This window comes from Camellia sinensis, chromosome 3, assembly GCF_055761805.1.
Source record: "Camellia sinensis isolate YWXY chromosome 3, ASM5576180v1, whole genome shotgun sequence".
NCBI lineage: Eukaryota > Viridiplantae > Streptophyta > Magnoliopsida > Ericales > Theaceae > Camellia > Camellia sinensis.
Genome location: NC_138963.1, coordinates 9,860,017 through 9,932,105, shown reverse-complemented (window position 1 = coordinate 9,932,105; position 72,089 = coordinate 9,860,017). Strand labels below are relative to the sequence as shown.

At 37.2% G+C, this 72,089-nt stretch overlaps 3 protein-coding genes and 1 pseudogene across 3 annotated transcripts; 2 read left to right on the top strand and 2 right to left on the bottom strand.

The window, feature by feature from the left end:
* Window positions 1–551: 551 nt before the first annotated feature.
* Window positions 552–2,076, bottom strand: EM1 (Stress induced protein). The gene is made up of 2 exons (XM_028211383.2): window positions 1,651–2,076; window positions 552–901 (listed from the first exon to the last, which is right to left on the bottom strand). Exons 1-2 carry the CDS (start codon window positions 1,763–1,765, stop codon window positions 675–677), a joined length of 342 nt encoding a protein of 113 aa, XP_028067184.2. The 5' UTR covers window positions 1,766–2,076; the 3' UTR covers window positions 552–674.
* A 24,467-nt stretch (window positions 2,077–26,543) lies between these two features.
* LOC114269979 (receptor-like protein 7) lies at window positions 26,544–30,109 on the bottom strand (annotated as a pseudogene).
* A 14,883-nt stretch (window positions 30,110–44,992) lies between these two features.
* LOC114266445 (wall-associated receptor kinase 5) lies at window positions 44,993–48,100 on the top strand. Its single transcript, XM_028207348.2, has 3 exons — window positions 44,993–45,943; window positions 46,324–46,500; window positions 46,638–48,100. Exons 1-3 carry the CDS (start codon window positions 45,028–45,030, stop codon window positions 47,852–47,854), a joined length of 2,310 nt encoding a protein of 769 aa, XP_028063149.2. The 5' UTR covers window positions 44,993–45,027; the 3' UTR covers window positions 47,855–48,100.
* A 5,237-nt stretch (window positions 48,101–53,337) lies between these two features.
* LOC114266439 (wall-associated receptor kinase 2) lies at window positions 53,338–56,711 on the top strand. The gene is given in 4 exon segments (XM_028207336.2): window positions 53,338–54,344; window positions 54,731–54,907; window positions 55,281–55,480; window positions 55,482–56,711. Coding segments are annotated over 4 exon segments (2,325 nt in total). The 5' UTR covers window positions 53,338–53,422; the 3' UTR covers window positions 56,508–56,711.
* Window positions 56,712–72,089: the final 15,378 nt, after the last annotated feature.

The window sequence follows — 72,089 nt, the reverse complement described above, 5'->3', positions numbered from 1 at the left end:
TAAATGCTTGTCATGTATAGGCAGGGCAGGGCATTGCTTTAGGCAGATCCTTTCTATCTTACATTTACTCAGCTCAACCTTTGAACGTAATACCCAATATCCCTTTCATTTTAATGCATTCTCGTACTATCTAATTCATTATAATCTTCAATTGGCAATTGGCAATGGCCTGTGAATATTCCGGGAAAATAATTAGTCAAATATCAGCTATGTCATGTCTTCTTTTCCCTAATATCCTCATTCATCTATCAGACCTCACCGGGGATTTTGTACTGGTTCTAATCTGTAATTTCAGGCTAGTACCTAACCATTTCTTATACTATGCCTTTTGGTGACTGCTCTAGCCACTAGCCATTGGATGAACAACTACTGCCTAATAGTTCTAGATTTTACCAACGCTTTATCCATTTCATGTTTTTTTTTTCAAATCCATTTCATGTTGCCTAGCACAAGTTCAACCCACCCAGTAGGCTACAATCTTCTTTTTTTGTTTTTCTTTTCTTGACTATTTATCCAGAGAACAACAGGATCATGAATTTAGATTGAGAATATTTATCTGAATATTTAGTAAGTCTATTATTACTAGAAACAAACTAGCGCCACCACATTTGGCTCTTAAGATACAAGGACATGTAGAGATAACAAACTACAAAAACTACTAGAGAATACAGCATCTATGGATTTGTTGTTCTGAACTTGGACTCGTCATTCTCGATCCCTTCCTCTTCTGCTCTCTCTCCACCGGACTTGTCGGTGGTGCTCAGCCCTCCTTTCCGACCCATCTCTTGATACCCTTCTGTTCCAAGTTGCTCTTTCCTCGTCTGCCCTCCTCGGTGTCCCAGTTCCTGATACCCTTCTGTTCCTAGTTGCTCCTTCCTAGTCTGCCCTCCTCGGCTCCTCCCTTCAACCATCCAAATATTATACAAATTAACAAATTTTATATTAATATTAATATCACATTCAGTTATTGGACAATTTTTTTTATAATTTGTTTTTTTTATCAAAACTGTCTAAAATTATCAAACAATTTTCCAATTTACCAAATTATCAACAAATTTAAATATAGGGAAAATTACATCTGTTGTTATATTTTGATTCTTATATTATTTTAGAACCTATAATTTTAATTAACTTGATTTTGACTTGAATTATAATTTTATTTTAATTTAATTCAATTAATTATAATTGTTAATATTTTTTCATGAAAAATAAAAACATTCATGTATTATATTTTTGTAAGTAAAATCATAAATTTATTTGAATTAATCTCAATCAATTTAAGGATCATTTAAGTTTAATTATTAATTGAACTAAATTAATATAATATTTAAAATTAAATATTAAAATCAAGCTAATTAAAATTATTAAGACCAAAATAAGATAGAGATGTAAAAATTACCCATATAATTTATCCGTAAATATATAATCGCTTGCAAAGAAAACAATATACAAATCCATTTTGTAGAATTTTTTTTAGATTCAATAATTTATAAGTGATATGATTGATTGATAATTAAAAAATATACGAGAGAATATTACTTTTAATATCCTAATTTATCAGGATATAGACTTGAAAATTGAGTCTAATTGATTAGTAATGCTGAATTACAATTGCACCTATTCAGATTTAAAGAGAGAGATGGAGGGTACCTTCAGCAAGATGTTGTTGAGCTTCGAGGATCTTGCCACCAGTGCCACCAGGAACAACAGTCTCTCCCTGCTTCGCCCTAGCGTCGAGTTTGGCTCGGTCCTGTCCTGATGCCATTACTCTCTCTCTCTCTCTCTCTCTGCAAAAACACTGTCAAGGAAAGCTAAAAGCAAATGGCTATTATAGAGCTTCGAAAAGCACTTGAGTGTATGTCAAGGGACATGCATAGCATAGCATAGCATAGCATATGTGTATATATAGTGTACGCACGTAGATGTTAGCAAAGCAAGCATGTAAAGAAAAACAGAGAAAGATGCATGGGAGGAGACGCGGCAAGTGAGAAGCTAATGAAAGAATGGGCTGATGACACAGCGGTGCTTAGTCAATTAGTAACAATGTTTAAGATGCTGACACAGTGACACGACTGCTCACCGACCTTATAACAATTTCATTGGCTATGGGCACCTTCCACGTGTCTTCATCATGCAAAAACATTCATATCAGATGATCATCAAAACCACCGAGGGTGGTGGTGTGGTCCAGTAGTTTTTTGGACTTATCCACATAAGTTGTACTGGTTTGACATTCAGGAGGCACAAAATTTTGGATAATGCACTGTATTTCTTTGGCAAAACTTTGCGATCCTTTCGATGTAGTGGGTCTAGAATCCAATGTTATCTGGTGGGGTTCTTAGATTTTAGGTAAAGTTTGGCATCTTTCAAAAAAATTCAAAAAGTCAAAAAGTTACTATCTTATTTAAGTCACATCGTCTCATTTAAGTCACATCACCTCTCTAACACATCACTTCAAACCCAATCCAAATCCAACCCATATTTCATGAAAAGTCAAAAAATACACTTATTTAGTCTTTCCATAGCCAAAATTTGACTGACAACAGATTAGTTCGAACAAGATGTTATGCCTAACAGAGTTTAATTTCTTTTCTCAAAAAAAAAACAAAAACAAAAAAATGATCACCATAGCCTGATAAACATTTCTCAAAACTTTTTTTTTTTTTTTAATTTTTCATATTTTATCAATTTAGTCTAGTTAATAATATTTATTAAGAAATTAGATAGAAATAAACAACAAAATAGAGTTTCCTTTCTTTTCTCTAAAAAAAAATGTTCATCATAGCCTGATAAACATTTCTCAAACTTTTTTTAAATTTTTATTTTTCACATTTTATCAATTTAGTCTAATTAATAATGTTTATTAAGAAATTAGATAGAAATAATCTTTTCTCTAAAAAAAAAAGAAATTGATCATCATAGCCTGATAAACATTTCTCGAACTTTTTCTTTTTTTTTTTAATTTTTTCACATTTTATCAATTTAGTATTAATAATATTTATTAAGAAATTAGATAGAAATAAACAACAAAATGGTTCATTTCTTCGAATTGGAAGTGAATCTCTTAATTATTGCGAGGAGAGTGAATAATTATAAAATTCAAGACATGCTTGAAAGCAACACATCCAGTTTACATAAAATAAATAATTCATAATCTGAGAGACTAAAGCTAAGTAATCCAAATTTTATATAATATAACCAAGAGACATATATATTGAGAGGGTAATTTACAAGTAAATTGGGCCGAGCTAGGTAATGAGCCGTTCTGTAGGCCGCAGTAAGAAAGGGCTAAGTAAATGGGCCTTGTAGTTAGCTCGGTCTAAAAAGAGCCTTGAAGTTAGCTCGGTCACCACGGTCAGAGTGGTAGCAATTAGCTCAGTCATACCATTCTGGGCGGAAATGTTTTGAGCTTCCCTCAGGACCTTGCTCTAGATTAGTTCGGCCCAAGCTTGCTATGGTTAACTCGGTCTCAACAGGTGAAACCAAGGTACAAGCTATGAAGGGAAGAACCGAGCTAGTTAGAGCTCGGTCACATTTGCTAGTTTAGCATGGTCATGTTAGCTCGGTCATTTTGTTATACTACCGAGGTAAAACCATCTCATTTGGTTTAAGCAGTAAGGGGGTGTTAAGAGATAAGCATTATCTTTTAAGAGTGTGATTCCTAGGAGGACTCTACATGGAGGAATAAGAGTCCTACTAGGATTGTGCCACGCGAAACCTATAAAGGCTCATAACATCACCTATGGAGAGGTAACATAACTATGATTCATGAATTCACAGAGCTTTTGTGTCTATTATTTATTGTGCTGACTTAGGCATCGGAGGGATTTTCGGCACACACCTGCCGGTTAGCTCACGTTTGTGTTCTCAGGTGGCGAGGAGCACAAGCTTGATCAACAGGATCATACGAGAAGAATTATTTCGTGCTCGTACAATTGGCGCCGTCTGTGGGAATTCCACATAGAACAAAACTTCTTGATCAAGCTTTCCTTTCTAGTTGAGATCAATGGCACACAATGAAGACTTACTGCAATCCGCTATCGACGGACAAACCCCAGAATGGGGGAGGGAGGCGCGAAGGTTTGCCTTCTATTCCTCCCATGGCGGATTTAGAGCCCCAGGGACAGAACCCCCGGAGGGATGCAAGGGGAAGGCAGGGTAACAGCCCCCGTCATTCTCAAAGCCCCAAAAGGCAGAGGCAGAGGATTGACCCTCAGGTTCTGGAGGATCGCCTGAAGGAACAGGATGAGTTGATACGAAGGATGGCGGCGGACATGGAGTTGATGAAGCGCTAGATAAAAGGAAAAGGGGTGGCGACAGGAGAGGGGCGCAAAGGCAGTACGCCCTCTTGCCACTCGGAAGGTCGTGGTAGACACACCATGCCATCACAAGCAGAGAGTAGGAGCCTTAGAACAGGTGACACTTAAACAAAGACGTCCAGGACTCGTTACTCCAGGTCTGAGAGAACGAGAACTGAGAGGTCATATACTGAAGGAAGCACCAATCGGCCCCCGCGCACGCACCAGACGTCATCCAGCCAGACAGAGTTGCCCAGATCGTCTAATTTGCGAACTGTGCTTGAAGAAAGGGCACGATGGAAAGAGGATATCAGGGCATGCGACCCGCGCAAAGTTTCAGCCCTTTAGCGGTTGGCTCCTCGGACGCACGGAAGCGTCAAGGTAGGAATGCCAATACCGCGCCTTGCCTACAAACCAACGGACAAAGCATTAGCAAGGTTGTATAGCTTGCCGTTCGTTCCGGCAATTGAGAACGCGCCGTTACCTTCCGGCTTCCTCCAGCCTAAGTTTACGACTTATGAAGGGAAGATAGATCCCTATATGTACCTAAGCCACTTCCGCCAGGTTATGGCAGTATACCAGCGGAACGAGGCTTTGATGTGCATTCTATTCTCATCCAGCCTTGGCAACCTAGGCTTAACCTGGTTCGAAAGGTTACCAAAAGGCAACATCGCCTCCTGGGCGCAATTGGCCGAGGCGTTCGTGACTAGGTTCAGAATGAACACCAAAACATCAGTGAAGATCGATCAGCTACTCTTCATTGACATGGGCGACAAGGAGACGTTGAGATCCTACAACAGTCGTTACTGGGAGACCTTCAACCAGATAAGAGATTGCCCCACCAATCTTGCCATTGCGCAGTACAAAAGGAGGTTACCAGTCGAAAACAAGTTAAAGGATTCAATAACTATGGCACCACCCCTCACAATGGAGGCCTTGATGAAGCGAGTGCACCAAGATATTCGAGTGAAGGAGGATGACGCTCGTGCTAAAACAAAATCTGGCACAGTAGCTGTAACAACCCTCACCACTGTTTACTGATAAACTACCGATTACTGCTAAACTGAGACTGATTATGAAAAGTAATTGAACTGATTGAAATACTGAACTGACTGACTGAAATCTGAAACTGATTGATTGACTGTATCTGTTTAAATGCATTATCTATCTGTTTGACTGTTCGATTATCTGTTCATGTTTTATGTTTAAATTGCGAATTGAAGGCCTTATCGGCGGCCGAACCGGAGATCGATTAGTGTTTCATGATCATCATGATTTATGTGATTTTATGGTGTAATTATTTGAAAACTGATTTGGTATGATTAAATTAGATTAAAATGAGCTAAATTACATAAGTTACCCTATTTACCTTATTGTCATCCTAGTGGCCCACTACCTAACACATTTGAGCCTTGCATTTGATCACATAACACTTCTCCCTCAGCCATTTCAGAGGCCACAACCGACTAGAGTGAGAGAATGATAGAATAGGAGTGATTTCAACTTGATCTTTGTAACTTGGCTTGAAGAAATTGAAGGTTGATTACATAATTAAGCTCCTACACCTTAAACTCAAGACTTAGGTAAGGAGATTTAACCTCTCATTGTTGTGTCTAAGTTGATTCTTGCATGGTTCATGTCTAATTGAGAAGCCAAGTCATGATTTAGTTCTAACATGTTGAATTATAGCTCAATTGTTGCATGCATGCTTATATTATTGAATTTCGAGTTGATTCCATGGAAAATTGTCACATGCATGCTCATAGCTATGTTAAGTCCATGTTTTCATCTTGTTTTTGGAACAATTGGCTCATTGGAGCTAGCATTGAAGCTTTGAAGTGGTTTTAACTCATGCATGTCATGCTTAGATTATGTTCTTGAAATTTGGTTTGAAAATGAGTTTAATTGATCTTCCTTTGGGCTTTGATTTTACAAATTGGGCTTTGATTTTACAAATTGAGCTTTGAATCCTGTTTAATTATGAGTTTTGAAGTGTTTCCAGAAAATGAGCCCAAGAGGATCGATTTTGGTGTTTGAAACTTGATTTTGAGCTTGAGGCTCGAATTTGGGAATTCCAGATTTTGAACTCACGCTCGAGCAGGGTGACTGGCGCTCGAGCATGGAAATCGTGCTCCCAGCATTTTGTTTTGTTTTTAAGTCAGCTCGAGCGGGACCTTGTGTCTTACGCTCGAGCGGATGTCGAGCGCCCAATCGAGCGTGGATTTCACCTATCCAGCACTTTTGACTGTTTTGCAGTACGCTCGAGCGGTTGAGTCTGCGCTCGAGCGGAAACCTTTGTCTGCATGTCCGCTCGAGCGGATTAACCTACGCTCGAGCGAGACCCTTGATTTCTGAAAATTCTAAAAATTCTTTTAAAGTGCATCTTTGCATCCTCATTTCATCCTAGGCATTCTTAGGCCTAGTTTAAGGTATCTTAATGAGGATATAGATGTAGAACCACACCGAGGCAAATTAGAGATTAAGTTATTATTTTCCCAACTGTGTAGCTTAGTGTGTGTTCAATCTGTAAACTGTGTAGGGTTGGCGACTGGGGACGCGCTCTAGCCTAACTGTAGCCCAGAACTCTGTGAGTAACAACTGTGTAAAGATATGTTCAAAAATGATTATCTTCTGAACAATTGAACTGTACTGTTTCTGAATTGATATTGTTAATAGAATGAATGTATGTCCTCTATTCTGAACTGTATTGTGGCATCCTTAGCAACTACTGTTACTGACTGTTACTGTTACAGAGATCTCTGTCGGTTCCCTTGTTGGAACCACTACTGTTTACTGATTGATGGCCATCATTGACTGTTCGGTCTTTCAAGACCTACTGTTTACTGTACTATTATGCTAATGGATATACCACATATGACTGTACTGACTGAACGACTGAAATACTGATTTAATGAACTATTTTCATTACTGTAAGGACATTCATTCTAAACCCCTTTACGCATTATGTTATTCATTGGGCTTTAGCTCACTGCTCATATATATATGTAGGTGTACAGGCACCAGACCGCGGCTAGAAGCGTCAGGGTTAAGCTCTAGTTTTGTCAAGCCAACCACTGTGCCTCACTGCGAGGTTCCGAGCCTGTCAAGCTATGGCTTAGGGGTGTTTTAATTTCCCCCGTCTGTCTCTGTAACTGTTTTGTAGACTGTATAGACTGTTACTGTACTGTTATATAGGGATTAGGTCCCTGATCTCGATGATTATAAATGTTGTACATACTGTTCTGCACTGTGTATATGTATATATGAAAAGTCTTTTTGGCATTCAGACTGTCACAGCTCATTGGACATTGTTTATTTACTGTATTGGCTTCCACCAGGCCCCTGTACTCTGTTTTACTATATTACTGTTAAGCAGGCCTTCGGTAATCTTGGGTTACTGGCCGGTTACGGTGCTAAACCCATAGGGACGGGTTTGGGTCGTGACAGTAGCGATACCAGATAAAAAGACTGCGGCAAAAGTCAATACGGTAGAACGCCCTAGCAGGAATGGGCGAGGTAGGCGGGCCAACAGAGAGGACTCAGACAAAAGATGGTTAAGAGTCCGCACTGCCATCACAATGGTGTTCAAAAAACTGATCTACCGGATTCTCAGTGAGATACGCGATGAACCTTTCGTCAGATGGCCAGCTAAGTTGGGAGAAACACAGAAGGACTATGACGAAAGGTCCCGGTGCATCTTCCCACGATGAAAAAGGGCACCGCACTGAAAATTGCACGCCGTTGAGACAGCACTTGGAGGAGTTAGTGGCAGCTGGGCACCTGGACCAGTACATAGAATGAGGGACACAACTAGCCCCCCAAAACCACGACAACCAAAACGGAATGCCGATTGACACCCCACCTTAAGGTGTGATTAATGTAATATATGGGGTATTCGAACTTGAGCGAGTATGTGAGCTCAGGGGAATGATCAAGAAGGCTGAGCACTTAAGGGAGGTACTAAGTGCACAACCTGCCACCAAAAAGGGGAGAATAGAGGCCACGAATGTCATATCTTTTTCAGACAGAGACTTGGCAAGGATATATTACCCTCACAACGATGCACTAGTTGTCACTCTCCGTGTCAAGGATTTCGACGTCAAACGGATTTTGATTGACCAAGGGAGCTCATGTGAGATAATGTATTATGAAACCTTCAAATAACTGAAAGTAGAGGATAAAGACTTGGCACCCGCCGTATCCCCCCTGATCGGATTCAATTCAATGCCAGAGTGGCCAGTTAGCAAGATAATCCTTCCAGTCAGAGCAGGAAACATGACGAAACAGGTGGAATTCTGGGTATTGAAAGTCCCTTCCACTTACAACATAATCTTGGGAAGGACATGGCTACATGCCATGCGATCGGTAGCGTCAACCTACCATCAAGTAATGTGGTTCCCCAACGAAGCCGGAGTAATTGAAGAGGTCTTTGGAGTCCAAATTATGTCCAAACAGTACTTCGTCACAGTAAATGGCAGCTGCGCTGCCAAAGGGTATGTACAGATGGTAGAAGAATCTGAGAGCAATGAGTTGTTTGCGGATGTTGGCAAAGCCGCTGAACAGAAGGCAGTGGAAGGCTTGGTACATGTAAGGATAGATGAAAAGAACTCGAAAAAGTTCTTCTTGCTCGGTTCATCTATGTCTAGCACTGAAAGAATAGAGGTCATGAAATTTTTGACCTCTAACATCGAAGTGTTTGCCTGGATGCCGTATGATATTCCAGGCATTGATCCAAACTTCATCTGTCACCAATTAAATGTCTATCCATTTGCTAGACCAGTTATACAGTGCACTCGTAGATCGGCACTCCACCATACTGAGATAATGGTGGAGGAAGTGAGAAACCTTCTAGAGGCAGGAGCTATCAGAGAAGTGCACTATCCTAAGTGGATATCCAATACAGTGGTGGTGCCAAAGAAGAATGGAAAATGGCGCGTTTGCGTGGACTACAAAACAGTCAACAAGATATACCCAAAAGATAGCTTTCCCTTACCCAGGATAAACCAACTGGTAGATCTTACAGCAGGACACAACTGGTTTAGCTTTCTTAATGCGTATAGAGGTTACCATCAGATCGCTATGTATGAGCCAGACCAGGAGGTCACATCTTTTACAACTTCTAGAGGGTTGTATTGTTACAAGGTCATGCCCTTTGGCCTAAAGAACGCAGGGGCAAAATTCCAACAGATGGTCACTAAGATGTTTGAACCATTGTTAGGCAGAACAATGGAGGCTTACATCGACGACATGGTGGTCAAGAGCAAGGATGAGAAGGACCATCTTAGGGACCTAGATGAGATGTTCCAGATCCTGAAGAAGAACAAGTTATGCCTTAATGCATCCAAGTGTGCGTTCGGCGTAGGATCTGGCAAATTCCTAGGCTTCCTGGTGACCAACCGAGGTATAGAAGCAGACCCCTCTTAGATCAAAGAAATTCAGGATCTAGAGAGGCCCAACTTAGTAAAAGAAGTGCAGTATCTCACTGGCATGGCAGCTGTGCTCAACCGATTCATAAGTCGGTCGTCAGACAGATGTCGACCATTCTTTCAAGCACTAAAGGCCAAGTTTGAGTGGGATGAAGAATGCGACCGCGCCCTAGAGAGTTTGAAAGAATACATGTCTTCTCCACCATTGCTAGTAACCCCAATACCTAGAGAAGAGCTCTTTTTATACCTGGCAGTTTCACAGCACGTAGTTAGTGCAGTGGTGGTCCGAGCGGAAGGAATCTAACACCTGCCCATCTTTTATGTCAGCAAAACCTTGTTGTGCGCAGAAACCAGGTATTTGCCATTGGAAAAACTGGCCTTAGCCTTGATGATGGGATCAAGGAAGTTGTCGCATTACTTTCACGCCCACACCATAATCGTCCTCACAGCTTTCCCATTAAAAACTTTGTTTGAGAGGGCGAACTTTTCTGGGCGAATCTTGAAGTGGGCGGTGGAACTGGGACAGTACGATATCAAGTTTCAACCCAAAACAGCAATAAAAGCCCAAGCATTGGCAGACTTTGTGGTAGAATTCACCCCAGGAAGCCATCACATCTGCCCAGTTGACTTGACTGGTGCAACCGAAATGGAGATGGAAAGCGTCACAGGAAGCGCACAACTCTTGAATCAGGATGCCTAGCCACACCATAAAACAAATCGGAGTAATGACGAGCAGGAAGAGGCGAACCATGCTGCACCAGGCAAAGACTCATCAGCAAACAAAAACTTGGTACAATCAGATAGTTAGGGGCAAACAGCAGGTGTGGACTTAGAAGAAAACATCAGCAACACTCACGACCCAAAAACATCATCTGACCCCTCAACTTGCTGGAAGCTATTCGTTGGAGAGATGTGGAAGCTCTTTGTAGATGGAGCATCTAACAGGCACGGTGCAGGACTTGGCATAGTCCTCATCTCACCAGATGGCCTATTAGTGGAACAGACAGTCAACCTTGGCTTCCCAATATCAAACAATGAGGCGGCGTATGAAGCGCTTTTAACAGGCCTGAAATCAGCACTCTATATGAAGACAACCGAGCTAATGGTTTACAGTGACTCCCAGCTAGTTGTAAACCAAATTTCAGGCGACTACGAGGCAAATGATGAAAAGATGGCTAAGTACCAAGAGTTAGTGAGAAAGGAGATCATGAAGTTCGAAGTAGTATGGATAGAGCAGATCGGCAGAGAAGAAAACAGTAAAGTAGACAAACTAGCAAGCTTTGCTTCAATGGCAGACACATCCATCCCACATCCATTACTAATCGACTTCCTACCAAGACCAAGCATTGAAGAACCTGAGGAAGCCGAAGTATGTTGTGCCGAACTAGGCCCTTCATGGATGGATCCCATTATAGTGTTCTTAAAGGACGACATTTTACCCGAAGAGAAGAAAGAAGCCAACAAAATAAGAGCAAAGTCATAGCGATTTTGGCTCTCTCTATCAATGGCCTTGTACAAGAAATCCTTCACAAGACCCTACCTGAAATGTGTCCATCCTAGCAAGGTCGAGGCATTCTTGTTCGAGATACACGAAGGCGTATGCGGAAGCCACCAAGGAGGAAGATCATTGGCCTACAGAGCAATTTCGCAGGGATATTGGTGGCCTTACATGCAAGCAGATTCAGAAAAGTATGTCAAGAAGTGCGAAAAATGTTAGAAGTTTGCACACCAAATACATCAGCCAGCCAAAGAGCTTCTACCATTAACTAGCCCATGGCCTTTCGCAATGTGGGGCTTAGACATAGTAGGGCCACTTCCAACGGCACCTGGCAACAGAAAATTCTTTCTTGCAGCAACAGACTACTTCACAAAATGGGTGAGGCAGAAGCACTCGCATCAATAAAGGAGAAAGATGTGAAGAAGTTCATCTGGCAGAATATCATCACTCGATTCGGTATACCCAAGGCTCTAATATCTGACAACGACACTCAGTTCGATAGCAGAATCTTCAGAGACTTTTGTGAGGAGTACAAGATAGAATTCTACAATTCTACGCCGGCATATCCCCAAGCAAATGGCCTAGCGGAAGCATCAAACAAAGTCGTCTTGGATGGATTGAAGAAGAGGTTAGAGAAAGCAAAAGGAAAGTGGGCTGTGGAGCTTCCTCATGTTTAATGGGCTTACCGCACCACACTTTGGCGATCAACTGGAGAAACGCCATTCTCCTTAGCCTACGGCATGGAAATAGTAATCCCACTAGAAATTGGCTTTCTCACCATCAAAAGTGAAAAATTTAACCCAGAGTTAAATGGAGAAGCCATAGCATTGGAACTCGACCTTGCAGAAGAAAGAAGAGAAAGAGCACTGGTTCACATTGCTTCATACTAGCAAGAGTTATCCAAAAAATATAACAAGACAGTACATCCAAGGCAATTCAAGATCGGAGATTCGGTGCTGCGCAAAGTAATGAGAAACACCCTGGTACCCGGAGATGGCAAGTTAGGGCCCAATTGGGAAGGACCTTACAAAGTGGTTGGATTAGCAAGAAAAGTGGCATACCACTTGAAAGATGAAGACAGCAAAGCCATTCCCAGGCCGTGGAACACTGTCAATCTCAAACTATTTTATTTTTAACTTTTCCTTAAACTCACTTTTAGTTTTTATTTATTTATTTATTTTTCAATAAAACCAGTAGTTTCTTTTTTAGCATACATTGTTTTCCTCTGTAAAAATAGTTTTAGGGAACTAGGGGCAATGAAATCAGAGTTGGCCGGAATAACCAACTTTGAGCTCTCTTCAGCTAGGATTAGGATCTGGGCTGAAGAGGTTGGTTGGAAAAACCAACACTTCTCCTAAACCGATGATAAGGATCTAGGCTGCAGGACGTTTGGCAGGAATAACCAAACACTTTGCTCGGAGTTGGCCGGAATAACCAACTTTGAGCTCTCTTCAGCTAAGATAAGGATCTAGGCTGAAGAAGTTGGCTGGAAAAACCAACACATCTCCTAAGCCGAGGATAAGGATTCAGGCTGTAGGACGTTTGGCTGGAAAAACCAAACACTTCGCTCTAAGTTAACAGAAATAACCGACTTTGAGCTCTCTTCAGCTAAGATTAGGATCTAGGCTGAAGAATGGTTGGCTGGAAAAACAACTCTTAGTACTCTTCAGCCGAGATAAGAATCTAGGCTGAAGAGTGGTTGGCTGGAAAAACCAACTCTTAGTACTCTTCAGCCGAGATAAGGATCTAGGCTGAAGAGTGGTTGGCTGGAATGAATAAAGCAGATTATAAGGTTAAGACCGAGATAGTTATCTCGGCTACAGAATGTTATACTTCATTCAGACTACAGTTGGAAAATAAATGCATGGAGTAAACCGAATAAACAGTTGAAACAAAAGAAAGCTTTCATTCAAAGTTCAAGACAAAGGTACAAAAGATGGGGCCTCAGCCCGGTTACATATTCTTTCCAAAAAAAGTAAAAACAAGATCAAGCAAAGAGGTCATCAAGATCCGCATCCAGTTCAACTCGAAGCCCGGTTTCAGCAGATAGCTCGGTCTCAGCTTCAACCCAGTCTTCCACTGGTGGCTCCACTTGAGCTGACTGAACGACAGGGTCATTGGCGACGACCGATGCATTGTTGGGCTCAGGGGTCTCTTCTTCGTCCTCACCTTGAAGAAACTTTTGCTGAATGGCATTTGCATACTCTGCCATATAGCTCGGTATAAAGTGGGGGGGTTTAGGAAGACCTCGGTCTCTTGATTGTCACCGAGCTGCACCAAAGCCGTCTTCCATCTACACTTGAAGAATATATCTTTGGCATTGCATTGCATTACATCGCATTGTTTGATGTAAGTGGCCTCTCCCTCCTTGTAACCCCGGTCTTCAACGTCTTTCATGCTCTTCTCCAACCGGGCGATCTCAGCATTCTTCTTTCCATCAAGCTTGGCCAGCTCACGCAAATATTTATCTTTTATCACGGCCGCAGCCTTCTGCTTGTCTGCCTCAGCCGAACTGACAAGACCGGTTAGGTGGGCCACCTCGGTTTGTAGCTCAGCCATTTTATTCTTGGCCTCTTTTATCTCGGTTGATTTGGCATTGGCCTCTACCATGGCCTCCCTTGTGGTTTTTCGAAGCTCCAACCCGCGCTTGTGAGCAACGTGGTTCTTCTGCAGGGCCTACAAACAGAGAAACAATTTTTTAGCTGAGCCAAGCTAACAAATGAAAAAGGAGAAACAAGAAAAAGGAAAAACTTACCAGCACCATTGATTTTGTTGCTGAGCGAATGGCCTTTAGCTCGGTAAGGGGATCGTGGTGCTTCATATCGGCTGGAAGGCAGACGCTCTTGGCAAGATTAAAGGCCAACAAATGGTCTTTTTCTGCGACCACTGAGTCGGAGTCAGTGATAGCACAGTTCTTGTAATTGGTCTTTGGCACCCATTTAGAGGAGGTAGCTCGGTTAGAGCGCTCCGGTTGTGGGCTCTGTAGTGTGGTCTCGGGAAGGATGGTCTCATCTTCGTCGATAAGGCGTGGCTCAGTTATGGAAGTCCAAGCACGCTTGTTTGGCTGAGATGATGACGGCTGAGAGGTGGGAAGCGCTACCACGGCCTCGTTTGTCTGGCTGGCTTGTGGTGCCTCGGCCTGGTTTGTTTTGGTGACAAGAGCTCTTACTGCTCTCTTCTTGGCCATCTCTTGTTTTGCAGTCAATGGGATAAGATTGATTTGTGGGAGGGTTGGATCAGGTTCAAGAGAGGGCTCCAAGAGGAAGTCTGTCACCTTGGTCTTCCTCCTGCTGCTGTACATGTAGGTCGACTCAAAGTTGAGTAGCTCGACCCAACTTCGATCAGGATGTCTTAGTGCGGTGCGAAGTGCGCCAAGGTTGGGGTAACTGTACTGCGACTTTAAAAAGTTTAAATCTACATAAAGGAAAAAGACAATGGTTAGTACAGTTAAAAATAAGCAACAAAGTAAAGAAAAACATGAAGCTAAGCCGAGGTAATTATACCGGCGACTCCTTTGTTCCAGTTTATTCGGTCGCCTGGGATCTGGGCCTCATGGTCTTCAAAATTCCCAGAAACCCAGAAAAAATCATCGTCGTTTACATCTTTGTCTAGGGTATTCTTTATTATCTTTTCTTGGCGTCTTTTTATTCTTAAATAATAGACCCGGCCATCTTCGTTCTGGCCAAGTGAATACTGGTGAAATAGCTCGGCTAAACCGAGATCAATGTCAAGCCGGCGGTTTAGCCCAGCGGTTTAGCTCGGCGATGCCGTTTATTATCCTAGATGAATTGGTGCTAAGCTGGGTAGGGCAAAGATTGGTTTGTCTGAGGAATTCACAAAGGAGAGGCTGTACGGGGAATCGAAGTCCAGTTTCTACAATGGAAAGAAGGGTAAAGGGAACGAAGCCAGGATTGCCCCAGGGAGTATGTCTAGTTCGGCTAAGCTGAGGTGGACATCATCAGGGATATGGTAGTCCCTTCGAAACTCGGCCATAGCCCTTGGAGAGTTTACTAAAAACCTATACTTCCCCATGTGGCCTTAAATTAATTGAAGTGTTAGCTCGGCGTTGAGATGACCTTCGGTATCTCGGTTGAAGTGTGCAAAGGAGTGTCTGGCCAACCTAAGTCTGCAAAATGAAAAAGAAAGGTGTTAAGCACAGATCGTTGGATCGTGCTACCAGAAACAAGGGCGAAATAAATGGAGTCCTAACCGGGCTATAAGAGATGATGTCCGTCTTTAGCTCCGTTAGAGCAAAGGATGTTAGCTCGGTTCAGTGGAGTGAGACATTTGTAGCCCGGTTGCAGCTTATGGTGCATCATTCTTAGTTCGATTTAGACTAAGTCAAGGAGCTTGTCTAGCCCCAAGTTATAGCTCGGTTTTTGGTTAAGGTTTTCTAGTTTGGTAGTGTGCACGCCTAATACAGTTCCTTAGTACGGCGTTTTAGTTCGGTCCTTTGAAGGGTTATCTAGTTCGGCATGAAGTTTTGGTTCGGTTGTTGAGAAAGATATCTAGTGTGGCTGGGTGCACACCTAGAAGATTCCCTAGTTCGGTGGAACCTAAGCCTTAAGTTGCACAAACATGTTCCTAGCTCGGTTGGAATTCTATTTTGGATCAAACGCATTGTTCTTCAGATTATTTATGAATATAGTGGTTCTAGTACGTGGTTTTTTCCAGAAGAATGGAAACCAAAGTAGTGTGTTTTGAAAAAACATACAGATATAATGCTACATGTTACCAAAAAGTAAAACAAGGGGCAGAGATTCAGTTACTTACTACTGAGAAGTGAAAGATCTGAGATTAGAACAGCAGAGGAGTTGGCTAAGGATGCAAAGCTTTGCAGATGCAGTGATGAGGAAGAATGACAGCTCAGAAAGTAGAGAGAGAAGAAGATGAATAGTGATGAGTTGGTTTGAAAAATAGGGTTTTGTTTTGTATAAAGACGTGTGAAATTGGGCGGGATTGTTCAAATTACGCAAAGTACGAAGACAGCGTGGCAGCTGTATTTGACAAATAAAGGCTTGCCACGTCTCCATGGAATAAAAAACGATTCAGTTACAGTGACTGAAAGGACGTTTTGATCGGACAGATTGATAGCCCAAAGTGAATTTAGCTCGGTTGAAAGGCTAAAGTTTTTAGCTCGGCTGGTAACGGGTAATCCCAATCATGCTGCGCAGATGGAATTAAGGGGCAATTAAGAGGGTAATTTACAAGTAAATTGGGGCGAGCTAGGTAATGGGCCGTTCTGTGGGCCGCAGTAAAAAAGGGCTGAGTAAAAGGGCCTTGTAGTTAGCTCGGTCTAAAAAGAGCCTTGAAGTTAGCTCGGTCACCACGGTCAGAGTGGTAGCAATTAGCTCGGTCATACCATTCTGGGCGGAAATGTTTTGAGCTTCCCTCAGGACCTTGCTCTAGATTAGCTCGGCCCAAGCTTGCTATAGTTAGCTCGGTCTTAACAGGTGAAATCGAGGTACAAGCTATGAAGGGAAGAACCGAGCTAATTAGAGCTCGGTCACATTTGCCAGTGTAGCATGGTCATGTTAGCTCGGTCGTTTTGTCATACTACCGAGGTAAAACCATCTCATTTGGTTTAAGTAGTGACGGGGGTGTTAAGAGATAAGCATTATCTTTTAAGAGTGTGATTCCTAAGAGGACTCTACATAGAAAAATAAGAGTCTTACTAGGATTGTGCCACGCAAAACCTGTAAAGGCACATAACATCACCTATGGAGAGGTAACACAACTTTGATTCCTGAATTCACAGAGCTTTTGTGTCTATTGTCTATTGTGCTGACTTAGGCATCGAAGGGGTTTCCGGCACGCACCCGCCGGTTAGCTCACGTTTGTGTTCTCAGGTGGCAAAGCAACGACGTTTCGAGGAGCACAAGCTTGATCAACAGGATCATACGAGAAGAATTATTTTGTGCTCGTACACATATATATATATATATATATATACACACTAGTTTAAGAAGGCCTGTGCAAGGCACAGTCTACTATTACAGTATAATTTTGTATTCTGATAATTTTTTTTAAATTAAAATATTGTTCTATGAGATTGAATAGAACAAATCATTAGGTATGTAATAGAGTTATGTGGTATAGTATGTATCATTTTTTGATTTGTTATACAACCAATTATGTAGACTCCAATTTTATTACCATATCATTTTGGATGAATTTATGAGTCTTTAACATTTCTTTTGAATTTATAAAAAAAAAGAAAAGAAATTATGGTATGTAACTTTTCTTAACAGATAAATATAAAACAAATACTAAGATAATTCTCCAACCTAAAAAAAATTACGAAGATAATTCATTGAACTAATAAAGAAGCAAAATAAAATACATATATATATACAAATAACTAATTTTATTGATACATGAATCATATTCGCATAACGAATGACAAAATTTATTAATAGTTTGTAATGACATGAAAAATATTTTTCAGCTAACTATTTTGTTAATAAATAAATCATTAAGTCAATCAATAGTTTTTAATGATATAAGAAATAATTTTCGATAAACAATTTTGATAATTTATTATTGCATGTGAGAATTTTTTTTCCCCTGGGTATTGTGTTAAATAATTTTTTTTTTAACAAATGGTAGTTGTAATTTCTAGTATTATAGGACCAATTCTTATTTTAAACAAACTTTATGGGTGTATTTGTAATTTATTAAAAAATAAAAAATTTATATTTCATAATTGACCAAAAATGTTTGCGTAATTACGAAAATAACCTATTTCATGATTGACCAAGAATATTCGCGTAATTACGAAAAAACATGTTGCATAATTGACCAAGAATGTTTGTGTAATTACGAAAAAATATTCACTCAACATATAGGTCACCATTAGTAAATTATTCAAAATGAAAGGAAAAAATCGAAAAGAAAAGACAAATCTCAAGCAATTAAGTGATTCTTATCTATATATATACTAGATTTGCCCTTGCTTGCCCGGGCAAGTTGGCACAAATTTTCTTTTTTAATTAAAATTTGTTTTTTTAATTTTAAGATAGTGTTTTATGATAGAAATATAGTGGAATGATTATTTGGCAAAGGTTAAAGAAGAATGATTATATCGCACTTATTCTTTTAGAGATGTATTATAACATTACTGGTATATATATTTATTTATGACACAGCGGAATACACATGGTTTCTCTTCTTTGAAAGAACTCGTCCCCAAGTTCATATTAGTGACCTACCATCGTCTATGCCAAATAAAAAGATACTTGGAATACTTCAGTTGTCTGTCCCTCTTCCAAAAATTATATGCAGAGAAGTCTACTTTCTGAAAGTTATTCTCTATATGCTTCAACTGGTTGACAAGATCAATTAGACAAGCATTGAAAATCAAATTAAATTGCTCGACACTAAGAAAATCAACCAAATTTACTTTATATAGAACTTGCCTGCTCTCTTGATGTTGCACCATCCCAGATTCAATTGATCCTTCAATTATCAACCTTGGAATATCAAGTATAGCATCAACCAATTTCTTTGTTGCACACAGTGGTTGTGTTATTTCTTCTTCTATTTTCTCTGTGTTACTACGCTCAATCATATCTCCTTCTCCTTCAATATTTTTATGATTTGTTTATAAAATTTTCTCCCCAATATTCAAATTACCATGTGTTGATGCATTATCAATACTCGAACAAGACTTTGTATCTTCCTCATTAGTTTTACAAACAATCTCACCACAAATAATATTTAGATGCGAATTCTTTTCTTTTGCAACTACAATTTCATTGCATATTTTTACCAACTCTATGGAAGTATATTTTGATTTGTATATGACAATATATCTTCATGATCATGAAAGTAAAATTGGGATGCCAAAAACCGTTTCATTATTAGCCATGAATGAATTTTGTCTTTACTTTTGCAAACTCAATAATCTTGTAATCCATTCCACCACTTCAATGCAATTTTATCAAGTTTGTAGGATACAAATATAACCTTCTTTTCATGAGGAATCTTCATGAATTCAAAAAAATTTCAAGATCAAGCAACCAATCAAGAAAATCTTCTTTTTGAAACTTAATTGAACCATTAAAATATGAAATTTTAGCAAAATAGCATAAACTAATAGGTTGGCCTCGGGTGAATCATTCGGCGCAATTGTTGTCAACTATTAGTTGCCTCTAGTTGATGATTAGTTCCAAATCAGCAAGTAGATTACAAATCTTATTGCGAAGTTCATGCACCTCTAGTCGATGTTCCTCAATCGCATTCCATATGGCTTCCACCTTATGATCAATGTCAATAGGATTTGTGTGTTCTCCATTGTCTTGTGTCATTGAGCTAGGCAAATCCATGCTTTAATACCACTTGACGCAGCGGAATAAACGAGAACTAGATATCGTTCTAGTAGAAGAAAGGAGTTCTCGAATCCATGAGAAAAATAGAACCTTGAATCTACAAGGAAAAGAAAATATCTTAATATTATTGATTGAATTAATAAAAGTTGTCTTTGCCATGACGCTTACATAGCTATTTATAATAAACTAAACCTAATACTTGTAGGAAAAGTAATTCTAAAATAAACTAGGAAACTTAAATTAACACAAATTAGAAAACCCAAGAGAATAAGAAACTAAAATTCTAAACTATTTAAAATTCTAGTCAAAATCTATTTCCAAAATAACAAAATTAAGAAATAATATATCAAAAATATTAAAACTAAAAATATAAAAATTCTTAAAATATTGTCCTACATCAATTTATAATAAGAATGCAAATATATAGAAATAGTAATAACAACTTAAACTAATAGGTGTTATGATTTCTAACTTCATTTTATATTTTTTATTTATATGCAAAACATGGCAAATTTCACAAATAATTTTTAATGATTTCTAAAATTTATGTTACGTGAGACTTTATTTGTTAATTATTTAATTTTGTCAATTAAAATAGTCAATTCTCATAAAATTAAAAACTTATAGTTTAATTTGTTAAAATGGTCAAATTCTAAGATTTTTCTTTGTAATTTCCCTGAAAATAATTACAAATTTATGAAGAAAAAAAATGCCTATTTGATTTGATTTTTTAAAATTGGTGTTTAGATGAATTTTTGTTTATTTTGTAGTGAATTAGGCCCGGCACAGGGTGTACGCGGTGCGGGTCGGTGCGGTTTGAGAGAAAAATAGAAACCGTATGGCGAGTGGCGGAATGATAAAAGTGTCACTAGAATTTGCCATTTTCCTTATAAAAAACCGGCGGTTCGGTTGGCAAATAATGACGGATTTGCCTTGGCGGTTTGGTCGGATTGGCGGTTTATAAAAAATATAATTTAGATTGCAAAACTTAAATCAAAGAGTAAAAAAAAGATGAGAGATACCATGATGTTAAGCATCTTGCGAAACTTTCTTCTGATGTAGCAAGTGTAGCAACAACATGATAATATCAACGACTATGCCATCAGTTCATTACAAGCATCTGTGGAAGCTACAATGATCAAATACAATACATAAAATTAATATCATTCAGGGTTTACAATATATTGAAAATGTTTACTGTTGAAAAGTATTTAGATTGAAAAGTGAGCTGATGCAAGTTTGCAACATGGCCAGAAAAAAAAAAAAAGATTGAAAAGTGAATTGGAATCCAACTTTATTTTGAATTACTGACATCTTGAATTTCCCTCGAGCAGTAATGTAATACTATATTCTAAGGTATAGAACAACAAGCAAACTTAAGTAAAAAAAAAATTTTAGAATCTTATAAAACATGATTTAATAGCGGTGCGGGTCGGTGTGGTTTGGAAGAAAAATAGAAATCGGCGGATTGATAAAAGTGTCACTAGAATTTGCCATTTTTCTTACCAAAAATCGGCGGTTTGATTGGCAAATAATAACGAATTTGCCTTGGTGGTGCGGTTCGGTGCGGTTTTTGGTGGTTTCGACAATTTCGGCGGTATTATGCACACCCGTAGGCACAGGTAACTTGTATAGGATTTTTTTTTTAAATTTAATATTTTGGTAGAGATTGAAGAAGAATAATTTCATTTCAATTCAATGGCAGTTAGCCTTCATTTCAATTAATTAAATATTATTTGAAATTATTATTACGAAAAAGATTTTGCTTTCTAATAGAAGATTAAACAAGTTGAATCATTTATATTATAGGGTTCGTGGAGTATATTATTTATTTAAAAAAATAAACTTAATTGAACACATATAACCCCATAATTAGGTCTTAATTAATTGTTTTGGCAAAATTAATTTAACTTTCATCATTGGAATTACTCTTAAAATTAGATGATTTGGAGAAAAAATTGAGACTCATAATTTACGATATCATTATAAGTAAATTGTAATATTTAAATTGTAAATTTCTAACATTTTTCAAACAAAAATATGTTAAAAAAATTTGAATACCACCACAAGTTGTGAATACCACCACCCCATATTGCACAAAATCACAACATATAACTATCAATAGGGCTAAAGTAGTAAATTTAAATAATTAAAGGGGTAATTCTCTTTTCACGCACAAATTCCACTCGATTCACATACGGGTGTCTCTATTTACACATCACATTTCTTCTCAAGGCACACCATTAATTAGTTTATTTTTTATTACAATATTAATCTAATGTAAAATGATCACAAAAAATAAAGGGTTATGATACATACCTTACGTAATACATACCAATTACTCATTGCACACCACACCCAATTTTGATTTTTTATTTTTCACTCAATACACACTATCAATTTTCAAATATTCCGAAAATATCCTCATCTTTTCTATCCTCATCTTCTCTAACCATAACCATAACCATAACCCTAACCCTAACTCTACCTCGCAGCAGCCGCCGCCGTCATCAACCGTTGCCATCAACCATCCTACCTCTTTCTACCGTCGCTACCCTTCGACCGATACCATCCCCTTTTCTATTTCCATCACCAATCCATTTGTGCCCCTACCATGACAATAACTCGTATTGCCCTTTCCTTCACTACTGACATTGCAACTCGTATCTCTCTCACCCCCGTCACCCTTCTCTAGCCCCGTTGGCCACCCTCTGCTACTACCCATCATCTAGATCCCCTCCACAGCGCGACTCAGCTCCTTCACTCCATCATTCGATCTACAGTTGCGAGAGAGAGAGAGAGATTTGGGTTTCCAGGTCTAGGGCTTGAAGAGAAGAAGAAGAAGAAAAATAAGAAGAAGGGGCTATGTGTGGAAATAGAGGGAGAGAGGAGCTGTAACGGGGGAGGGAATAGTAGTGAAGCACAAATTTGCAGAGAAGAGGCGTCGACTGAAGGAGATTCGGAGGGGCAAAGCTGGCTTAGCAGCAGCGACAGTAAGGAGATGTTAGGGTTTAGGATTAAAGTGGGGATAGGGGAGATGGAGATGGCAGGGGGTGGGTCATCGAAGCTAGGGATAGCAGAGGAGGTGTGGACGAAACTGGTAATGGCTGCGACGGCGATAGGTAGCGAGCGAGCAGCGGCGACAGTTAGGGTTGGTGGGGGTGGGTTGTGTGAATTGAGAAATTTGTGTGAAGGTTAAAAATGTAATTGATTAGAAGGATAAAAATGTAATAAATTTTTTAAAGGAAATGAAAGATTGAAGATTGTGGGCGGGGTGTGTGAGTAAGAGTAAAGATAGAAGATTATGATGTGTATTAAGCAAATTTCTTATTTATCAAATTACTAAAGATGTGCCTTGAGTAGTGGTGTGCCTTGAGATGGAATGTGGTGTGTAAATAGAGGCACCCTTCACACAGTTAATGAAAATTTTCATTAATGCAATTTTGTCCTAGAATAAAAATACCATAATACCCTCATCTTCTTTTACTTAAATCCTATTTCTAGAACGCCAAAACCATTCTTTATCACCAGCGTCACCTCTCTCATCTGCCATCCCCTCTCTTCGCCTCTTTTCTTATCCGCCTGCAATCATTTTCCGCCATGAACCATACACTCCCACAAGTCTCTTACCACGAATCACTCAATGTTGACTGTGGAGGTCTAGGATGTAGCGAGATGAGCTAGAAGTAGCGATGAAAAGTTGAAAGTGGTGACAACGACAGTAAAAGATGAGTGGATGAATAAAAAAAAAATAATTAGACTTTGTTTAGTATAATTTTAGAATATGTTTTCAAAAATAAATTAAAAAAAAGGGAAATTTATCGGAAAGTCCTATCTGACTAAATTATGTTCCGTTTGGTCCCACGAATTTTTTGTTTGATTGGTCAGTCCATGTTAGGAGGGATATTTTACAGATAACTCCTCTTTTAAATTTACATTGTTATGTGGTGGACGAATATGCCCTCACATAATTTGTGGGACTTTTTTTGTTTTATTTTGAGTAAGTAATCCCACGTTTGGTGGAAGGGCTGGAGGTGTGAGATATTGGTGGGGATGTATGTATACTCCACTTTAGTGTTTGTGTTTTGCTGCCAACATCCTCTGTGTCAGTCCACCATTGTTGGGTCTATCATGAACATCGTCGGCTTCCCACAGCTAAGTTCCACACTTCGTATTTATGCAGTCCCTATCGAATTTCTGGGTTGCACAACTTACACAAATTTCGGCGACTATCCACCTGACTTTTCCCGTTTGTGTTGTTTACTTTAACTTCGGGTGGAATGTCACATAGCTACGTCATTGACTGAACCAAAATTTTCCGATTGGTGTTGTACACACTGGCCTTACGATGAGGTTGCCAAATCAATACTCTAACACATAAACTTTATACAAAAAACTCGAACGTCTACGTTGTGTACTATGGAACTTTGACCATGAACTCTCACCCTTTGATGTGACTACTAATATCATGTACAACATAAAAAAATGAAGAACAGGAATATGATGTTAACCACAAAAACAAAAAACTTACGACTCGCAGACATTGTCCACGTTCACGTCACAGAAAATAGTCCATTACCACTTCGCTAAACCGGGTTCACAGTCGACACCTTCTGATCAAGCAACAGAACTAGGGTTCTTCACCCCACAACAATCAATGATAGGTACAAACACACCACTTCTGATATGCACAAACACTGTATCAATTATTCCTTCAATCTCTTCCGTCTGTTTCGAGATTAGGTTGACATGAATTTGCAAACTGTAAGGGGGCAATTTCAACAACTGCTACGGTTCACGTCGCCAATAGCAACCGATTCGTTTTTCCAATTTGGGGATGATTCCTACTTCGAAAACATCTAAACGAGGCACACCCAATAAATGAACAACTTACGTTTCTCAGTCATTGACTGCAAATTTTCTAGCCACCGACAATGCAACTCAACTATGATCGGAAGAGTGTCACCCTGCAACACCCTCTGTTCCAGTAATATATTAGGGTTCTTCATGAAGAGGAAATCAACGGGAACAAACACCGCAGAAAGTCGGATGAACACAACCAATGCGTAAAATGTTACCTTAATCTGAAGCGTGGGTTTCAGAATCATAGAATTTGAAATTCAAATCATAAAAGTGGATAATCATCCCAAATGTTAGGGTTCGCGTCGCTAGTCAACACCGATTTGTATTTCATAAATGGCAATGCTTACCAATTTTTGGGAAAATTATGTTGGGTTGGTTTGCAACTCAACCGAGTTAGATTCCACGAGTGGGTGGGTTCAACCACGTGACACCACAACCCCCCACGTGACATGTACCCCACTCTCACCATTTACCACACATCCACGTCTACCAGCTTGTAATTCACACCATCCAAAAAAGAGTACTACTACCTTTTCTACTGTGACGTAAAACTCAAACACACTCCTCTTCGTACACACATGCGCGCTGGCCAAATAGAAATAAATACCTTAATGGTAAAATAGTAAACAAACAATTATGAGGACTAAACGGATTAAAAAAAAACAATTAGGATCACATGTTCTACAAGATGAAAAAATAGGATTTACTAGTCAATTTCCCTAAAAAAAACTTCTTATTTCAATATGGTTTCATCTTTTTAGGAGCAAAAAAATTAAAAAATTAAAATATTAAAAAATATTTTTTTGATATTTATTTTTGTCAAATTAATTTATATTTTTCTCATAAAAATTTTAAAAAATTGATTCAAAAATTGAAACCAAACATAGCCTTATTAAAATTGTAAATGAGGGTAATATTAGAACATAGAAATGTGTTTATATTTTTATAATGTGTGTATTAAGAAAGTATTCATTAAGTGTGTGTACTAAGAAAAATTAATGTGTGGAAATAAAATTATCCTAATTAAAGCTGTCAAAACTTTATGGGGAAAAAAAAAAAACTTGAAAAACAAGCAAAATTACTGATGCTCTATTGTGCTATTCATTACTGAATCTGGATCCATTCCTGGCAAAACAATGCTGACCGTCAACAAAATAGAAGGGTAAAAGTGGTAATGACGATGGGATCGATTCGCTATTCAAGTCGAGACCTGTAACATGACCTCCTTGATTGCAAGTGACACGCTTCCAATCACAACAATTGTTGCTTTGAGTCCAATTCACGAATCTGACAGGAACTGAAAAATTGAATTTGAGATTGTTCTTCAATTGGAGCAACAATGATTTCTGATCTTTCACACAGTAGCCCACTACAACAAATAAGAGTTTTAGGGACCAAATGTTTCAGTCTCTAAAAGTGAAAATTTTATTACAAAAGACATTTAGAAACAAATTTCTATCATTCTGAAGATAGTTGCTAAAATGTCATTATGGAAAGTCAAAAACAAGATTTTTAACGACAAAATTTTGAAAATGTCACTAATAAATAAACAAAAGAAATCATTGTTTTAAGCACAACCAAACAAGAAGAAATGAAATAAATCCCTGTTGATTTCTTTTCCTTTTTCTTCACAGTATCCAAGTTCCAAACAGAGCCTCAACACTTCATATGTTACAAGTTAAACATTCGCATCCATTTTTTGACTAAATATCTCAAAAATCATTCTTCAAAGGTGAGACAAATGCTTAATCAAAAAATGGCAAAGCCAAATCTTATGCTAAATTTAACTTAAAAAGTATAAAAAAAAGTCATTTTTGCTATGGCATCAAAACTAAACAATGATCACAATAGACTTTTTTGAGTAGATCCAATGGCCAAAAATGAATATGAGAATTGGTTTTGTCAAAATAGGATGTGAACTATTAATATAAAAATGACTTTTTTGCACTATAACAAACAAAGCTATTTTAATTTTTACCTTTGAAGTTGCTGTTAGTGTTTGATTCTCCACAAACCGAGAACTTAACACCACCACTTATTTTCATAAAATTATTAGATAGTGTCAAGAATCATATGACATTATTTACATGGTGCTTCTAATAAATTAAGATTCACAAAATACACTGGATAAGTCATCTCTTGTCTTCCTTAATTATAAACAAATTCCACTTCATCATTGGTTGGGAGCACTACATCGACAATGTCACATGATATTCTGGACTATTGAATATTAACATACAAATATCAATAATATGCAACACTTAAGTGAAAATTTTAAACAAACATATATATTTGATGCTCTTATTACTATGATTAATAATTCAGCACCTGACAGACAAAAGGCAGAGGGAGTCTGCAAGAAAGTTCTTGCCATGTTACAATCCACCAGCACTAAAGTCTCTGAATGGGATCTCTGTAAGCTCATTTTCTACGATTTCTTCTTCTTCGTCTTTCTTCCAGATGGAAAGTCCTCTCAAGAACTTGATCAACTTGTGTGTAGTACCATTGCCTCCACCTTTTACATAAAGCAAGTGCCCCAATGAAGCTTCCCAACCCAACAACAAATCCGACTGCAACACTTATATAGATTCCAGGCTCAAAATCTAAATCTCCATCTTCATCAGGTGTTAATGGCAAGAGTCCTGCTGGCATTTGAACATCACTGCAACTGGTGTTCAAAGGAAGCCCACATAATCCTATGTTTCCTTCTAAGGAGGTATCTGAAAATGTTTGAATTTGAGTGCCTATTGGGATCCTTCCAACCAGTTGATTATATGATAGGTTCAGGAATGAAAGAAATGTAAAACTTGCAAGTTGCTCTGGGATGCTTCCACTAAGCTTGTTCCATGAGAGGTCTAATGATTCAAACTGTGTCAAATTTCCAAGTGATAATGGAATATCACCAGTGAGGGCATTGTATGACAGGTTGAGAACATAGAGGTATTTCAGACCCCCAACTGCATTGGGTATCTCTCCTTCGAAACTGTTGTTTGAGAAATCAAATGGATTTAAATATAGTTAAGGTCTTCACCAGCTCCCACTGTTGCCCTTTCATGGTAACTGTCACTGTATCTTGATAGTAGAAGTGATTTAGGTTTAGGAACTCATGTCGGAGGTGATCGAGTTTTGATTGTCCATTACCCTCATCAACCATCATTGCCTTCCAATGTAAGAAGCTATTTTTCGGCAGCGGTCCAGTGTGTAGTTCAAAGCTAGGTCAATAATTTGAAGCCTTGGCCAACTATTAAACTGGTCCCCTCCACATTGAACAACTCCTTGGAAACTGTTGGATCGCAAATTTAGCACACGCAAATGGGATGAGCTCTTCAAGAAGCAAGGGAAATTATCACTTATGTTGTTGTAACCAAGATTTAAAACCTCCAACTTTGTACAATTGGCCAGAGACTTTGGAATCTGCCCTACCAAGTTATTCCCATTGAAGTCCAGTGTCATTAATGCACAACTTTCTAGGAATGTCCCCAAAATATTACCAATAAGAATATTATTGCGCAAATTCAGTACCCCAAGAGTCGCCACACAATTTTCAATCAAACATTGAGGTATAGTGCCACTGAATCTATTGTTCGACAAATCAAGAACTTGAAGGTTGCTTGCGTTGCATATTGATTGAGGGATGGCACCAGTGAGGTTATTATTTGAAAGAGAAAAAAAAACAGAAGAGGTTAGGTGGTTGCCAAATTCTAGAGGGATAGAAGAATTGAAATTATTGCTCGAGTAGTCCACATAGACAGCTGATTCTGGTGGTATTGGGATTTCACCACTGAGAAGATTGGAGTGTAGGTCAAGGACAGTAAGATTAGGAATAATATGTGGTCTTTGCAAACCCACTAGGAGATTACGAGAAAGATTCAGATAGGCGAGAGTTCCATTGCCAATATTCCAAATCCAATTAGGTATTTCCCCAGAAATTTGGTTGTCTGAAAGGTCTAAATAGGCCATTCTTGATTGGTTCATTAGTGGAGGAAACTCTTGCAAGTTGCAAGAGGCCAATCTTAATAGGTTGAGATGAGGAAAGTGAGACAAGCTAGAATTACCGACACTGGCATTGATTGACAAGTTGTTGTATGAAAGGTGAAGTCTCGTAAGATTTTGCAGGTTTTGGATCCTTTCTAGCTGTACGGTGCCACTGAAGTTGTTGAAAGAAAGTGAGAGGATATTAATCGTTCGAAAATCAACAAAAGGTGGGAATAAGCCCTTCTAGTTTGTTACTACTCAAATCTAGTGTATTCAATGGAGACAAGGATACATTTGGAAATCTGGCAACTTGACCACCAAATTGGTTGTTGGAAAGCTGCATTTTCTGCAGAGATTGAAGGAAAAAGAGAGACAAGGGAACACGTCCATTGAATGAATTATAAGCTAAATCGATATATACATACAAGGTTTGAAAAGCCTTCAAAGTAACTAGAAGGAACTGGACCTGTTAGAGCATTATGAGAGAGGTCTATGTAGGTGAGATTCTTGGACATCTGAAATGATGGGATTGGACCAGTAAAGTTATTAGATGAGAAATCCAAATAAACAAGATGACTGAGGTTTGCCATTGAATTTGGAATGGGTCCACTGAAATTGCAGACTGAAAGCTCTATCCTGGACAGATTTCTCAGGTTACCAATAGAATCTGGTAATCTACCTGAAAAATTCGTGTTGCTAAGCGCAAGCCTCCGAAGGGATCCATTTTGTAGAAACTCTGGCAAAGAACCATTAAGAAACCTGTTGTTTCCCAAGTCCAGAGTCTGCAATGTTGGTACCTGGAAAATCTTTTCTGGAAATGGTCCTTCCAAATTAGACAAACTGAGACTCAAGGCTGTCAAATTTGTGAAATTTGCAAAGGATTCCGGAACTGGAGCAGAGAGATTGTTTAAATCCAGATTGATCACAGAAAGAAACTGAAGCTTTTGAAGGGAATAACAAATAGGACCTGAAAGATGACAATTGGATAGCCTCAAAACTTGCAGATTCGGTAGTGACGATGAAATGGTCTGACACCACTCATTCCCTTTGGCAGATATATTTACACCATCAAGACGAAGTTCTGTGAGCCCAGTAAGATTCTGAAGAAGCATTGATAAATTTGGGTTCTCAAATAGCAGTATAGGAATTACAGGGAAGTCCGTAACCAGATAAAAAGTTTCAAGGAAGTCAAGAGAAGACAGGTCAAGTGTAACCAACCTTTTCAAGTGCGACAATCCAATTGGAATCTGCCCAGAAAAACCAGCATTAGACAAATTCAGATATTTCAGACGACAGAGGCTGCCCAAACTGGATGGAATTTGTGTGAAATTGAAGTTGTTGTAAGCCAAATTCAGACTCCCAAGAAACTGGAGACTAAAAAGACTACTCGACTGGTCGATTCCACTGTAGATCAATTCGCTATTCAAGTCGAGACCTGTAACATGACCTGCTTGATCGCAAGTGACACCCTTCCAACCACAACAATCGTTGCTCTGAGTCCAATTCACCAATCTGACAGAAACTGCATAATTGAATTTGAGGTTGTTCTTTAATTGGAGCAACAATGATTTCTGATCCTCCATACATTGGCTGGAGGCAGGAATGGTGCTAATGCACAAGATAGTGAGTATAGTGATTGAGAAAAGACAGGTAAAGAATGTAATTCTCATATTTAGATTATGGTAAAGCGCACCAAATGACAATGAATTGCATGGCTGAAGTTGGGAGTGGTGACTCTTTTAAGGAGAGGTTACCTTTCTAACTGTTAGTGTTTTTTTTCAGAGTTGACCATAATGTTAGATTTTATTCTTGGCAATCCCGTTTGACAAAACCCCTTTCAGTTGTATTTATGTTCGCACTTTTTATTTCAGTGAGGCTATGAGTGTTTAGATGCGAATCCAACCTGAATTGTGCCTTTCAGAGAAGTTTGTGATGCTAATGCTTTCAAGATTGTCACTTCGCTGATGATGACGGGGATCGAGCTGTCTGGTCAGCTCGCGGGGGTCGAGGGGGCAGCGCCCCTTGGCTGGTCTAGGGCAGCGCTACGGCGGGGTCGAGGGGCAGCGCCCCCAAAGCAAAATGCAAAAATGCATTCCAAGTTGCCCGTCCGCTCGAGCGGACATTACCCCGCTCGAGCGGAGAATCCCTGGTTCCAGCAGTTTTGGTCGCCTGTAAAAGTACTGAGATGTGTGATTTTGCGCTCGAGCGGGTTCTCTAGCGCTCGAGCGGACCTCTGTTATATCACGCGCATATTTTGCTGAAGCTACTCGAGCGGGCTGTTGGGCGCTCGAGCGGAGATCGCGGGACAGATTCTATAAATTCGCGTGTTGGGTCAGATTTTAGGATTACTATTCCAGATCTTCTTCTTGGGTTCTAAGGTTTATATCGGGGGATATTTTGTTAGTTTTCTTTGATGTTTTGATTGAGTATTCAACTCATGGTTTAAAAAGAGTACATCAAAGGTTTTGTTTGTTCTACAAAAGAAAGAGTTGTTCTTCGGTGGATTCTGAAGAATTCGAGCATGAAGTTTTGGTAGATTCTGGGGTGGCTCATCGTAAAGACAATTCCGAGGTGAAGACGGGTTGGAAGAGGCAGATAGAGGTTGGTTCAATTAGGCGTGAATTCGCTAGGTAATTGAGAGTATACCTGTGTAATTCCTTTAAATCTTCTTAGTGGATTGTTTTGTGGCTGTTGCCCGTGGTTTTTTTTATCACAGTTGGAGGTATCCAATTGTGATTTTCCACGTAAAATTGTTGTGTCTCTGTGTCTTGATTATTTGATTAGGATTGTTATATTCTGCTTAAAATTGATACATAATCACAAATCAACATTTAGGAGGTTTCTAGATTTTTCACATAATGTGTAGACAAGTTGACTCCTGTTTGGCTCCTATTTTGCCACAGTGACATTTTTTTTTAACTAAAGATCATTGAAGAGATTTAGGATTAAAAAATAAAATAAGGATAAATTACAAATACGAATTGTCTCCCGTGGTTTGGAAAATTACAAATACCTCCCTATCAGAATTTTTTATTTAACAAAATTAATTGAAAAAGTAAAATTCCTAACTGTTCATCTATACAATAATAAAATTATCTGAATTATTAATTGAAATAAAATTTTAACATTATTAAAAACTGTTAATTAACTTGATGATTCATTAATAAAAGAAACTATTTGTTATGAAATTAGAAACCTTTGGGGGCATAATGTAATTTCTAGAACTACAGAGAATAATTTGTATTTTAAGTAAATCTTAGAGGGTGTGTTTGTAATTTACCTAAAAAAAAAAAAAAAAGCCTGGAATGGGCTTTTTTACAGGAAAAGATTTATGGTATAAAGGTTGTTAGCATATAAAATACTTACCCTCTATCTCTAATTTTTGTTTCCTAGTCCACAGCCTATAATATTAATTGCTTAATCTCATATATTTTATAAAATTTAACCTCAAATTCATTCATCCAAAGAGTACCCAAATGTTAAGTCACACTTCTTTTTTATTTTTAATTTGCACTTGGTAAGATGTTAGAGCATCTCCAACCCACTAGGCATATCATGTTTGTTAGTCAAAATGCCTAGTATAACTCATTTTTTTCAACTCCAATGCACTAGGCATATGGTTAGGCATTTTAGCTCAACTCACATTCACTAGCTACATGTAGCTAGCCTTCAAGACTAGGCAAAATATATTTAATCATTAGGATCATTTCCCTCCATCTTTGTTGCTGATGTGGCATTTTATAAAATTAATAGTATTTAGATGAATAGCTAAAATAAAGAGCATGGTTAGAGTAGAAACATAAAATAGTTGATAGGCAAAATAAAATATATATTTTATAGTAATATTTAGATAGGTAAAATGCCTATTACCGTTGGAGACGCTCTAAGCAGGTTAACAAGGCCGGCCAAAAGTAAATAAGATCTTATCATATATCTCAGTAATATGAAACAGTGAAAAAATAAGTGAAACGTGGCACTCCTCTTTTCTAAGAGTCCCATGGTAATGATATAATTTACTACCTATCATTTTTACTCAAAAGATCAAGACTTGGAATTCTAGCCGCCTGGGGTCCTTTTTGATCCAATCCATTGCTGATTCAAATCTACTATTGATTGGATCTCACATTTCATTTTCTGTGTACAACTTTTCTTTTGTTTTCTTTTTTTTCTTCGTTCTTATCATTATTGTTCCATCCATTACTAAAATTCAACTTATTTGCCAGTGGGAATGAAAGCTTCTTGTAACCATAGTGTTTGGTTGGATTTTCAATTTTTGTTTTTTGTTTTTATTACAAAAAACTAAAAACTAGTTTGGTAAAAAATAAAAAATAAAAACTCATCATTTTCGTATGGTTTTCTTTTTTAGAGTAAAAATAATTTTGAAAAATTAAAACAAAAATTAATGTTTGTTTTCATCAAATTTAATTTTATATTTTTTAAGAAGAATTTTTTTTTAAAAAAATATATTCTAAAAATTCAACCAAATAAAATGTACTCGGGAATTCTGACTGCGGCATTGGTTTATGGTCTGTATTTACTAGGAACTAATACCAATCTTCTTCATTGAGACAAACGAAATCAAGAAAAAACAAAAGCTATAAAGAGACTCCAATTCTCATTGGACTGCAATTGCAATCGGTGTTAGGGATGGCAATTTGAAACCGGCCCGACGGGGATCCCCGATCCCGACCCCGATTTAAGCGGTTTTTCCCCGAAAAATACCCCCGACGGAGAGGTGACGGTATTTGAAAATCAATCCCCGATCTGTCACGGGCCGGGGACGGTGATCAGTGTTTGATCCCCGGCCCGGCCCGATCCCCGGCCCCGCCCCCGTCCTCGGCCCCATCCCCGAATTTTCCCGAAGTGAAATTACTTTTATACCCTTATATTTATATATTTATATAATAATAATAATAATAATAATAATAATAATAAACCAACTCTTGAACTCTCTCCCTCACTCTCATCACTCAACTCTCACTGTCGTTCATCTCTCTCTCCCTCACTCTCATCTCAACTCTCTCCCACTCTGTGGTTCATCTCGCTGTCAACTCTCTCTCGCGGTCACCGACGGCGACGTCAGCACCACCGCTGGCCCCGACTCCCCCTCTCTCTCACCGACGGCGACATCACTACCACCGCCGCATAACGTCTGCCTCTCTGCCACCACCACCGAACCCACAGCCACCGCCAGCCACTCTCGATCTCTGTCACCACCACCGAACCCACCGACGGCGTCGCTCAGATCTGTCTGTGTGAGATCTGTCTCTGTGTGTGTGTGAGAGATCTGTCTCTGTGTGTGTGTGTGAGATCTGTCGATCAGATCTGTCTGTGTGAGATTTGTCGCCGATCAAATTTTTTTTTTAGATCAATTTTTTTCTGTGTGTGAGTGATCTGATCTGATCTGTGTCTGTGTTAGATCAATTTTTTTTTTTTTTTAAAGTTTAAATCTGTATTTGTTGTTGTTGATGATGATAAAACATAGTATTTTTTGTTTCAGATCTGTGTGTGAGGCATCTGAAATTTTTTTTTTTTTTTTTTTAGCCGGGGAATGCTCGGGGTCGGGGAAACCCGATCCCCGTTGGGGGCGGGGGTGGGGGCAGTGATAGGATCCCCGTCGGGGATCGGGGCCGGGACCGGGGAAAATTCGACCATCGGGGATCGGGGACGGGGAGTGCGATCCCCGGCCCCGCCTCGCCCCGTTGCCATTCCTAATCGGTGTTACTTTTCAGCTAATTGTGACTCAACCTTTCATAATCTGTTTTTGTTCAGCAATGCGAAAATGCATTTGAAGAATGTTTGGAGTACAGAATGGGAAAGGAATCAAAGGATGGAAGGAAAAAAAAAAGAAAAAAAAGCCACACCATTTTCATTCGAGTAACATGGCATAGCCACATTGGTACTACAAATAATTTCACCCAAGATTGAGGCATGTAATTGATGGTAACTCAACACAATTTGTAGATAGAGAAACAAAAATTAGAGTATTTCTCTTTTCCCTTCTATTTTATTTTTCCTTACACAAGTTCAAAATTCAAAAAACAAGTGTACTCTCGAATCATGATATTCTTTTCATTGAACGTAAATTCTCTTAATCAAAATTTTGTGAGCTCTTCCTTCTTCAGTCTTCTTGACAAAGAATATTGAAGAGAGCCTTTATCAACATGTTTGCAGTACCAATTTTTCCATCTTGTACAATGCAAAGAACATCAAAAAAATAAATAAAATGACAACTGGTTTATGTCTTTGAATAACTCTTTCCAGGACATTATCATAGAATTTTATTTATTTATTTTGGTGGGGGAAGTAAATTTATTTATTTTAGTTAATAAAAGTAGTTAACAAAATAACTAAAGAAAAAATAATGAAAGGAACACAAATGTCAAACATCTGAATACATTCTGCCTCTGCTGCATTCAACTTTCCTCTATTCAGAATTATTACAGTAAAAAACTAAAGCCGGCCTATTCTTATCGGCATCACCACACAGGATATGGTTAATTTGTTGGCTATTGGGAAAGCTACTGATGCAGTGTGCGTCATAAAATAGTAACAATCTTAAAATCCGTTGATTCAAACAAGAATACCGGAAATAAGATTCCTCCCTAGACCTGTTGATTCACAAAGAATACCGAGTTTAAAGGCTCAACAATAGCTGATTCACAAAGAATAACCAAAGTTGAAACAAAAGAGTATAAAACTCAAAATATATTAATGATCAAAACTGAAGAGCCCTAAGGCTTACGCCAAATATTTATAAGCAAAACATAGACCTAACTTTAACTAAGAAACAACCAGATTTGGAAAGAGAAGGAAATTACCAAAAATATAAGGAAATAAAAGGCAATTGCCAAAAATGAAAATATGGCAATAAAATAAGCAATAAAATAAGGACACTACTATGGTGCTCACGGGTTGCGTACTACATCATCCTCCCCTGGATGGAGAGAATTCGCCAACGAATTCGCAGCCTCGGCGTCGGAGTTGTCACCGTGATAAGGAATGAGGTATCTAACGTTGAACACATCGGAAGTACGAATGTGACTAGGCAACTTCAAACGGTAGGCATTGGAATTGATTTTCTCCAAAATTGCAAGGGGCCTAATTTTTCATGCTGCCAACTTGTTATATTCACCTGCTGAAAACTTGTCTTTTATAAGAACTGCCCACATCAAATCACCAACTTCAAATTCAACCAATCGACGTTTCTTGTCGGCAGTTAGCTTATACTTGGCTATTGATTGTTGCAAAATGGACTGGGTCAATTTGTGCACCCCCTGAAGGTTGTGAATCAGCTCTTCTGCTTTCCCATTAATACACTTTAATCTGGCACAGGTACTAAATCCAGCAGGGCCCGAGGTTGGTAGCCATAATTGACATAGAAAGGGCTAAAACCCGAACTTCGATTTACAAAGCGATTGTAAGCAAACTCTGCTTGGTGCAATTTGTGATCCCATGATTTCAAATGATCCGTTACTAAACACCGTAACAGGTTGCCCAAATAACGATTGACAACTTCTGTCTGTCCATCAGTTTGAGGGTGATAGGCGCTACTGAAATCAAGCTTTGTATTAGCCAAGCGCCACAGACATCTCCAAAAATGACTAAGAAATCGGGTGTCTCTGTCAGATACAATGGACTGAGGGAGCCTATGCAAACGATAGATTTCTCGAAAATATAATTGGGCCACATTTACAGCATCCGTCGTCTTTTTGCAAGCAATGAAATGGGTCATTTTTGAGAACCTGTCCACGACTACGTAGATGGGGTCACAACCTCGCTGAGAACGCGGGAGTCCCAAAACAAAGTCCATACTAACGTCAGTCCATGGTTGATTGGGCACGGGTAACAACATGTATAAGCCTGCGTTGGTTGCGGATTCTTTGGATACTTGGCAGATGCGACACCCGTCCACAAGCTTGAAAATTTCTTTCCTCATAGAAGGCCAAAAGTAAGAACCAGCCACAAGCTGTAGAGTCTTGTCACGCCCAACATGGCCTTCTTCATGCAACTCCTTGATAATTCTCAATCGAAAACTTGATGCAGGCACACACAATTGGTTGCCTTTGAAGAGGAATCCGTCATGGAGAAGAAAGTCCGACCTCTGACCTGATTTAATTTTCCCAACAATACAAGAGAAATAGGGATCAACGGACAGTAGTTCTTGAAAGGAGTCGAACCCAAGGACCGTATTTCTCATAGTAGTAAGCAGAAATGAACGGCGGCTAAGTGCATTAGTCACTTTGTTTAAGGTCCTGGATTTGTGTTTAATAACAAAGGTAAATTACTGCAGATATACTGCCTAATTGGCATGCCTCGATGAAAGCTTGTCTTGGCTGTTGATGTGCTTCAAAGCATCATGGTCAGAAAATAAAATGAATTCACTTTAAGACAGATAAGAATACCAATGCTTCAAGGCTTGGACAATGGAGTAAAATTCCACATCATAAGTGCTGTAGTTGCCTTTGGAACTACTGAGCTTCTCACTAAATTATGCAATCGGGTGACCCCCTTGACTCAAAACAGCCCCAATGCCCACTTTCGATGCGTCACAGTGTAGCTTAAAGGGCTTAGAAAAATCTGGTAATATGAGGACTGGTACTGAAGTCAACTTCTGTTTGATTTGCTGGAGTGCTTCTGTTGCTGTTTCTGTCCAACAAAATTGACCGGCCTTCATGCAATCCGTAAGTGGGGCCATAATGCTACTAAAATGGGGAATAAACTTCTGATAGAACGAAGCCAACCCATGAAAGCTTCGTACGTCGTGAATGTTTTTTGGTATTGGCCAGTCACGAATTGCATTTATTTTGCTTTCATCAACTGAGATGCTGTCTTTAGATACGACATAACCGAGGAACAAGACAGTATCTGTTAAGAATGAACACTTGTTGGTACCAGCATAAAAGTTCACTTCCCGCAACACTGATAGAACTTGGCGCAAGTGTTGGAGGTGCAATTCATTATTAGCGCTATAAACCAAAATATCATCAAAATAAACAACAACAAACTTCCCTATGAAAGGCTGAAATAGTTGGTTCATCACACGCATAAAAGTACTGGGAGCGTTTGATAAACCAAACGGCATGACTAGCCACTCGTAAAGTCCCTCTTGAGTTTTGAAGGCTATCTTTCATTCATCCCCTTCTCGAATCCGAATCTGGTGGTAACCACTTTTCAGATCCAATTTGCTAAACAGAGTTGCTCCACTTAACTGATCTAATAAGTCATCCAACCGAGGTATGGGGAACCTATATCGGATAGTGATCTTATTAATTACCCTACTATCGACGTACATGCGCCACCAACCATCTTTCTTGGCGGTTAGTAGTGTAGGCACGGCACATGGACTAAGGCTTTCTCGGATGTGTCCCTTGGCTAGCAAGTCCTCCACTTGTCGGCGAAGTTCTTCATGCTCTTTTGGACTCATGCGGTAGTGGGGTCTATTTGGCAAATTCGATCCTGGAATCAAGTCAATTTGATGTTGTATGTCTCTCATAGGAGGTAACATTGGGGGTAACTCCTTAGGACATACATCATGGAACTCTGCAATTAGAGCATTTACAGGCTCAGGGATCTTACTCTCTACAGCACTGTTTTTTCCTACTAGCACGAACATCATTCCTGTTTCAGCCACTTCCTCCAAGAACCGGTGCATAGACAATAAGCTAGAACTTTTCTCAGGAGCTAGCTTTGGTGCTTCTTCTTTATGAGTTTCAAGAACAATACGAATCTTGTTAAATACAAAGGAATAAGTGTTCCTTCGTCCATCGTGTAACACGTCGCGGTCAAATTGCCAAGGCCTTCCTAACAAAATATGGCAAGCATCTATCTGAACTACATCATACCACACCTTGTCCCTGTAGTTAGAATCAATAGATAATGAGACTAAACAACGCTTGGAGAGCGTTACCTCTTTGCCTTTCTGAAGCCATGACAGTTTGTATGGGTTAGGATGTTGGCTTGTACTTATTCCCAATTTTGCAACAGCGTCTTCCACAATAACATTCTCGCAACTTCCAGAGTCAATTAAAAACTTGCACACCTTCCCACTAATGGTACACGTAGATTGGAAGATGTTGTTTCGTAACCACACATTTCCTTCAACCTCTCGGAGAGTAAAGCAAGCCCTGCGCACAACCAATAGAGGACCATCATCGCCAGCAACTCGTTCTTCCTTGTCATAAATACTAGCCTCAGGCTCGTTGGTAGGATCTTGCAGACTTTCATTAGTCCCATCTTCAACAATCTCTTTGCTATCTATAAATAGGCCTTTGCCAACCCGGTCACTTTTTCTGCAATCTGCAGCGCGATAACCAACTTCTCCACACTTGAAGCAACGCATACCACTACTAGTAATAGGGTTCCTGTTTGACTGTCCTCCTGATGGTTTACTAGCCGTATCAGATTGTGTGGTGCTCTACCTTGCCTCTGGTAGGTTCGTACTCGTATTTCGTTCATTGGGGGTAGATTACGATTACCACTAGTGTTTCCACTTGACCATCCAGTACCGCCTGAGCGACGCTTTGACCTTTTCTCTAATTGTATAGCCCTCTGGTGTGCTTCAAAAATAGAATAGGGATCAAATAAATTCAGGGTATCTTGATATTGTTCTTGCAATCCCCCGATGTACCTGGAAACAAGTTGGTCTTCGTTTTCAGCAAGGTCATTACGTGACACCAATTGATAGAACTTAGTGGTATATTCATCGATCGTCTTCGTCCCTTGCCGTAAATTCTACAATTGTTGGTACATCATGCGTGTATAGTTATAAGAAAGGAACGCCATACGCATATGTTTCTTCATCTTCTCCCAAGAAGCAATTTTACTCTTTTCTTGTCTGGTTTGAGTTAACTTTATTTGTTGCCACCAAGCCGCTACTCTTCCCCTAAGGCGTGTGGCCACCAAGGAAACTCGTTTGTTTTCTGGAACCTCCTTGAAGTCAAGAACCTCTTCGACAGCAAAAAGCCAATCCAAGAAGTCTTCGGGTTAAACACTGCCTTGAAATTCAGGGATGTCAATTTTCAGACCTACTTCCCGTCGACATGAATTTGCTTCCGTACCTTGTCAAACCCTTTCCCTGCGGAAATTTCCAACAAAAGGGTTGTCGTCTACCTCCTTTATATTTTCTTCGTCCTCCATAAACCGTGGGTTTGGATGTGGTTGGCGCTGTTGCTGTTGTTGCAACGTCGCGAGTTGCTCGGTCAAGGCATCAATTTGTTGTTGCATCCTCGCGGTGTCAGCTTCATAAACATCATCCATGGGCCGCCTCCTTGGTGCCATCGTAGCCTACGCTCTGATACCAACTGATGCAGTGCGAGTCGTAAAATAGTAACAATCTTAAAATTTGTTGATTCAAACAAGAATACCGGAAATAAGATTCCTCCTTAGACCCGTTGATTCACAAAAAATACCGAGTTTAAAGGCTCAATAATAGTTGATTCACAAAGAATAACCAAAGTTGGAACAAAAGAGTATAAAACTCAAAATATATTAATGATCAAAACTGAAGAGCCCTCAGGCTTACACCTAATATTTATAAGCAAAACATAGACCTAACTTTAACTAAGAAACAACCAGATTTGGAAAGAGAAAGAAATTACCAAAAATATAAGGAAATATAAGGCAATTGCCAAAAATGAAAATATGGCAATAAAATAAGCAATAAAAAAGGACACTACTATGGTGCTCACAGGTTACGTGCTACATCAGATATGGAATGCAAATCATACATCAATAGTGCAAAGAACGAGTCAAATTGTCATTACCATGACATCATATACCAATAATCTTCATTTCACTCATCTAGCTGTTGGAGCCCGGATCCTTGGCCGCCCTCTCCAGCGGCCCTTCCTGCGGCGCCCCAAAATGACATCGTTTTGGTGCCAAATTTCAATTAAAAAAAAAAGAAAAAAGCAGAGCAGGAGCAGGAGCAAAGGAGAAGAAGAAAGAAGGGAGGATCGAGAAGGGGAAAAAGAAGGGATAGAAGAAGAGGAGAGAAGGAGGATCGAAGCTTTTTTTCCCTTTAACAATGGAGTTCGCAGATTTACCCAAACCCGGTACCAATTTCCGAACCCCCTACCCTCTCATCGCAAACCCTCGACGTTGCCCCGCCTTCGCTGCCGGAGGGAGAGGTTTTGGTGTGTGGTGGTTGCGGGCGAGGGTTTCATGTGAAGTATTTGATAACAAAGACATCTTCAGGTTTGTTCCATTTTCTCTCTCTCTCTCTCTCTCTCTCTCTCTCTGAAATTTCTGTTCACTGTGTTTGGATGTGAAGAAAACCAAGACAAATGAAATGGAAAATTTGTAGTTAATATTTTTTATTTTGGTCTCTGAATTTTATTCACTCTTCTTCCTCCTCCTCCTCTATTCCTCATTCTCCTCTCTTACTCTGCCTTTCTTCTTTTCCCTTCTTTCTTCTTCTCCTTTGTTAGATATTTCAACCATTCTCTTCTCCCAGCTCCTTCCTCCTCCTTTGCAGCAAATAGCCACCTTCTACTACACACATCCACCACTGACCACTGCTCTGACCACCCATACCAAACAATATAACCACAACCATCAAAAACAAAAACAAAATCACAATCAAAATTAACCAACAAAAGCAAAATTAAAATCAATATCAAAACTCCACAAAAATAAAAAAAAATAAAAAATATATATCAAATCCAATTTCAAAACTCACTAATCAAAATCCAAATCATAATTCAAATTCATTGCTGAACATTGCTAAGAAACTGGAATTGATAAGCCAAAAGAAAAACCAGAATTGAAGAAATGTAAACAATAAAAAAACAGAGTAGAAAGATCTCTGTTCCTTTTCCTTTCATTCCAAGCAAAGCAAATGGTTTCTAACCTTTCTCTTAGCAAAAATTCACAATTAGAAATCAATTATAAACCCATCATCACCAGACCCACCACCTTTTACAACACCCACCCAAATTTTTTTTTTTATTCTTTATAGTTTCAAAATAACAATCAATTTCAATAATCAAGATAAATACCCGAGTCAAACTTGCAAAGGAGTTTACATTAGTTGCAGATTCATCGGAACCCTTCACTCCCCTCATCGCGTCCGACCCCTCATTTTCCCCCATCGCAAAACCTCCCCTTGTCTCCCGCGTTCCTTCCCATCCGTCACAACCCTTTAAAACCCTCTCCTCCCTCCGTTGCATCTCCCCTTTCCCTACACCTTCGCCACCATCTTCTTCCTCCCCTAGTACCGCATCACCACTAAGTCCGGATCCTCAGCCGCCCTCTCTAGATTAAAAGGACAAAAAGCTTCGATTCTCCTCCTCTCCTCACCTTCTACCCCTTCTCGATCCTCCCTTCTTTCTTCTTCTCCTTTGCTCCTCCTCTGTCTTTTTTTTTTTTTTAATTGAAATTTGGCCCCAAAACGACGTCGTTTTGGGGCGCCACAGGAAGGGCCGCTGGAGAGGGCGGCTGAGAATCCGGACTCCTAGCGAGCTGTTGGCCATGAAACGTCTCCAAGGAGTTAGCCTGATCAAGGTTTGGGGTTTAAGGATGTACTTTTTTTAAGTGTTAGGTTCAATATCTTTTAGGTGTAAATAATTTAGGGGAAATTCAATATCAGTAGAATTTTCACAATTTAATTACACATCTATGAAAAACTTTATGATTTCACTTTTTAATATTTATAAAGTTTATCATTAATTTAAAAATATTTTTCTAAATTTATACTGAAATAAAATTATCCCAATAATTTATTGGGGTTAAGATTGGTTTCCAAATCAGTCGATTCAATGAAAAAATTTGAGAGTAATAATGAAAATATGCATTAGTTGAAAGTTTGACAATAATACTATATTCGATTTTTTTAAGAATACCATCACATCTTTGCCCTTGGGACAATGACTAAGCTAATGAGCTTCGAGAACGGCATCATAATGAATTGATTTCTCTTCAAAAAAATAAATATTAAATACATAATCTTTGAGAGCACGAAAAAACACCCACAGTTACGTGGCAACTTGGCATGAAAATTTGCAAATAAAACAAATTATTAGATAAATAAATAGAAAATGTATATAAAAAATGATGGCATAGGTGGTGATTAGGAATGGCAACGGGGCGGGGCGGGGCCGGGGATCGCACTCCCCGTCCCCGATCCCCGATGGTCGAATTTTCCCCGGTCCCGGCCCCGATCCCCGACGGGGATCCTATCACTGCCCCCACCCCCGCCCCCAACGGGGATCGGGTTTCCCCGACCCCGAGCATTCCCCGGCTAAAAAAAAAAAAAAAAAAATTCAGATGCCTCACACACAGATCTGAAACAAAAAATACTATGTTTTATCATCATCAACAACAACAAATACAGATTTAAACTTTTAAAAAAAAAAATTTGATCTAACACAGACACAGATCAGATCAGATCACTCACACACAGAAAAAAATTGATCTAAAAAAAAAATTTGATCGGCGACAGATCTCACACAGACAGATCTGAGCGACAGATCTCACACACACACACAGAGACAGATCTCTCACACACACACAGAGACAGATCTCACACAGACAGATCTGAGCGACGCCGTCGGTGGGTTCGGTGGTGGTGACAGAGATCGAGAGTGGCTGGCGGTGGCTGTGGGTTCGGTGGTGGTGGCAGAGAGGCAGACGTTATGCGGCGGTGGTGGTGATGTCGCCGTCGGTGAGAGAGAGGGGGAGTCGGGGCCAGCGGTGGTGCTGACGTCGCCGTCGGTGACCGCGAGAGAGAGTTGACAGCGAGATGAACCACAGAGTGGGAGAGAGTTGAGATGAGAGTGAGGGAGAGAGAGATGAACGACAGTGAGAGTTGAGTGATGAGAGTGAGGGAGAGAGTTCAAGAGTTGGTTTATTATTATTATTATTATTATTATTATTATTATTATTATTATTATTATTATATAAATATATAAATATAAGGGTATAAAAGTAATTTCACTTCGGGGAAATTCGGGGATGGGGCCGAGGACGGGGGCGGGGCCGGGGATCGGGCCGGGCCGGGGATCAAACACTGATCACCGTCCCCGGCCCGTAACAGATCGGGGATTGATTTTCAAATACCGTCACCTCCCCGTCGGGGGTATTTTTCGGGGAAAAACCGCTTAAATCGGGGTCGGGATCGGGGATCCCCGTCGGGCCGGTTTCAAATTGCCATCCCTAGTGGTGATGGTTGGTGATAGAGAGATTAAAAGTTCATTTATTAGAGGCTAAAGCTAGCTATTAGATTGAACTTTAGGGATAATACAAAAGGAATAATACTAACGAGTAATAGTAAGGTCTTGTTTGGAATAGGTTAAATTAGTTGAAAAAATTTAAAAGTTAATACAAAAAAATCAATTCATAATCGTTATTTTTTATACATTTTTTAATAAAAAAATTAAAAATTATTTAAAAAACTAATTCTCAAACAAATCCTAATTATCAGCAAATTTGGACATGTTCTTATGCCATAAACCGCGCTAAAAGATTGCATATATAGTCAACGACCCCCTTGCATTTGTTCATGAATGTTTTATAGTAATTAATTGGTTGATGGTGGTGGTGACTATGAATTAAGAGCATGTTCTTCAGCAAAAACATGGACTGCTTTCCAAAGTCAACTTGCTGAGTAGAATGGGAAATTATTCAATGGTTTGGGAGTAATGTTTCATTATTTCATTCACAAGCCGATATTTAATACTTTATCTTTTAAAATTTTAACATAAAAATAGTAAATTTCATGATTTAAATTAATAACTACTCATTTAGAGTATTATCAGAATTTGTTCAAGAATATTAAATAATTTCTCAAGTAGAATAGGAAATATGCTCTAATTTTGTGGATATCGACATTTGGAGCTATTATTCTTTGAATCAGCCTTCTTGTCCTCAAATTTTTATTTTTATTTTTTCTCTATTTTCAAATACTCACACTAATTAAATCATTTTTCAAAATTTTAAAAATGAATAAAAACTGAGAATTTTAAATTTAGGTAGGTCATTTCAAGAGATTGTGGACTTTTTAAAGTTTTACCGTATGAGCAATATTTATATTTAAATATACTTGCTCAACAGGAAGGTACTCAATTTACTCAAAAAATAATTAAAAAAACATTAAATGGTTTTCAATATTTTATGTAAATTTTTGAACATTTTTTTTTATGGTTTTCTAGTTTGAAAAATGCTTGGGAGCACTAATTAGTGCTCCCACTAATTAGGTGGCAGTGGGTCCCACCATTAATGATGTGATATTTTGGTCTTGGAGTTGTTTTTTTTTATTATTTTTTTATTTTTTTAATGCATTAGTGCTATTAGTGGTGATGTTTTTAGTGGGATGAATCATTGTTGTTCTAGTTTTTCTGCATGGTCAAAGCTTTACCCTTTCAATATAATGCTTTGACTATATATATAGAGAAAGCATAAAGATAGGGATCATGAAAAAACTTTCATGAAACTGATCATGAAAAATTTATGGCTCTTGGATTACCTTGATTAGTGTGTAGTGCTTTATTTTAAGTGTAATCCAAAGGTCATAAATTTTTCATGATCATTTTTATGAAAGTTTTTTCATGATACCTAGCATTGCTCATAGAGAAATATATGTAGTCTTTAATTAAAGAAGGCAACACCTTTGTGTTCATCTTCATCCTCAATAAAACATGAAAAAAGCCATGTTTTCACCCCTTGGTTCATTCTTTCTCCTCCTCTCCTGCCTTTCCTTGGCCTCTACAGCCTCCACCAGCTCCACCGCCAACGCTACCACCATCGCCAAACCCGGCTGCCAAAGCCAATGTGGAAACCTAACAGTTCCATACCCATTCGGCATTGGCATCGGATCAGGCTGTTCCATAGACCCAGTTTTCGACATCAACTGCAACACTTCTTTCAACCCTCCAAAACCCTTCTTAGAAACCGGCAACCTCGAGGTAATAAGCTTATCAGACACCCAAATCCGCATCAAGAACTGGGTTGCCTCTCGCTGCTACAACCAAACGGGTGGCATAACGAGCGAAAACATCGTGTGGATTGATCTCCCAGCATATTACCTCACTTTCTCCGACACTGCTAACAAGTTCACCGTCATAGGTTGCGATGACTTCGCTCTCATATCTGGCTCAGAAGGTCGAAACTTCACTAGTGGTTGTGTTTCACTTTGCTCCAAAAGCGAGGACGTGCTTAGTGGGTATTGCTCGGGAATCGGATGTTGTCAAACCTCTATACCCAAAGGCCTTAAAAAGTTCTTAACTTCGCTTAGTACTTTGAAAAACCACACAACTGTTTGGCCTTTTGATCCTTGCAGCTATGCTTTTTTGGGTGAGCAGGATGTATTTAATTTTCGAGGTGCATCGGATCTTTCTGATCTGAGTTTCATGAACAGGACGAGAGATTATGTTCCGGTGGTGATTGACTGGGTGGTTGGTAAAAACCAGAACTGCAGCCAAGCCATGAACTCGAATGCCATGGTGTGCCAGCAGAACAGTACCTGCGTTGACTTGGATAGCAGTCTTGGAGGGTACCGATGCAGCTGCAACAAAGGTTATCAGGGCAATCCTTATCTCAGTCCCGGCTGCCAAGGTCGTTTTCTTATCATCAGCTTTCTACTTGCACAGAATCCGATCATATAACCAGTGTGATCGGAATATGTACGTTTAGAATTTTATTTTTTCCTTTCTTATTTTGAATTGCTTTTTTACTTGAATTAATGAAAGGGGTTTATAGTGGTTTAGTGCAGTCGTAACTTATGATTAGTATAAACAAAATCTGGTCACTGAACATGATATCCTAACAGTTCTATGATCGGATTTTGTATCCTTAGAATTTTTTTTCTTCTAATTTTGAATTGTCTTTTTACTCAAATTAATGAAGGTAGTTTATAGTGGATTTAGTATAGTAGTAACTAGTGATCATTATGAAGCGAAATAACAGATACAGGTCTTGTGACTCTTCTTTGCCAGATATTAATGAGTGTGCCAATTCTAACATGAATGACTGTGACACAAATGCAATTTGCATCGACACTCCGGGGAGTTATAATTGTACTTGCCCTCATGGATACTTTGGTGATGGCAGAAAAGATGGGCACGGTTGCATTGCCATTAACTCACAATTCCCGGTGGTGAAGTTCTCCCTAGGTAATTATTTGCCTAATTAAGTTCACATATCATATTGCCAAATTAAAATCATTTGTAAGTACAAATATTCTTCCACTGATTGACAAAAAAAAAATTACTTTATTGTATTTATTTTGTTGTTTCAATATTTCATACAGGTTTGAGCTTTGGCTTCTTGTCCATAGTCATTGCCATAACTTGGTTATATTTTAGCATCAAGAAAAGGAAGCGTTTCAAACTCAGGGAGAAATTTTTTGAACAGAATGGCGGAATGTTGATGAAACAACAAATTTCATCAAACCAGGGAGGCGTGGAGTCATCAAAAATATTTACAGCAGATGAGCTAGAAAAGGCCACCAACAACTACGCTGAGGATCGAATCCTAGGCCGAGGTGGTTATGGAGTTGTTTACAAAGGGATTATGCACGATCAACGCATAGTTGCAATTAAGAAATCTAGAATAATGGATGAGAGCCAAATAGAGCAATTCATCAATGAGGTTGTCATTCTCACACAAGTCAACCATAGAAATGTGGTGAAGCTCATGGGTTGTTGTTTGGAAACTGAAGTTCCCTTATTGGTTTATGAATATGTTTCGAATGGCACTCTTTTCCACCACATCCACAAAAATGGAGGAATACCATGGTTTTCTTGGCAGAATCGCTTAAGAATCGCATCTGAGGCCGCCGGTGCACTTTCTTATCTTCATTCTGCTGCTTCAATGCCCATCATACACCGAGATGTCAAGTCAGCCAACATACTCTTAGACGATAACTACACTGCAAAAATATCAGATTTTGGAGCTTCAAGACTAGTTCCCTTGGATCAAACTCAAGTAACCACCCTAGTCCAAGGGACATTAGGTTATTTAGATCCCGAGTACTTCCACACGAGCCAATTAACAGAAAAGAGCGATGTTTACAGCTTCGGGATAGTTCTTGCTGAACTTTTAACCAGGAAGAAACCAATTTGCATGGAGAGAACTCAAGAAGAAAGAAATCTAGCTACGTATTTCATCATGTCGATCAAAGAAAACCGCTTGTTTCAAATTCTTGATCCAAGAGTGATCAGGGAAGGGACATTGGAGCAACTTCAAGCTGTTGCTGAGCTTGTGAAGAGGTGTTTAAACATGAATGGTGAAGATAGGCCTACAATGAAGGAAGTGGCAATGGAATTGGAAGGGTTAAGGAAGTTTGCAAGACATCCATGGGTTAATCAAGAAATCCAAGAAGAGACAGAGGGGTTAATGAGTGAACCATCAGACCTTTACACTGTACAAATGAACTCATATAATACAAGTACTACTCATGGTGAAATCTCTGGACAGTACAGTTTGGACAGTGGTATGATATTCCCAATCAACAGCCCTCGTTGACTTTCGACCATTTCCTTTTGATTTGTAGTATAATAAGGTGAAGTAAGCTCATGTATGCTTATACTTTTCCTAGGTTTATTTGTGTGTGTTTTGCCATTTGTTTGATGCCACTTTGTGTATTTTAACATGGTTTGCATTTTCTTTTCATAATTGTTTCCATAATGTGATAGACCGGAGATTTGATGTGATGGAGTGAGGCGTGTTGAAGCAAGAATTGTGTAATAAAAAAAATACGAGTTCTGTGAAGTTTTATTAATTAATAATCAAAAGTTATTTAGCCGCTTCCAACCAAATTTATAATAGTTGAGAAATCCTAAAGTCATTTGATTCATGGATAGTATTAGGCTGTACATATTATCTCGAGATTGTAAAGTTATGGGTTGATGGGCCATTTTGCACAATAAAAATCAATACTAAATTATGCGGTCCGAAGAACTTATGTAAAATTAAACTAATTTAACTTACAAGATTCCTAAATTAATTTTGATAAAAAGATTGATGAGAGTTATATTGAAACTAGAATTAAATTGAAAAGAGAAATTAAATTAACGATACAGGTTAAAGTTGAGAATTTGATTTGGGGAAAAACTTAGGGCAGAGAATGTACCACTAGTTACGTAAATAGGGTTTAACATCGGCATCTAATTTTAATACGGTTTGAACTAGTTAATGTTTTACAACTACAAGTTTGACATTTTGATTAAGAAGATTGTTGCGTTCAATATATAGACACAAATCATCTCAAGTAGTACGAGTAATTTGCTCTAAACTAAGGTAATAACACAACTTGTCTCTCGTAGCATGACTCGTGTCATATTTTGAATGCATCACATAGAAAACTATTGTACGAAAAACATTCAACAATCACAGAAAATATACTAAAAAAAATAGAAAGAAATTGAAATTAAAACTTCTAAAACATTCATACAACTTGCTAAAACCATTTAAACAATCAAAGCCGAGTTAAAATTCTATTTACATAGCTAGGGTTTCATCAAAACGCTAGAAAGAAAAGCCCACTCATGAAGAGGTGGAAAGCAATGTTTTCAAAACCGGACCGGTTCGCGAACCAGAAAAGGGACCAGGTGGACGGGTCACCGGTTCAACCGTCGGGTCAAAGCGGTCAAGCCGTGACGTCATAATTAATATCATGTAATTAAAAAAATATAACTATAAATTATAAATAAATAAATATATATATAAATAATCAAATAAAAATAAAAATTGTTGCATAGTATTTATTAATAATATTTAATAAAGTCATAATTGATAAAAAAAAAATCACTTATTTTAAAGAAATTAAATTTTTTAAACATTCTATCCAAACAAATTGATTGAATGCTAGATTTAATTTTGGAGGGAAATGAAATTCTCAACCCTCCCTCCAATCAATATGTTTCAAATAATTTAATTGAATCTCACATAGAATTTTGTAGATTCTCTTTGAAAAATCTTTTCCTATAAATAGGAATAGACCTTCATGATCTTCTCAAACTTTCAACAAAACTCTTCCTTATGAAAGGAGACTCTTGAAATAAGAATTTTTAGTCAAAATTTTGAAATATATTTATATATATATATATAAATATATAAAAAAGAAAGAAAGAAAATAAATAAAAAAATCAGAAAAAACAAACCGGTCCGACCCTCTTGACCCGATCCGGGTCACCGGTTTTCCTGGCTTGACCACTGGGTCACCGGTTTTTCCCGATTTTGCTCCCACTCCAGATTTAGGGGATTGACCGGACCGAAACAAAGTCCGTTTCCGGTTCAACTGGTCTGACTGGCCGGTTTGGTCCGAGTTTGAAAACATTGATGAAAAGATGATGAAGAGGTTGAAGTCGCCATGGAAGTACCACTTCAGAGTCCAAGTTCTCTCCTCCAAAACCCTAGCCTCTCCCCTTCTTTTGAAAAAATATTTGAACCCTAACCAGCAAAGTAGGTTCAAAAAGTCACGCACGCTTTCTAAGATAAAATTGTACATGCAAGAAATGTTGGCCACAGGCGTTGCACGTGCAAAAATGTTTACATGCTTCTGTAGGCTTTTGAACACTTTTTGACTTCTTTTACACTTGTGCGCGCCCAACCTGATTCAAATTAAATACGTGTGAAGTATGCCAAGTTATACGAAGAAAAGTGTTGAATGCCTTAATGTAACATATCTCAACCTAAATCATGGGTTATAGTGAAGCAGTGAACTTTGATAGTTGGACCGTTTTCAATCGAATATGAGCCTTTCGAACCTAATCTGTCAATGTTAATTCGAACACTTAGGCCTCGTTTGGGAACAGGCTAATTTAGTAACTTTTTGACTATTTGGCTAAAAAAGTAGGTAAAAAAAACTTATATGTTTGGGATGACTTTTTGGCTAATTACGAAAAGATGTGCAAAAAGTAGAGAGAAAAGAGAATCTTTGACTTTTTGGTATGAGTTGTTGGCTTTTTGGCTAAAAAAGTAACTTTTTGACTTTTTGGCTAAAAAGATAAGTCCCCAAACGGGGCCTTATTTGTTGCTTTGTCATTTGCTTGTCGTCTAAGATATTGCTGACATTAATGTTGTCGGCCATTTATTTTTGTGATGCTTCTCAAAGGTCAGTAATACATGTTGGTGATTTTCTACTCAAGTTAGGCAAATGTTGGATTTTGATCACGTCGGGAAAGTCACCGACGTTTGGTAAATGTCAAAACTTGGGAATCTCAAATTGGTATTTCATTGTTTCTATCCTATTTTCATATTTATTGTTGAAATGTGGTATCACACTATATTGTATTATATTTCTTTTTAGATTATAGTGAAACTGTAATGATTGTCCACGTACCTCTATTACAAGATAAATTATATAAATCTTCATGTTATTATGTGATTGATTTAGATTTTGTTTTGTATATATTTATATTTCATATCTCACCAATTTTAGTTAGTGTATCAATTCTTAATAATAGTTGCTTTAATCATTTAAGGTTTGTTCTGGACATGCGTACGTACCATTTAAAAAGGCATATGTCATATTCCAATTTGATTCAAAGTGGTTAGGATTAAAACAACAAATATTGGGCCTTTGGAAACATATTTTTTTTGTAATTTTTTGACTAAAATATAATATAAAAAAAAACTAGTTTATTTGGAATGACTTTTTTTATTTTTTACGAAAAGATGTTCAAAAAAATAGATAAAAAAAAAATCTTTGACTTTTTGATATAAATTGTTGGCTTTTTGATTTTTTTAATAACTTTTTAACTAAAATCACTACTCGTCAAACGAGGCCCAAGTTATGACTGAATTAGTAAAATTGGATTGACATTATATTTTCTTTTTTTTAATGTAAGCAAGCGTTTCAATACCAAAAAGAAAAAAAGATATACAATGAGTCTCAATATCCAATCCGAATGGGCATAATAACAACCAAGTGATTCTCACCCAATCTCATTTCAAAATAGGATGAATTACACTAATAGTGTATATAGTTTGGGATTTGTATCATTTTGATCTCTAACTTTTTAATTGTGATACATTTGACCATGAATTTTGAATCTTGTTCCAAACAAGAACAATTGAAAATATCATTAGATTTTTCAAGGGTAAAATCGTTAATTTGATAAAATATAAACTAATTTAATAAAAATAAATGTCAAACAAATATTTTTGAATTTTTAAAAATTATTTCTACCCACTAAAAATAAAATTATGTAAAATTGATAAATTTTTTCGACATTTATTTATTTTTTTACCAAATTAATTTTTATTATGTGTTTTGATGATGATCATGTAAAATTAATTTTAAAAAATTAATCATGTAATTTTTATTAATTTTTATCAAATTTACATAATTTTATCATTGGTGGATAAAAATAATTTTTTAAAAATTAAAAATATTTTTTTGACATTTATTTTTGTCAAATTAGTTTATATTTTATTAAACTGACGATTTTGTCCTTGAAATTAAACAATGGTATATTCAATTGTCCTTATTTGGAACACGATTCAAAATTCATGATCAAATATGTCACAATTGAAAAGTCATGAACTAAAGTGACACGAGTCCCAAACTATAAGGACTATTTATATAATTTACCCTTAAAAATATTCAAAGTTACTAATACTATGTGACAATCTGTTTTGACATCACCTTATATATAATATCTACACAAAACAAACTCTTAATCATCTCACATTTTCCTAACTTGAAATATAAACAAGATAAAATTCAACTACATTTTGATGGTTGATAGCATTTTTGTTTAAAATTGTGCTAATGACTTTGTTTAATAATGTTTGTCTGGGGACATAAAAATCAACAGCCACAGTTTGTATGGAAGTGCTTGGAAGCTCTTGGTGTTAGGTGGGTAAGGTTTGTTTCTGAAAAGCCGTAACTGGTGTATAATTGATGATCAATTTGCAATAAAATAATTGGATATGAGAAGACTTTTGGGGATAATCATGATTATCCTCATCACATGGTTGACAGCTCTTGTTATCCTCGATGACTTTTGACCCATTCTAAAGCCGCAAAGCATGCTATCTATTTGCTATAAAGAAAAAAACCATTTACTTGTACTACTGCCATTTGTCAAAGTCAACCCTTTTCAATTCCAATATTGCTGCCCTTTGGAGGCTTCTGACCTTTTGGTTAGTAGTCAATGATTTGCAATTTGTAATTGGTGATTGATCACTACTTTACATCACAGCCGAGGAATTTGGTAGCCTCTTGCTATTAAACTATTAAGTCAACCTTAAGTTGAAATATATACAACACCATTGTATTCTCTTAGAGAAAAAAATTGAATGGATTATTGATACCGCGTCATTATGAACAGTAATATCACTTTATCACTCACACGGATATTACTAATTAATAATAAGCTACTATGTGCGTATAGTGAACTCTATTATAGAGATATGAGAGTTATTGAATTGTGTTAAATGATAATTACATTTAATATGAGTTGATTTACACATTATTTCTTAAAAAATACTTTGAAAAGTATCTCCAAAATGAATTATATGGTGTAAATGCAAACTTGAATTGATATGAGTTATACCTAGAATAGATATAGTTCACATGTTTTAATTTTGAAGTATTTTTTTGGCTGCTGTTCTTTCACAAATATACGAAGTCTTGAATCGTCCCCATATACCAACTGGTTACTCTTTTGCAGATATACAGAGATATTTGGGGTACTTATGTGTAGATCCTAATAAGTAGACTTATTATCTAAAAAGTTCTATGAAAAAAATTTGTCATAAAAAAGTCACTAATTGTAAATTTTAGCGACAATTTATAAAAATCATAACAAAAAAAGTCACTAATTGTTAATTTTTAGCAACATAAATAACAAATTGTCACAAAAAAATTATTTTTAGCGACAATTTTACCAAAACTTATTTTCAATAGGACTTGATGAGAATTAAGTCCAACTATTAGGATTTATTAATAATTTACCCAAAATATAAATAATATAATTTCTATGTCTATGTGTGGAAAGAAAAAATAGACAACTCTCAAAAACATTAATAGTTTTGAATCTCTCTTTAAATGTTTATGCCCCTTCTCTGTATCCATCCTTAAGCATGTCTCTCAATCTGTTTTTGTGTCTGTCATGGCTCCTATCAGCACAAGCCGCATTGGAGACCAACACCACATCTACCAACACAACTGCCACCGCCACCAACACAACCACCAGCGGCTTCATGGTCAGCAAGCCTGGCTGCCCACTCAAATGTGGCAACCTAACCGTTCCATACCCATTCGGCATTGGAGTTGGATCAGGCTGTTCCATTGGCTCATGGTTTGAGATCAATTGCAGCACTGCTTCCAATCCCCCCAAGCCCTTATTGGGCAGTCTTGAAGTTTTTGACATATCAGACACCCAAGTTCGCATTAAAAATACGGTGGCCTCCAATTGCTACAATCAATCCGGTGCACTGATCCACCAAAACACGGCTTGGACTAAATTGGGTGACTCCCCATACACCTTCTCAGACACTGCAAACAAGTTCACTGTCATTGGATGTGATGACTTTGCTCTGATTCTAGGCTCAGAAGGGCGAAATTTCACTAGTGGATGTGTTTCACTCTGCTCCAGAAGTGTTGATGTGCTTGATGGGTATTGTACTGGCATTGGTTGTTGTCAAACCTCAATACCCAAAGGCCTAAAAATGTATTTTGCTTCATTAAGTTCTTTGGGTAATCACAGCAAGGTTTGGGGCTTTGATCCTTGTAGTTATGCCTTTTTGGGTGCGGAGGACAGTTTTAAGTTCAACGGAGTATCGGACTTTTTGGATCCAAATTTCAGAAACAGGACCATGGATAGTGTACCGGTGGTGCTTGATTGGGCGGTTGGGCAGAGTTGCAGTGAAGATCAAAAGTCGAATACCTTAGCATGCCAGCAGAATAGTTACTGCACTGATTTAGACAGTGGTTTTGGAGGGTACCTTTGTAGCTGCAACAAGGGTTATGAGGGCAACCCTTATCTCAGTCCTGGATGCCAAGGTTAGTTTGTTATGCTATATGTATCAATCTTTCACCATCTGTGCTTGGAGCACAAAAGAATTTCACAAAATGAAACACAGCGTCTCACCCTTTATCTCACATCTGTCTCCTATTTTATGAAATTTCTCTGTACACTTGGGCTTTCTCATCTTTCGCTCATAACCTGCTTTAGGATTTCTCATATTTCACTCATAATCCACAATGAAATGGGTAAACTAGCAAGAATGCAGAGAAATTTCACAGAATACAGTGCTGAAAATTTTTGTGTTTTTATCATTTTCCTTAACAATAATGTTAAGGAATAGATTTAGAGTGGAGAGAGTTGCATTGATACAACAGACATACGCTAAATTATGTGTTGTAAACTTGGAATGCTTCTTTTGCAGATATCAACGAGTGTATTAATCGCGACAGCAACAACTGTGATGTGAATGCGATTTGCATTAACACGCCAGGAAGTTTTAACTGTACTTGTGCACATGGATACTCTGGCGATGGCAGGAGAGATGGGCATGGGTGCATCAAGCAGGTCTCACAATTTCCAGTAATCAAGCTCTCTTTAGGTACGTATAATTTGCCTGAATTTATTGTCACATAAATAGATTTTCATATTGGACAGGGATATTTCATTTCAAGGTTAATTAATACCATTTGTTTTAATGCCCATGAAAGTTCTATGTCCTATCAAACAACATTGAAATGGTTTACAATGATTTTCTAGTTCATAGATGGTAACTAATTTTGCCAAAAACAAATGTAAACATTGTTCAATTTCAACACTGAGACAAATTAAGTGTTCCATTTTCAGGGAAACAATAGTGAAACAAAAAACAAGAAAGATTAGCATGATGTCACTAAATTTGTATGACTAATTACAAAATTACTTAGTTTCTATAGAGATTAGTTTATGGGTTAATTCAAATTTTTTTTTTGCAGGATTGAGCTTTGGCTTCTTGTCATTACTCATTGCTGTGACTTTGCTATACTTCAGCATCAAGAGAAGGCAACATATCAAACTCAGAGAGAAATTCTTTCAACAAAATGGTGGGTTATTGATGAAACAACAAATTTCATCAAATGAAGGAGGCCTAGAGTCGTCAAAAATCTTTACGGCAAAAGAGCTAAAAAAAGCCACCAAACAACTACGCTGAGGATCGAATCCTAGGCCGAGGTGGTTACGGTGTTGTTTACAAAGGAATCATGCCCAATCAACGCGTAGTCGCAATTAAAAAATCTAGAATAATGGATGAGACCCAAATAGAGCAATTCATCAATGAGGTGGTCATTCTCGCACAAGTCAACCATAGAAATGTCGTGAAGCTCTTGGGATGTTGTTTGGAGACCGAAGTTCCTTTACTAGTTTATGAATACGTGTCGAATGGCACACTTTTCCACCACATCCACAAAAGTGCGTTGTCTTGGCTATCGTGGGACCATCGTTTAAGGATAGCCGCGGAAACTGCAGGTTCACTTGCTTATCTTCACTCTGCTGCTTCCAAACCCATCATTCATCGAGATGTAAAGTCCGCCAATATATTACTAGACAATAACTACACAGCGAAAATATCAGATTTTGGAGCTTCAAGGTTGGTCCCACTAGACCAAACTCAAGTAACCACACTAGTTCAAGGTACCTTAGGGTATTTAGATCCAGAGTACTTTCACACGAGCCAGTTGACAGAAAAGAGCGACGTTTACAGTTTTGGAGTGGTTCTCGCTGAACTTATGACGGGTAAAAAACCCTTATGCCCCGAGAGGCCTCAAGAAGAGAGAAATTTAGCGACATATTTCATTTTGTCGATGAAGGAAAACCGGTTGTTTCAAATTCTCGAGCCTCGGGTGGTGAGGGAAGGGACATTGGACCAGCTACAAACAGTTGCAGAGCTTGTAAAGAGGTGTCTTAAATTGATAAGTGAAGAGAGGCCTACAATGAAGGAAGTGGCAATGCAATTGGAAGGTTTGAGGAAGTTTACTAAACATCCTTGGGTTCATCAACAAGGCCAAGAAGAGAGTGTGAGTTGTCAAGAAGAGAGTGTGAGTTTGATGAGTGAAACATCAGACCTTTACACTGTGCCATTAAGCCCTTATAATACTGGTGGCATTGTTTCTGGGCAATATAGTTTGGACAGCCAAACAATATTCCCGGCTAACAGCCCCCGCTGATATAATTTTCTGAATATGTAGCATTGTATGTTGTAAGGTGATCGTAGTTCCTGTTTGTTCACTGTTTTTTTTTTTTTTTTTTCCTAATCTAATTTCTGTTTGTTAATCCGGTTTTGAGTGTACAAGATGGATTTACCCCTTGTAGTGCTTGTCTATTGTTTCTCCTAAATTTTAATAATGTTATGGTGATAAAATTTATATTTATGGTAGAGATCATTATTGTGAATACTATGCTGTATTGGATTGTATTAATGAATACATTCGGATGCAAATCGAATGGATTTGAAATATTTGGAGCATTTGAATAGAAAATTGAGAAAACAGTAATTAGGTAGTAATTATGGCTTTTGAGGTCATTTATTTTAGTATCCAAATAGGAGTTTAACTCAAATTTACAATTTTTCAATTTTTTACTTATTTATTTCTTTAATTGTTTAGTATTTTATTAGGAAACTACCGTGTTTTTCTTAGGGAAAATTATTTATAAGTCCTATTAGGGAGACTTATACTGCATATGGTCCTACTAAAAAACTTATGTTCCCATAAGTCTTGTGGGAAGTTTGTTGACACATTTACCCTCAATAGTAGTTGTTAATATCATAAATAATAGCAAAACCATATATAAGAAATTGAATGTTACCCTAGATCATATCTATATAAACGTAACGTGACACATACATAAACGTAACGTGACACCTATGATCTATGGTAACATGTAACGTGACACCTACATAAACGTAACGTGACACCTATGATCTATGACAATATCTACATAAACGTAACGTAACGTGACACCTATATAAACGTAACGTGACACCTATAATCTATGGCAACATTCAATTTCCTATATGAAACGTAACGTGACACCAACATAAACCAGCAACATTTTCACATTCAATTTAAAAAAATAAAAAAATCATTAAGTTTGCGAAACGTAACATGACACGTTACGTTACGTTTATGTAGGTGTCACGTTATGTTTATGTAGGTGCCACATTACGTTACGTTTATATAGGTGTTACGTCACGTTACGTTTCGTTTATGTAGGTGTCACGTTACGTTACGTTTATGTAAGTGTCACGTCACGTTACGTTTATATAGGATCTTGTGGAATACATTCCTATCTAAATAGGACTTGAGACTCTATAAGAAATTACACAGGGCTTAGTCTACCACAAGTATCTGAAAAAAGACTTATAAATAAGTCTCCCTTTCTCTTATTTTGGGAATTTTTTTTATTAATTAATTTCTATTTCTATTTATTTATTATCTTTAACAACAAAGTTAAAAATACAAAATATGGATAAGTATAAATATAAATATATTATATATGTGAAATTTACAAATTGAACCAGGCTTGAAACATATATACACTAGCATATCAGGGCCGGCCCTGGGGCATAGACCACAAGGCCATGGCCTAGGGCCCTTCAAAATAGAGTCAAAAAAGAGGCCCCCTGCTATTATAATTTAGTGTAATATATTAGGTATATTTTAAGTCTAAAAAATATAAAAAGGCCCAAATTAACTTAAAATAAATTGACCCATTAAAAAATTGAAAGGCCATTCAAAAAAATTAGCATTGTTATCCATTGAAAATATACCCAAAAAAGGGGTCTCTCTTATTATAGTTTAGTCTAATATATTAAGTATATTTTAAGTCCAAAAAAAATTAAAGAAGACCCAAATTAACTTAAAATAAATTAATCCATTAAAAAATTTAAAGGCCCATTGAAAATAATTAGCATTGTTATTCATTGAAAATGATTTTGCAAAAAAATTAGATTATGCAAGTATGATTGATTTATTTGCTTCTAAAAATACAAGAAGAGTGAGGATCAAGAAATACTTATTAGTTATTGTAATGTAATGCTAAGTATTCACTACAAGAAAATTTAGTCGCCAAAAGTCAACTTTTTAGTTTCCTCAACTAAATTTTTTAGTTGCCGGTTTTGTCGTGAAAACATGGTCCCCGGAGGTATTGGCGACTAAAAAAATTTTAGTCGGCAAAAAATAGGTCTTTAGCGACCAAAGTTTTGGTCGCCAATAGTCAATTACACTTTTTAAAATTATACATTTAGCGACTAATCTTTTAGTCGCCAATAGTCAATGAATCGCCGACTAAACCGTTTAGTCGCCAAAAGAAACTTTTGGCGACCAATAATTTTAGTCGCCAAAGGTTGTTCCGTGAAAAAAAAAATACTAACTTTTTTGCTTTTTTTGAGATCCGAACTAGCAACCTTCTACATTCTAAACCTTTAGCAACACACTCTCTTCACTATTCCACTACAACACCACATGAATATATATGTAACATATATTATTTATATACTATATTGACCCGTATTAATATAAAACTATATATATAAACATAATTATTTTTATTCAATAATTTATGTAAAAAATAAATTATTTACTAAAAAAAATAAGAGCACTTTTGGCGACTAAATCTGTTTTTAAGTCGCCAATTCTATAGTTTTGGCTACTAATTATTTTTTAGTCGATAAAAAAATTAATTCCGGCCTAAAAATAACCACTTTTGGCAACTAAACTGAATTTTAGTCGCCAATTATACACTTTTAGCTACTAAATTTTTTTTGTTGGTAAAACACGTATAATCGGCAACCAAACTATTTTTTAGTCGCCAAAACCTATACTTTTGGCTACTAAATTTTTTTAATCGCCAAAAACCTTCACTTTTGGCTACTAAAATTTTTTTAGTCGCTAAAACCCGTATAATCGGCGACTAAACTGATTTTTAGTCGCCAATAACTACACATTTGGCTACTAAACTGTTTTAGTCGCCAAAAGTGAATCTAATTCCATTTTAGTCGCCAATTTTGCTACTTTTAGCGACGAAAATTCTATTTTTAGTTGCCAATTCTGCTTTTTCTTGTAGTGATTTTTTGTGATTTTGACAAAAAAATTTTGTCCTTTACTTTCAATTTTTTTTTTTTTTTTTCATTCAATGAAAAAAAAAATGTGAAGGGCCTCAAAAATTTATTAGTTGATTATCAGCTTTGGGCCTCGGAAATCTCAGGGCTGAGCCTGTAGCATATGCCCGTGTCTGATGGCACGATGTAAATAATGTTAGGATTAGAATATAATTGTAATCCCAACAATATTTAAATTTATTTTTTAATTTGATAAAATCACATATTTATTATAAAATTTTGGAGTTCTCACAAAATTCTTCACGAAAACTCGCTTTTGCTTATATAATATATAGCTAAATAGATAGATATGCTTGGCATATATACAATTTTCACGGGCATACATATAATATTGCTTTTGCTTATATAATTATATGGAAATTGTATGTATGCCCATAATGTCCTAGTGTATTACGGGCATACATACATTCTATGGAAATAAGTGTCAAATATATTGAACAAAAAGGAGAAAATAAAAAAATAAACAAATAGAGAGAAAAATAAAAATGGGAGAAAATAAAAAAAATAAAAATAAAAGAGAGAGAAATGTGGGATCATGGGATCATGGACGGATGGGTGAGAAAAGGAAAAAGTAAGAGAGAGAGAGAGAGAGAGAGAGAGAGAAGCGAGAAAGTAGAAAATGTATATGTAGGATATTTTTTGAAAAATATATTTGAGCCGTTGTTTTATAATTTGAATAGATGTAAGCCGTTCAAACGTCCTAGTAGAATAAATGTATATAGGACAAATTCAAAAACTATCATGCTTTATTATATAGATGTTGAAGATTCATATAAGGTATAAATTTATGAAATCTATCAGGTATAATAATTAATTGTTCAAATTCATTTAATTTGTGGACTATAAAATTCATTAATTTAATCTCCACTACACAAAGTAAAATCTGGCTCCTAATTTTGGAATCGTAGACTTTTCTATATAATATGAATAAAAATAAGTGAACAAAAAAGAGAAAAAAAATAAACAAATAAAGAGAAAAATAAAAAAGGAGAAAATAATAATTAAAAAAAAAACAGAGAGGGAAAGGTGGGATCATGGGATCATGGAAGGATAGGTGAGAAAAGGAAAAAGTAAGAGAGAGAAACAGAAAAATAGAAAATGTACATGTATGATATTTTTTGAAAAATATATCTCAGCCATTGTTTTATAATTTGAATAGATCTAAGCCATCTAAATGTCCTAGTAGGACAAATGTGTGTAGGACAAATTCAAAAACCATCATACTTTATTATATAGATATATCTTTCGGGTGATTCTATTTATACTCAAATAATAACTTAGTAAATCTAATTAAAATTTTGAAATTTAAATTTCTATTATATCTTAATATAAATTTACTAATAAGAATAATACACATTAAATTTTAAAATAAAAAATAAAATAAAATTCTCATGTTACGTGTAGGTCCTAATAAGTGGACTTATTGTCTAATAGGTCCTATGAGAAAAATTTGTCATAAAAAAAGTGATTAATTGTAAGTTTTAGCAACAATTTATAAAAAATCATGACAAAAAAAGTTACTAATTGTCAATTTTTAGCAACATATATAAAAAATTGTCACAAAAAAAATATTTTTAGCCACAATTTTACCAAGACTTATTTTCAATAGGATTTGATAGGAATTAAGTCCAACTATTAGGACCTATTGGTAGTTTACCCTTATTTTTTCTCAAGGATTGAAGTTGGCAAAATGCGTTCCAAAAGAGTTGGGCTCAATACAGATTCAGTGTCAGTGAACAGTCTTAAAGAGTTGAAAATTGATGAAATGGGGTCTTTTGTAATTCTCCTTTGGTGATGGTGAAGAGTTGCCATTAAAGCTTGTTTATTTGTTGTTCTAGATCTCTTCCTCAACATCACTACTCTCTGTTCATACCCAAAACATATCATCAAAACCAAAACCCATCAAATATTCATACAAATATGCACACACATATATATATGTATATACATATATATATAGAGAGAGAGAGAGATAGAGAGAGACTACGCACCAAAAAAGAAATGGAATTTTACCTAGAATGAATTTGCAAGACCTAACTTGGAGTTTTATCAAAGAATAAAATCCAGAAATCAAAAAAATCAGAATAGGCACCATGAATTTGATCTTGATCTTCTTCTATAATCTAAAAAACTGTGACCTCCATGGCTAATCTATAACCTATATATAAAAGAATGAAAGTAAGTAGGTCCCTTTGTATCTAATGCATGAAATTGTCTAAAGTGCCCTAATATATTAGTTGGTTGAAGTTTCAACATAGGAACAAAAAAACAAACATCTGCACATGGAAGCGCTGGAAGTTTCTTCTGATGACTGTTCCGTTTGACCTGTGAGTTCCAAGGAGGAGAGACGGTGTGGTTTGTTGTCTTTCTCAAACGGTGATGTTAGTGTATGCGCAAGGGTTATGCAGCAATAGCTCATTATATGTATGTCCATACATCCCCTGTTTGGTGAATCGGTTTGGTTTGTTTTTTCCTCTCCTGTTTGCCCTGGTGTTTTGCTCGAGATGCAAAATTAAGCAAGTGAGTCATGCTGAGTAATAAATTGGTATTCAGAAATTATGTTGTTCCAATTTTCCAATCTACAAATCACTGATTGTCTTACATGTGGTTTGCATCAGCTGGCCAAGTGTATAGGATTATATATATATATATATATATACCTTCTGCTGTTGATTTTGGTATTATCTGTATCTATAGCAAACAAAATAACTGGTATGCTCATCTTTTCTCTCTCTCTCTCTCTGTGTCTATCTTTGTTATGATACACATTCATGGGCTTATTTTATTGAGGTTATGTTTGTTTTGTTATGAGATGATATGGCCACCATGTGTTTGCAAATATGTTTGACTAAGAGATTGAGATGTTTTGGCTTCCATACATTGGGCTTATTTTATTGATACTGTGTTTGTTTTGTTATGAGATGATTGGTCCACCATGTGTTCGCAAATATGTTTGACTAAGAGATTGAGATGTTTTGGCTTCCATACATTGTTCACCACGTGTTTGATAAAATCCTAAGAAAAAATTAACAAAGTTGTCACGACCCAAGCCCCTATGGGTTTAGTACCGTAACCGGCCAGTAATCCATGATTACCGAAGGCCTGCTTAACAGTAATAACAGTAATACAGAGTACAGGGGCTGGCGGAAGCCAAAACAGTAATAAAAGATGTCCAATGAGCTGTGACATTCTGTATGCAAAAAGACTTTTCATAACATATTCACATTCAAACTATAACAGTATATACATGCATCATATACAAGCATTTAGGTTAGGGACTAAATCCCTACCATAACAGTACAGTACAAGTCTCATACAGTCTATACAAAACAGAAATAGAAAGAGGGAATCTAAAACACCCCAAAAAGCCCTAGCTTGAAGGATTTGGAACCTCTCAGTGAGGCACAGTGGTTGGCTTGACAAAGGGGAGTTAAACCCAATGCTCCTAGCTCCGATCCGGTGCCTGGACACCTACATATATATGTAAATAATAAGCTAAAACCCAGTGAATAACATATGCGTAAAGAGGTTAGGAATGAATGTCCTTTCAGTATTAAAAAACATTCATTTGAACAGTATATCAGTTATTCGATCACAGCAGTCATGAGTGGTACATCCAATAGCAAACAATATAGTAGGTCTTAACAGACCGAACAGTCAGTTGATGGCCATCATATCAGTAAACAGTAGTGCTTCCAAACATGGGAACCGACAGAGATCTCTGTGACAGTAGCAGTACAGTACAGTAACAGCAAATTGCTATGGATGCCACGAATACAGTTCGCACATAAGACAAGCATTTATTCAGTAAGAAATATCATTTCAGAAAGCAGTACAGTTGATCATTCAGAAATTATTCATGATTGAATATATCTTTACAACATTGTTACTCACAGAGTTCTGGGCTACAGATAGGCTAGTGAGCGTCCTCGGATGCCAACCCTACACAGTTACAGGGTGAACACACACTAAGTTGCACGTTTAGGAAACAATAACTTAGTCCCTATCTTGACTCGGTGTGGTTCTAAAGCAATATTCTCATTAAGATGCCTTAAACTAGGCCTAGGAATGCCTAGGATGGAATGAGGATGCAAAAATGCACTTTAAAACACTTTTCAGAATTTTCAGAAAACAGGGGTCTTGCTCGAGCGTGGCTTTCTACGCTCGAGCGTGACTTTCCTCGCTCAAGCGGACTGTAAAAGTACTGGATGCATGAAATTCACGCTCGACGGGCGCTCGACCCTCGCTCGAGCGTGAGACACAAGTCCTCGCTCGAGCGTGCATTCCCTCGCTCGAGCGGACTGTAAACACATGCAAAATACTGGATACATGCATTTCACGCTCGAGCGTCACTTTACTCGCTCGAGCAAACTGCATGAACTCAGAGTGTACGCTCGAGCGTGGAGTTCCTCGCTCGAGCGTGGGTCCAAAATCTAGAATATCCAGATTTGTCTCCAAGCATGAAATTCAACATTTAAAGCATCAAATTCGATCCTTTTGGGCTAATTTTCTGGAAAACACTTTAAAACTCATAATATGACATGTTTCAAAGATCAATTTGCAAAATCAAAGCCCAAAGGTAGTTCAATTGAACCCATTTTCAAACAAACCTTCAAGAACATGATGAACATGCAACATGCATGAATTTAATCAACTTCAAAGCTTCCAATGCATGATCAAATGAGTCAATTCAATCCAAAACATGATGAATTCATGGACTATAACTCAAATATGGACATCCTAGTTTGGAACACGTCATATAGTGTCCCCGCTCAAGCGTCCATTCCCACGCTCGAGCGGACCTCGCGATTTCAGATTCTATAAATTCACATGTTGCTCCAAATCTAGGATTACGCCTCCAGATCTTCTTCTTGGGTTCTTGGGTTTATATCTGGGGCTATTTTGCTAGTTTTCTTTGATGTTTCATTGAGTATTCAACTCATGGTTTAAGGAGGATACATCAAAGGATTGTTTGTTCATTCTATACAAAAAAGAGAGTTGTTCTTCGGTGGATTCTGAAGAATTTGAGCCTGAAGCTTTGGTGGATTCTGGAGTGGCTCATCGTCAAGACAATTCTGAGGTGAAGACGGGGCTGGAAGAGGCACATAGGGGTTGGTTCAATTCGGGCGTGGATTTGCTAGATAATTGAGAGTATACCTGTGTAATTCCTTTATATCTTCTTAGTGGATTGTTTTGTGGCTGTTGCCCGTGATTTTTTATCACAATTGGAGGTGCTCCAATTATGGTTTTTTCACGTTAAAATCGTTATGTCGATTTGTCTTGATTGTTTGATTGGGATTGTTTTATTGCTTAAAATTGATACATAATCACAAATTAATATCTAGCGGATTTCTAGATTTTTCAATTAGAAAGTACCAAAATATCAAATGAGGAAAAATAATAGGAAACCAAGTAATCTATAGAAGCAGGGCAAGAAATAATAGCGATTGAACCATTGGTACTGAAAGGGTTTGGTCAATTCCAAGAAATTTACCTTCTTAGATCGCAAAGTTGTAACACTTCTTCCATATTTCAGATATATATACACATCCATTGTTTTAAAGTGGGAAAGAAATTTTTTTTTTTAAAAAAAAAAATGAGAAAACTTACTCTACCACCAACACACAAAAATTAAATAGAAAAAATGAAAAAACATAGAGCTATTTGAATCTCATATGAACATTTATTTATTTTCCCAAAGAGACGAAGAAAGAAGCTTGAAATCTTGTGTCAAAAACTATAGTGTAATTAAACCCTCATCCAATCCATCAATGCCATACTTGATAGGAAAATGGCTCTGAGATTTAGCTCTATCAAATATTAATGAGTAGAATGCCTAGAAAATTAAGATGCTATTGATCAGTTATTCGACTTGATGGTGTATGCTCAAAAAATTAACATAAACTTAACCGTTTGGTTATAACGTTTGTGCTTTAGTTTCTTTTGTGCTTATGATATGAACATGAATGCAATTGCACATGAAAACACTTTAAAACCATGCAAGAACTTGGGTCTTAAACATCAACCACAATTCATAGCTTTAAATCAACTCAAGGTTTCCTTGTAAAACAAAGCAACCCTTTAAAATGAAATGTATACACATACACATACAAGGTTGGTTTAAATATTGATTGAAATATAATTCCTAATCCCTTATTTATCAAAAATATATATATATATATATAATTCCTAATCCCTAAACATTTCAATCCCAAATAATTTCTGGGTCACAAAAGAATGAAGAGTAGCACAAAGATGAACATGAATATGGTCTCACCAATAAAAATAATGAACTCCTCAAATTTTATAATTAACCACAATTCTAAAATAAAATTAATATATCAAAATTAAAATCAAGGCATAAAGAATAAATTGTTTTACCAAGACATCCATAAATATATAGACAACAAGTATAGGGACAGAAGCTTGGATTTTTCAAACAAGTGAATGAACCTTATCCAGGAGTTGAGTGACTGAATCTGCAGTAGCAAGAATTAGAAACAAAAGTTCAGTCAGACTTGCTAAACAATTACTAAAGAAATTAAAAAAAAAAAGGCCTGAATTATCAAGTTCACAAATCAAAAAAAAATAAAAAATAAAAAAGAGGTTAACCGCATAGAAGAAATAATAGGAAACCAAGTAATCTAAAGAAGCAAGATAAGAAAAAAGGCCTTCAAAATTTGCGTAGAAAGAAAAGTTCAAAAAACTACAAGCTAAAAACTATGAGTTCTAACAAAAAAAAAAAAAATCAGACCAAAAGAAAATCAAATTAAACTGCAAAAAAAATATTAAATTCAAGCAAAACACTAGCCATTGAACCATTTGTACAGAACAACATCAATATTGGACTATTCTTGAGTTAGTCCTAAGAATTCTTGCTACTGCTATTTTCATATTGATTCACAATTCTAAAACAGAATTAATATATCAAAATTAAAATCAAAGAATAAAGAATAAATTGTTTACCAAGACATCCATAAATATATAGACATCAAGCATGGGGATAAAAGCTTGGATTTTTTGAACAAGTGAATGAACTGCACCCTGGAGTTGAGTGATTGAATCTCTAGTAACAAGAATTGAATCTACAGTTCAAGCAGACTTGCTAAGCAATTACTGAAGAAATAAAAAAAAAAAAAAGGCCTGAATTATCAAGTTCGCAAATCAAAAAAAAAAATTTAACCACATAAAAGAAATAATAGGAAACCAAGTAATCTAAGAAGGAGGATAAGAAAAAAGGCCTTGAAAATCTGCTTAGAAAGAAAAAATTCTGGCCAAAAGAAAATCAAATGAAACCACAAACAAAATATTAAATTCAAGCAAAACACTAGCCATGGAAGCATTTGTACAGAACAACATGAATATTGGACTAAACCTTGCTTGCATTCACGATTGACTCTTCATCAAAAGGTTAGTTATGTATATGTGTGATAAAATATATATAGAGATATCTATGTAAACAATATCAATTGAGATCCACCAATTAAAAATTTGCCACTTATTTTGATTAGATAGAACCCAAAACTTTTAGTTCTTGATAACTAACCTTTGGCAGCCAACAACTTTGTACTTATGAGCAAGAAGAACATTTATCTAAACCTAATTTAGTTCACCTAGATAAAGTTTTCATGCTTCTAGGAAAAGAATAAAATCATAATGTACTTCAAAAATCATAGTAGTTAAAATTTAGATGTAGTTTACATGTGATTTTAAGATTGGTATGATTTTGATTTGAATAGTTGAATTTTTTAAGATTGATTTGACCAGTTGAAATTTTTCAGATTTTATTTTGAATGTGATTTTAGGATTTCAATAATTTATGATAAGAAAGTGCTAAAATATCAAATAAGGAGAAATAATAGGAAACCAAGTAATCTATAGAAGCAAGGCAAGAAATAATAGCGATTGAACCATTGGTACCGAAAGGGTTTGGTCAATTCCAAGAGATTGCAAAATTGCAACACTTTTTTCCATATTCCAGATATACTCATCCATTGTTTTAAAGTGGAAAAGAAATAATTATAAAAAAAAAAAAACCTTAAAAAAAAGAGAAACCAAAGATTTGTACAGCTTACAAAAAACACCTGAGTTTTAAATATTATGTAAAACATGAGAAAACTTACTCTACCACCAACACACCAAAAATTAAACACACAAAATGAAAAAACATAGAGCTATTTGAATCTCATATGAACATTTATTTATTTTCCCAAAGAGAGGAAGAAAAAAGCTTGAAATCTTGTGTCAAAAACTGCAGTGTAATTGAACCCTCATCCAATCCATCAATGCCATACTTGATAGGAAAATGGCTCTGAGATTTAGCTCTATCAAGTATTAATGAGTAGAATGCCCAGAAAATTAAGATCCTATTGGCTAGTTATTCGACTTGATGATGTATGCTCAGAAAATTAACATAACTCACAAATGTAATGAAGAAACAATATTTCTAACTTCTGATGCATTCTTGAGTTAGCCCTAAGAATTCTTGCTGCTGTTATTTTCATATTGATTAAAATATAATTCCTAATCCCTTATTTATCAATATTGAAAAATCTAGAAATCCCCTAGATGTTGATTTGTGATTATGTATCAATTTTAAGCAGTATATAACAATCCCAATCAAACAATCCAGACAAATCGACACAACGATTTTAACGTGGAAAAACCACAATTGGAGCACCTCCAACTGTGATAAAAAAAACCACGGGCAACAACCACAAAACAATCCACTAAGAAGATATAAAGGAATTACATAGGTATACTCTCAATTACCTAGCAAATCCACGCCCAAATTGAACCAACCCCTATGTGTCTCTTCCAACCCCGTCTTCACCTCGGAATTGTCTTGACGATGAGCCACTCCGGAATCCACCAAAGCTTCAGGCTCGAATTCTTCAGAATCCACCGAAGAATAACTCTCTCTTTTGTGTAGAACAAACAAACAATCCTTTGATGTACACTCTTTAAACCATAAGTTGAATACTCAATCAAAACATCAAAGAAAACTAACAAACTATCCCCAAATATGAACCTTAATATCCAAAAAGAAGATCTGGAGCAGTAATCCTAAAATCTGCAGAAACCCGTACTTATAAAAATCTGGGACTGCAAAGCTCGCTCGAGCGAAGCTTCTCTCGCTTGAGCGAGGAACCAAAAACGCATGTTTTCCATAAGTGGCTTCGCTCGAGCCACGCACCCTTCGCTCGAGCATTCATTAATCTCTTTCAGGTTTTTACACAGACGCAGCCTTCGCTCGAGCAAGGACTTCTTCGCTCGAGCGAGCAAGGGCGGACAGGCAACTTTGAATGCAATTTTGCATTTTGCTTCGGGGGCGCTGCCTCTCGACCCCGCCGTGGTGCTGCCCCGGACCTGCCAAGGGCCGCTGCCCCCTAGACCCCCGCGAGCTGACCGGGCAACTCGATCCCCGTCATAATCAGTGAAGTGGCTATCTTGAAAGCATTAACATCACAAACTTCTCTGCAAGGCACAATTCGGGTTGGATTCGCATCTAAAACTCATATCCTCACTAAAATACAAGAGCGAATAAAAATACAACTGAAAGAAGTTTTGTCAAATGGGATTGCCAAGAATAAAAACCTAACAATCTCCCCCTTTGGCAATGCCGTGACAAAACACACCTAACAAATAAAATCCTAAACGCCCCAACCCATTACAGCCAATAAAAACAAACTTCTTTCTCAAGGTCATGATATGCAAAACAACTATTAGTGCCATAATCTCCAAAACAACTATTAGTCCCACAAGAGTATATGAAAAAGCAATAGACATATGACACGATTATCTTGAAACATGAGATGGAAAATATGAATAGATGAAACTTGGAGATTTTAAGAACAAATAGCATGGATAGATGACAACACATGACATGAATACATGAAATCCTAAGACACATGAAAAACAACTTTCTTCCCCTTTTTGTCACGAACTGACAAAGAAAGCTCAAACAACAAAAGCAAGATCATAAACCACACAAGCAATGATATGACGATGTAAATACCGGGAACATGTAAGAAGGAAATAATTAGCAAACAGTGCATAGCAACATGCAAACCAACTATGGCCAATCTCCCTTACCAAACAAATCAAAGTGTTCATACTAACAAACTCTTGTAATGATAAACCAAACTCCCCCTTACTAAAAACAATGAACAAGAAGAAAACGACAAAAAATAATATGGTGGAGCAAGTAGGGAATTTCAGATTTGTACCTTAAAACACACAAGACTATCCAAGAAGCACAATTACTTGAAAACACAATGTGCACAGCCTCTAGAAAATTCCTCATAAAAGAAAGTGATGCATTATGTGAAAAACATAGATCCCATGATAAAAGTGTGTGTGTGTGTGACTCTTGGAGTTCGACAAACACAAGATGCAAATCCTAGTAGTGATATGATAGCTAGACCTCCGGTATGAGAATCTAAACACAACAAAGGAAAGTCAAACCACGAGGAAAGGGGTATTTGGTGAGTAAAAGCGGAGGCTCCCCCTCAATCAATGAATCCTTTAGTTTTTCCTTTCTTTTTTTTTTTTCTTTTACACATTTTTTTTCTTTCTTTTGCACATCTTTTCTTTCTTTTGCACACTCATTGGCAGCTGACACGCTCAAGAGTATGGAAACCGAACCAGAGAAGCATGGATATAATAAGGATGGCCTGGTTGGTGACTCTGAGGTAGCTTTTTCCTCATGTCTGGACTACAAAGAACTGAGGGGAAAACCGTGGAGATGCAAAAAGATGGAAGGTGGTTTAAGAGACTCAACATCACCCATGATATGCTAGTATGGGTCAATTCCTCTAGAAAAGCAAAAGATACAATGCCATAAGTCCATAGAAAAAAAAATAATCACTAAGGCGGAAGACTCCGATATTTGCTAATCCAAGAGTGTGTACAGAATGAGACATACTAATCAAAAAACACACACTCCAAAATGAGTAATGACCACAAAAAGCACACACATATTAGCATGTAATGGATATTCTTATCAATTCGAATATGCACCAAGGACCACTCAAAAATTTCAAGCTTGCAAAACCATACTAAGAAAATCTTTTTGTGTTTTTTTTTTATTATTATTATTTTCTTTTTCCAAACAAAGCAAGATAGAAAACGAACATGCACACATTAAGAGACTCAAAAAGAAAAAAAACATGCAGAAACCTAAAAACTAAAAAGAATTAACACAAGTCAAGTTTTCGCACCCAAACCGCTTTAGTATGAACAAAGTTGTGAGAATTGCGGTTCTTGGATGGTATCTTGACGTTGTGGTTCCATTCCCCTTCAATGGGAACCCGTCTCGACTTGGTTTCCCACTTCCTATGTCTAGGTCTAAGCAAATACAAACTCATTCCAAGTTTGGTCTCAGGTTGATCAAAATAACAAGGTCTAATATGATCTTTAACCTCTTTACTACCAATGAAGTGTCTCCTACCCCACGAGATGTTGGAATTTCTTCCATCTCTATGAGACACTTTCCCATGCAACTTATAACAGTAAGGGCGAATGTGACCATGCATACCACAATGATGACAAATAAAAACAGGGTGTACAGGGTGTACCTTCTTTTCTTTTACCTTACCAAGTCTGAGAAGTTTGAGAAGTCCATCATTATGTTGAATTTTTTGTTCTCCCTTTCCTTGAGTTCTTGTATCATGAGATGTAGATGCACTCTGTTTTTGCTCTTTGTTATCACCAAAGCCAATGCCACTCTTGTCAGAACAAATTTGTTGAAACCCAATGATATTGTCCAAAGTCTTTGATCCTCTGTTTCAAAGACCAATGGTAGCCATAGCACACTTGAGTTCTTTTTCTTTCTTGATCAGTAGTTCTTCCAAAGCAACTTGAGACATCTTGAGAGTTTCAATTTTTTCTTCATATGTTGCATAGATTTGCTGTAGCTCATTCCTCTTTGTCTCACAAGTCAAGAGTTTTGCACAAAGAGCTTGTCGATCATTAGCTATCTTGATGACATCAATCCTGGCCTCGGAAATCTTCTCCATTAGTTTGACATTCTCACTTTCACATGCTTTGAGTTTCATAGTGAGTTTGTTATTCAATTTGGATAACTTAAGAGATTCCTTATACAACTTTTCATAAGCTTGCTCAAGCTCTTCATCATCACTTCCCGAGGATTCATCATCGGTGGCATTCTCAACCGGGCTCTTCGAATACTCTGTTTGTCCTTCAGTTTCGGAAGTCGCCATGAAAGCAATGAATTGTTTCTCCCTCTTTGCCTTGATCTTCGTTGTCATTTTCATCTTCATCAGATTCTGATTCATCATCCCAAGTGATGGCGAGGGCTTTCTTCTTCTTCAAACGAGTGGGGCATTCTGAAGCAAAGTGGCCAAATCCTTGGCATTCATAGCATTGGACTCTTTCAGAGTTCCCTTGTATCTTTCCTTTCTCCTTCTTGGCTATAGGATTAATTTTGAGTTTATCTTTGCCTTCAGATTTATAAGTATGAGGAGATTCCAAAAGTTTAGGATTCTTTTTCAGAAAAGATTTTTTAAATTGTTTTATAAAAGCATCCGTAATCTTGGAGTCTATCTCACAATCCTCATCAAAATCCTTTCCAACTCTATGAGCACTACTAAAAGCAATATCTTTT

Bases quoted from the DNA above. Each gene is read 5' to 3' on its own strand.
- EM1 (XM_028211383.2), bottom strand. From the start codon at position 1,765: ATGGCATCAGGACAGGACCGAGCCAAACTCGACGCTAGGGCGAAGCAG. The intron at 902-1,650 runs GTACCCTCCATC...GGATGGTTGAAG, and splicing joins TCAACAACATCTTGCTGAAG to GGAGGAGCCGAGGAGGGCAG.
- LOC114266445 (XM_028207348.2), top strand. From the start codon at position 45,028: ATGAAAAAAGCCATGTTTTCACCCCTTGGTTCATTCTTTCTCCTCCTC. The intron at 45,944-46,323 runs GTCGTTTTCTTA...CTTCTTTGCCAG, and splicing joins TCTCAGTCCCGGCTGCCAAG to ATATTAATGAGTGTGCCAAT. The intron at 46,501-46,637 runs GTAATTATTTGC...TATTTCATACAG, and splicing joins GGTGGTGAAGTTCTCCCTAG to GTTTGAGCTTTGGCTTCTTG.